Genomic DNA, 70611 nt, shown 5'->3' with positions numbered 1-70611 from the left:
TTTAATTAATTAAATTCACTTGGAGATGGTAATGACAGCAAAGAGAGGTCATTTTCTAAAAGAATTAATTGCTCAAATATGAATTTATAGTGAAAGGAAATAACACCGTCCACAATGTTGACATGAATAATTATTTATATGAAACTGAAATTGAAATCTTTAATTAAAAATAAGTAATGGAGCTACTTGGAAGTGGCGTTGCCACTTATTTTTACTTCACTATTTCTTCTACATTTTTAGACTCTTATAATTATTTCACACTCACCCATCAAACAATATATAATAAATAATTAAAATATTTATAAAAGTGGACTAATTGTCATAAAACCACAAACTAAAATTTATTATAAGTCTCCCTGGATTTGGCCACAAGAAGTTTGTGGTAAATTTTCACTATTTATAAACTGCCAATATAATATTTAGGTGATATTGTAGGAAAAGCTTTTTGATTTTCTTTCTGGGAATGAATTTTAGGCCGTCAAGCAGACTAAGACAGACCCACTTTAATTGGGGCTTGAAAAATCACCAAATTCTTATAAAATTCTCCAAATTAGAAATTAAATTTAAGTTTTTAAATATTTATAGAGTTCGGTGTATAATGTGACAAATAAAAAATAGATAATTAAATAAAAATATATTATATAAACAAAAATAGACCATAAGAGATCTCTAATGCTTGAAGAAAATAACTTTAAAATGCCCTTATTCTTTTTTTTTTTAAATTATTCTATTTAAATATTAGCTCATTTTTCTGCGATCAACATTTGAGAAATTAGAAGGTTGAAATCATAATCTAATATTTTATCTCCAAATGGAAAGTCTATGTGCTGCAATATGGATCAAGAAAAGGTTGGGGTAGCAAAAATAATTGCTAGAGTGGTTTCATTTTCTACTCAAAAAACAGCCCTGGAAATAACTGAATTTTGGGTCCAAGTTAAACTGAGGAGAGAAACTATGACTAATACACTCAATCAACGTACCTCTCGCATGGAAAATTCACTAGACAATTATTTTAGTGTTCTCACTGCATACGCTGCTCAAGTTTTCCGAGGCTCGACAAATACAGATGTCGTCCTCGGAGGCACGGTGAAGCACCCTGAGGATGCGTCATAAGATGAGTTCTTGACTAGTTCATCGCTTGACAGAGTCTGCAGCAAGAATGTTAAGAGGACAGCAATCAATAACTGCCGAAAATATTAACCTTCCTAAGCCACTTGTAAGAGAGAGTACTAAAAATATGATTACCTGTATGGGATGCAGTTGAAGATTTCTTCAGCGAAGTGCAAAGCTGCCAAATGACACCTCTGTTGGACATGAATTGAAGATTACCACGATGTATGAGTAGCTGCAACGAAAAAGGATGTCAACACTATTATCAAATCATTTGTCATCAGAAGAAAAACAATAATTTCAGTGTACCCACTTAGAATCCAATTGGGTTAACCCAGGGGTGCCGTCATGACCATCTTCAATGCTCATCACTATAATACCATGGACCGATGAGGGACCAGTGTTATGAAAACGTACTCGTTCCTGAAAAAAGTTAAGTTACCACATCAAAAGAACTCGTGATTTGTGGTGTCTCAAGCAGAAATTTGTGGTGCTTCCAGTCCAAGACAATTCATTTGCCTTTTTGAAACATGTCTTAATGCGTTGACAATAATGTATCATCTCCAAATTAGTTGGTTTTGAAACTTTCATACTTCCCTCACCTGGATAGCATTTGCCGTCCTTAAACGAAAAAGTGGAGAAGAATACCGAATACGTAATACTTCTGAAAAGTTATCCAGTGCAGCAAGGATGTGATTCCTTTGAGGCTTAAAGGATGGATCTGCCAACCTTGGTCTCATTCTGGAAAAAGACAACCAAAATTATCATTAAGTAGAACAGAACAACAGTGGAAAGTCAAAGAAAAATCTTTACTTCACCCAAAATAAGAGGGCACTTGAAATTTCGACAAAAATAAAAGTGCACCAATAGATGATAATGGAAACAATGAATGCTTACAATGGCCAATTATGTTCGTTTTTCTGTTTTGGAGGAAGGCCCACACCCCAATTGTTAGAATTGTAGGTGAAATCTAACCTGAAAATTGAAATGAGAAACCCTCGAAATTGAGAAAACTCATTTTGAAATATTAGAATTTGAAATGCAAGTTTATCCAGTGACAAGTTGAAAGTAACAACTCTCTTGTAGTATCATCATAGAGAAAAGAACTTAACAGTAAATGAATGCTATTGACCAAAAGACATAATATGCGTCTATTTAACTAAGGAATAAAATTTCAAAATAAGAAGAGCAATGGACCTATTGAACCAGTCACCAGAATTGTACGAATCACGATCAAGTGACTTTGAGCGTAGGATTTCATCACCAGAGTGAAAAAATGGAATTCCCTAACCAAGAAAGAAAAAGTTAAAAATAATCATCAGCTTAAGAAATAAAATAGGGGCTAGCATATAGCTGACCTAGCCAATTAAAGAAGAGAGATAATATGCATTTAAGACTAATCAAATGGGCTCGATATATGGTGAATTCAAGATATACTGAAAAATCTCGACGATCTATTCAGTAATTCTGTCAATGAAGTCTTATATTGCTAAAATATAGAAACAAGCAGCCCCCTCCCAATCCCCCAACTCCCAATACTAATTCAGTATGATAGAGAAGTAATGTCTCTGACGATGCATAAATCATGGCATCCAGATTTTATTCCACGCTTATAAGACCATTCATACACTCTGTATTATACTTTTCTAATTAGTTTTCTTAGGCTCTTACTGAAATACCTTATTAGCACTGAAAAAAATAAAGGACAGTAAAAGGCCATTTGCATCATTTCACAAGGCATGAAGATATGATTATTATGATTTTAAACACCATATTCAATGTAGCTATAAATAATTACTCAGAAAATCATAACAGGAGTAAATAAAACCTGGCCGAGAGCAATTATACTTGTCGCCAAATGATTTATCCTGCATCTCTCATCAACAGATATTTCCATTGGGGTCTACTAGTAGATGGACTGGATTAGGTCCAGAGTTATAAATACATAAACTAGTAGGAAGAGTATGCTGAACATACCTTAAGACTCACAATGTCAAACAGGGTTTCATTGTCATGTGCAGAAACATAATTAATCTGGAAAGAAATCAAAGATGTCAATGAAATGATTATAGCAAATCATGTACATAACAAAGTAGATAAAATCAGTTCCCAAATATTGATGTGGTCAGAAAAACTGATATTGATGCCAGTACCTAATTCAAAAGATGATGGAAGTACTAAAAACACAGAAATTAATGGGAAACTTTGGCAGGAGTTAACAGAGACATTAATGGATGATTTAGAGTTGAGAAACTTCTGCGAGATCATAACCTCTAATCAGAGCTTAAGTACTGCTCTAGTGCGTCACATAAGAGAAAAAAAATCCTAGTAATTTAAAACTACCACCAACAACCTAGTTTGAGATAAAACAAGATGTCAACAGCAACACTGACAAACATGACTTCTCTCTTTTCAAACGAATTGAAATCTCAAAGTTTGGAAATCTCTATGATGCCTGCTAGTGTAGTTTGAATGACTACTTGTTTCTTGTTGGAAACTATGTATATATGTAGTCAAGGGTATATATGTAATTGTAGTGTGTGTATATATTTGTTAGGCTGTACTGTTGAGAAAAATAGAAAATAGAAATTGAAAAATGCAAATATTGAAAACATGGTATCAGAGCGGGACTAAACCCTAAAACTCGTTTCTACGTTTCTGTTTTCCGGCGGCCCGCGATTCCGGCGAACCTTCTGTTCATGGTTTCTCTCTCTCCGGCAACATCTGAATCTGTCTGACAAACCCTCGACCTCCTCTGTTATCTCCGACGACGTCTGTTCTTGGTTTCTCCCTTTCCGACGACTTCTACTCTCGGCCTCTCCCTTTCCGACGAATGTTGGTTCTATTCCAGTTAACTTGTCCCTTTCTTCTGCTCATTCCAACGATTTCTCCTCTGGTTTCTCTTTGTTCATCTCGACTTTCCGACGATGCAATCCCTTTGCTTCCTTCGACGAGGTGATTTCTTTGCTCTTTCCGGTGGCTAGCAATCTGTCCTCTGGTTTCTCTCTTCTTTGTTGTTCCCAGTGATTCCTTTTACAAGAAAGTGGCTAGTTTCTTTCTGGTTGTTTGAGATTGGGGTGCATTTGTGTTTGCTTGGGTTGTTTGGTGTTAAGGTTGTTGTGAATCTGTGGAGTTGGGAGTTATTTGACCCTGTCAATTGCTAGACAATATGGCAGAGGACGTTAAGAAGATGGTGACCGAAATTGTCACTTCCTCCACCAAAATCACTTATCAGAAGTTATTGGGAAAAATGAATTATATTCAATGGAAACAGATTATCCGACGATATGTGTCCAGGATTGACATGGGAGACCATTTAATCGAGGATTCGCCTAAGGAAACAGAAAGTGATAGTAAAACTCGAAAAAAATGGCTCATGGAAGATGATAAGCTCTTCGATCAGATTTAGAACACTCTCAATTCGTCCGTGGATGATGTGACTAGTCATTGTGATACCGTCAAAGAGTTATAGGAGTATCTAGAGTTCTTGTGTGCTGGTAAACAAGACTTGTCTCATGCCCATGAATTGTTATTGAAGATCTACCGAGCAAATATACAAGAGAAGACATTGTTCAAATATTATACAGAGATAAAACAAGCCTTTGAAGAAAAAAGGGCTATGTTTCATGTCCCTATTGATGTGAAGATGATGCAAGCACAAGAAGAGCAAGTGGTAGTGCAATATTTTCTGACTGCATTGAGATCAAAATACGAGATAGCTCGTATACTGCTTCTTACCGGCGAGACACTTCCCTCTCTTATAAATGTCTTTGCTTGATTTCTCAGAATTAGCAAGGGGGAAGATCGAAGAGTTTCTAAGGACAAAGAAATCCTTAAGGATCTTAATGTAGATCATGCGGCCCTAGCTAGCATGAAGCCTAGTGATGGCAAAGGCAACAAAGGGCAAGTCGTGATATTGGGAACAATTGTGGTAATGACCCTCGTACTTGCTATCACTATGGTGCTGAGGGTCATGTAAAGAAGAACTGTTGGAAGCTCTATGGGAAGCCCCGAATATGCAAGGCACTAAGAAGTTTGCTCATGTTGCAACTCAAGATGGTCTCTTACCAACCCCATCACAGGTTTCTATCTCTGCAGCTGAATATGCTCGCCTCAATCAGCATTGGAAGCCCTCAAATATGCAAGACACTCAGAAGTTTGCTCATGTTGCAACTCAAGATGGTCTCTTACCAACCCCATCACAGGTTTCTATCTCTGCAGCTGAATATGCTCGCCTCACTCAGCATTGGAAGCCCTCAAATATGCAAGACACTCAGAAGTTTGCTCATGTTGCAACTCAAGATGGTCTCTTACCAACCCCATCACAGGTTTCTATCTCTGCAGCTGAATATGCTCGCCTCACTCAGCATTCTAGCTCCCAGTCATCCATCCCATCGACTACCACTACATTAACCTAGTTAAGTAATCCTACAGCCTATTTGTCCACTTCTAGTAGTAACTGGATCATTGATTCTGGTGCTACTCACCATTAGGGGTGTTTAAAAAAATGCAAAAACCGAACCGAACCGACAACCGAACCGAAAAATCGGTTAACCGAAAAAATGATTTGGTTACGATTCGAAAAATTTAAAAAACTGGATTTCCGGTTCGGTTATCGATTCGGGAAAAAATAAAAAATGGTTTGAACCGGTTTTTTATATATATATATAATAATAATAATAAAGAATTTAATTTCAGACTTTTATTTGTATCAATTTTTAATGTATTGTTAGTAGTGGTCAATGAATATGTATGAATGTTTAATTTTTATTTGGATATGTATTGCTTATACTTACAATTTAATATAGGAAAAATTTTAAAAAAATAAGTTTTATAAAAAAAAAAAAAAAAAAAGGGAAAACAAAAGCGGTTAACCGGTTCGGTTTCGATTCGGAAATTTTCTCAAACCAAAAAACCAGTTCGGTTCAGAAAAGCGAAACCAGTTAACCGCTTTTGAACACCCTTACTCACCATATGACGATCAATACAGGTATTCTCTCCTCATTTTCACCTTCTTCCGATTTGTCTTCTGTTACCTTAGCTAACGAGTCTACTGCACCTATTATTGGATGTGGTACTGCCCATCTCACCAAATCTATGTCTCTCTCCTCTGTTTTGTGTCTTCCTCATTGTCCCTTTAACCTATTATCTGTTAGTCAAATTACTAATGCATTCAACTGTGGTGTTTAGTTTTTTCCTACTCATTGTATATTTCAGGATCTTGGGACGAGGCAGATTATTGGTAGGGGTCGTGTATCAGGTGGCCTGTATATGCTCGATGATGTCTCCACTCCAGTCCCTCAACCTGTTGCGTGTACCAGTGATTCATCTCTATTCATATTACATGGTCGCCTTGGTCATCCTCCCCCTCCCATTTTGAAAAAGTTGTGTCCTAGTGTAAGGTCAACGTCACACCTTGAGTGCAAGGTGTGAGGCGTGTCAGTTTGGGAAACACCAACGAGTGTCCTATAGCCCTAGGATAAACAAAAGAGTCACAACACTCTAATGTTTGGGGTCCTTGCCCTATGTTGTCTAAGTGTGGATATCGATACTTTGTTATTTTTGTGGATGATTTTTCACGTGTGACTTGGTTGTATTTTATGAAAAATCGTTCTGAATTATTCTCCATATTTTGTGCCTTTTATGCTGAAATACAAAGTCAATTTACTTCATCTATTAAAATTTTCAGAAGTGATAATGCCAAAGAATACTTTTCTGCACCTTTCTCCTCCTTTTTGTCTACTAGAGGTATTATTCATCAATCATCATGTGTATATACACCTCAACAAAATTGGGTTGCTGAACGCAAAAATCGTCATTTATTAGAAGTCGCTCGTACTCTCCTTTTTCAAATGAAAGTCTCTACATAATTTTGGGCAAATGTTGTCTCTACTGCATGTCACTTGATCAATCGCATGCCTTCCTCTGTTTTGGGTGGTCAAATCCTATACTTCATCCTTTTTCCATCTCAGCCTTTATTCTCTCTTCCTCCTAAAGTGTTTGAGTGCACGTGCTTTATTCTAGATGTTAGACCTCATGTCTCCAAATTAGAACCTAGATCTCTCAAGTGAATATTCTTGGGTTATTCCCGATATCAGAAGGGTTATCGTTGCTTTTCTTCTGTCCTAGGTAAGTACCTTGTCTCAGCTGATATTTCCTTTTTTGAAACCACTCCATATGTTGAGTCTTCCATTCCATTTACCTCTCTTGAAGCACCCCCTGATGATTTTCTTATTTACAACATTACCCATCATAGTCCTCTACCATCTTATCCTATTATCACCCAGGTATACTCTCGCAGGGTTCACCAGCACCATGAGGCACATGCATCAACATCTGATCCACTGCCTCGCCCTCAAATCTGGCTCCTCCTACTTCTGACCTTGATCTTCCCATTGCTCTTCGTAAAGGTAAGCGCTCTTGTACCTATCCTATCTCTTCATTTGTTTCCTATCACTCTTTGTCTTTGTCTTCCAAGTCTTTTATTGCCTCTTTAGACTTTGTGTCTGTTCCCAGCTCTGTGTCTGAAGCAATTACTCATGATGAGTGGCGAAGGGCTATGGAAGAAGAGATGTCTAGAGCATAATGATAAATGGGTATTAATAGATTTACCTGAAAATAAAAAGGTCATTGGGTGCAAATGGGTTTTCACAGTGAAGGCGAATCCCGATGGGTCTGTGGCTCGGTTGATTGCCATAGGCTATGCCTAGACATATGGTATTGATTACTCTGACACATTCTCCCCAGTGGCTAAAATGACCTCTGTCCGACTATTCGTCTCACTTGCAACTTCATATAGTTGGCCTCTTCACCAACTTGACGTAAAAAATGCTTTTTTACATGGTGATCTTCTTGAAGAGGTTTACATGGAGCAACCTCCGGGGCTTGTTGCTTAGGGGGAGTCAGGAAAGGTATGCAAACTAAAGAAATCTTGATATGGCTTAAAACAATCTCCATGAGCTTGGTTTGGGAGGTTTAGCAAAGTGGTGACTCAGTTTGGTTTACATAGGAGTGTTTATGATCATTCTGTCTTTTATAAGTAATCTAGTTTTGGCATCATTCTTTTGGTTGTTTATGTTGATGACATTGTAATCACTGGCAATGATGATGTTGGCATTCAGAGTTTAAAAAACTTTTTGGCTTCCAAATTTCACACAAAAGATTTGGGCACTTTAAGGTATTTTTTGGGAGTCTAGGTTTCTCGGAGTAAGAAATGGATTTTCCTTTCTCAACGCAAGTATGTGTTAGATTTGTTAACCGAAATGGGCCTAATTGAGGCTAAGCCTTGTGACACTCCTATGGTTCCTAATGTGAGATTGAATGTTAAAGATAGAGAGATGTTTAGTGATCCAAAGAAATACAGACGGATAGTTGGAAAGTTGAACTACCTTACAGTAACCCGTCAAGATATTGCTTTTTCAGTGAGTGTGGTGAGTCAATTTATGTCATCTCCTAGGACATCTCATTCGGATGCGATCCTTCATATTTTGAAGTATCTAAAAGGAGCCCTTGGACATGGGATTCTTTACAGTGATCACGATCATAATAAGGTAGAAGGATTTTCAGATGCAGATTGCGCAGGATCCTCTGTGGATAGATGGTCTGTGATTGGGTTTTGTGTTTTTGTTGGAGGAAATCTTATCTCTTGGAAAAGTAAGAAACAACCAGTTGTAGCTAGATCAAGTGCAGAGTCCAAGTATCGAGTTATGGCACAAGTTACTTATGAGTTTATATGGACAAGACATCTTCTTAGAGAAATTGGGTTTGGTGATCCAAGGACTATGGACTTGTGGTGTGACAACCAAGCAGCCATACATATAGCAAACAATCTAGTCTTTCAAGAGCGGACTAAACATATAGAAGTGGATTGTCACTTTGTGCGAGAGAAATTTGAACAAAAGCTAATTACTACTAATCATTTTAGAACAGGGGAACAATTAACTGACATCTTTACGAAGTCTCTAGTTGGTAAAAGGGTAACCTATATTTGTAACAAGTTGGGCATGATAGATATATGCTCCAGCTTGAGGGGGAGTGTTGGAAACTATGTATATATGTAGTCAAGGGTATATATGTAATTGTAGTGTGTGTATATATTTGTTAGGCTGTACTGTTGAGAAAAATAGAAAATTGNTTGTAATTTGACATGTAAAAGTTTTAAAATGTTGCAAATTAACCCAAACCCCAATTAAAGTTTTAGGATTTTATAATTTGTTGTGTAATACATTGTTGATGTGTTGATTTGGATGTGATTTATGTTGATTTGGATTCAAATTTACAAAAAATTTGATATGATTTGTATAAAACAAGATTTGCGGGTTATATGAAAAATGGGCTAAATGAGCCGTAATCGAGCCAGATCGAGCTTAAGTTAATCGAGTCATAATCAAGTTTTTCAAGTCGACTCAAACGAGTTCGAGTTGAGTCACGAGCTGGCTCGATTATAAATAAGTCAAGTCATAAGTCGAATTTTCCTAACTTGTGACTCAGCTCGAACTCGTTTAATATACAACCGAGTCAGGCTCGTTTAAGGTGATACTAGGCTCGACTCGGCTCGTTTACAGCCCTAAAAAGAAATATCGTGAGCCATGGATAGTACAGTCACATCAAGAAGGCTTTTGAACGACAATACTACACTGATCTTCTTCCCTAAACCCTTGACATCTCATTTTATACTCAAAGCCTAAACGTCAAGTCTTGTTCACCTCAAAGAAGTGTATAAGAAGTCGTTTAATTACTAATGTCAGAGTGTTGAGGATAGTGAAGCCATATTCATGTAAATAAATTTAAAAATAAAGGCATTATTGTCCTAAAATTTTATTAATAAGGAATATAATTGTAACAAAAAATAAAAATAAAAAAATAACCCTGGTAATCTTAGAATACCTAAGAAAATAGAGGTAATCAGATTACCTCCAATATTACCAATAGTAACCACTATTGGTATTTAAAGATTACTGGTATCTTATGTTACTTGATAACCAAACATGATAATTAAGTAATATAAGATGACTTAACCCTGGTAATCTCCAATACCCTCTAACCAAATGTCCCCTTTAAGTAAAGTGAAGGGCAAGGTTGAAACAACCAAAGACTTACGGTGGATCGTGGAGCTAAATTAAATCTAAAATACTATTATATTAGGATATGAGTTTTCTTAATATGTTTCTATGTAAGATTATTTTTCTTCAAGAATATAATTAAGAATAGAAATATAATTGTCCTAGGAATTAAAATAAAAGTCCCGATAAGAGATTTGGTTCCTATTAGGAATAACATCAAATCGTAGAGTTAGTATTTGAATATGTGAGAAAGCCAATTTGTGAGACTTGTGAGGGATTTTTGTAACTTTTCTTCTTCTTCATAATGAAATTTTGTAAGGGCAAGGTGGACATAACTCTCATAAGGGGAGTGATTCACTATAAATCTTGTGTTTGTGTTTGTTGTTGAAATTTATTTTTTTATTTTTTTTTGCTTTTGCTTTCATTAGGGATTTAGAATTTGCTAGCATCTAATTAAATCTCTACAACAATCCCCACTGGAAATTATGTTTACTCCGACGATATATTAGAGTTTATTTGTGCAAATTAAGCTGATTAATTATATCCTTGATTAAGTGTAATGTTTAAATTCTACTCATATTCCAACAAATCTTTAGAATAAACAAAATCAGGATTGCATATCGCAAAACAAAAACACAAAAGATTCAAGACTTGGAAAACATTTCTTTATCAAACATGTATAATTTCTTCAAAGTTTTACATCTAATGAACTATCTATGAAAACATTTCTATCTCGATGAGAAGTAGCAAGACTATAATCCTTCTTTATTAAAAGAAATATCGTGAACCATGGACAGTACATGTACAGTCACATCAAGAAGGCTTTTGAACGCCAATACTACACTGATCTTCTTCTCTAAACCCTCGACATCTCGTTTTATACTCAAAGCCTAAACTTCAAGTCTTGTTCACCTCAAAGAAGTGTATGAGAAGTCGTTTAATTACTAATGTCAAGAGTGTCGAGGATAGTGAAGCAACTCTCTTTAATAACTTACAGAACAATTTCGTATATATTTGTTTCATGGGAAACCAGATTGGAACCAAGACCGGAAACAAAACAAAAGGCTGTTATATTTATTGCTAAGGTAGAATTGCCAAAACAAAAATAATAAAAATAAGGTAAGGTAAAAAGAAAATTTAGGGTTGCTTTTTGCTTTAGTTGATCACCCCACATTTCTGCTTCTTGCATTGAATTAGCAATTGAACAAAGACTCTAAGAAACATAACACTCTAAAAGAACCATGCATTAGATTTGGTATATATATATATTTTACAGTAATTCCTCTAAACAAAACATCCACCAAACAAGACACAGTTGAATTCTGAAATGTATTGACGATCGAAAGTATTGAGATACATAGAATTCTCAATACATAGAATAAATATAGAATAAATATATCTCATTAGGCATTCAAGTAACATCTGGCTCTCTCGATCGACTGAACTGATAATGTGTCAAGTCTTTTTCATAGCATAAGGAGTCGGCGCTGTAATTATAGCTAGCAGCTGCAGCCCGCGGCTAAAAGTCTCTTGGATCAACAAACACATTCCCCAATTGTCCCATCCTCATCAGTTGTTCCTCGTTATTATTATCATCACCATTCAGACATTTCAAATACCAAAGGTCATTGATACAAGACATGGAGGATTCTCTGGGCATATGCTCAGTGAGAGGATCAGAGACTCCTAACTCAGTTATTATCACCTTGCAGTGCTTAAAATCTTCAGCCAATCTTGATGCAAATCTCAATACAGATTGCATAAGCTCCCCAAGCCTCTCTCCCTCTCCATACACACCATAAAGAAATAAATATCCAAATGGGTTTTTAAGTGAGCCACATATTGGCATTTTAAGGCAAGGGAAGATTATATCTTTTGCATGGCTCAAAGTTGCATGAAGAAGCTTTGAAGGATGTGACTTTCTTATTTGAATCTTGTATGCCTCACAGGAATTCCATATGCTAAAGATGATCCAAGAGCTTGGAGTTTTACTAATAACATCTTCATGACTCTTCTCCTTGTTATTATTATTATTATTATTGCTCTTAAAATCAAACCATTCATCCTCTTTGAAATAAGATACCCATGTCCCAAGACTGAGCTTTTCCTTCAAGATGGAGTCAATGTCTGTTGGATAAATGTCTTTGATTCTGAGCTTGTAATAGTACAGAGAAATTGCTTGGTCTAAATGCAGCTTCTCAATCTTTATATCTCCAGACTTGAGACCTTTCAGAGGTAAACTAGGTGGTTGAACAAATATGACTAATGAGCTAAAGTTAACGTAATTGCATTTAGTAGTAAACAGATTTGTAGAAGCCACATTGTTCTTTTCAGTCGCAAGGAAAGTGTAATGTGCTCCATTTCTCATCATCCACTCTTCAACTGCTTTCACAAGGTTTAATCCTATCCCCATTCGCCTACAATTTTGTTAGTTTAAACAAGTTAACTTGTAGGTAGATAGATAAGTCTAGTAATTCAACCAAATGTACAATGCATATGTGTATCTATAGTCATTTATGTACTAATTAGATCTCCCTCTAGATGCCAAGAAGCATTTACCAATTTCTTCCAAATAGTCAATTATGTACTAATGTAACAACTAATCAATCTATAAGCATGATTTCAAAAGCAAAATAAGTATTATCATTAGAAATCTTGCTAACCGAACATTTTTAAAATGGTTACTAATTAAGTAACCATTTCTACATTGAACCCAAAGAACAATCTAGGAAACATCACCAACAAAACACGAATACTTTTCTTCTCATAAAATTTGTGATTTGACAAATATGCTTATTTAGAGAGAGAGAGAGAGAGAGAGAGAGAGAGAGAAAACAAGTACCAAAGCAAATCACAATGTTGCTCTAGTTAGAATCATTATATAGCAGTGAAGGATTTGGCACTATCAGAAAATGAGAGAGAAGAATATATTCGGGTAAATTTCATGTAAATTCAACGCATCAGAGAGCCTATTCAGAGAGAGAAATTAAGTACCGATGCTTTGGAGAGACTCGCAGCCCTAATATGGAACCCAACTTCACATGGGTTCCTCCAAATTTAGTCCCCACATGCTTGATGCATCCTCTCACAACTCCGACAAGCTCCCCATTTTCACACAGCTCGGCAACCTGTTGGCCATTTTATCACATATAAGTGGTCTAGCAATCAAATTATCCAGATTAACTGGGGTCAAGAGGGCGGTTCCCTCATTGATATCTTTTCTCTTTTATAGTGATGTAATCACAAAGTAACGTAGACAAATCATTGTTAGAATGATTTGCACATGAAAGACTTAAAGTAAAAATAAAATATATAAAAGAAAATGTTAATATATAGGTTAATATGCATGTATATATAATATATAGATATATGGAGATGCCAAGACAGAATAAGAAAGATCATGAATATAATTCTCACCCACCAGCATAACATGAACAGCATAGAACCTTATCCTACATAAAGGGTCACCCATCATGTTAGTGAAGAAAGAGACTCCCTTATTAGACCCTATCTCACAGTTCTTCTCAAGCTTCCCCACCACTTCAATATCTCTTTCTTCGTTGAACTCCCTTATTAGAACCTTGTTCTCTATCTTGTCGACCATTTTCTTTCCCTAAAAGAAACAATCGCTTTGCAAAACCAGGATGTTGAAATACTATAAACTTTCTTTAACAGACTGTATCTTAGTCTTTCTTGAACGGGCTAGCTGCCACATTATATACCCCCCTACAAATTCATCCTTATTTATATTTTGGTAAGGTTTCTTTATTCTTATCAATTCTCTTTTGTTTGTTTCTTTTAGTTTTATAAGATAACCTGTTACCCATTTTCTTTTTTCTTTTTATTTATATTTGTGGCTAGAGTTAGCCAGCTAGGTACACAACCACACACCCTTCTTAGTTGCATCATAACTTGATGCACCAGTTAATTACTTTTACACTACTACTGAGTGAAAGCTGGAAAGTGATAACCAGGACATTCAGCAGTCATAGTCTACGTGGGCTGCCCCTAAAAAATGGAACAGTATGTTAAGAACAGATTCGCCGGATCCTCATATAATCATTCGTATATCAGAGTATCTTCTGCTGTACTATGTGCTCCTTATCTTTAAGGCTCGTCTAGCTCTCACTGAATTTCTCATCCTTCATTAGATTAACATCAGCCTGCTATTTCTGTCTTTTAAGTTAATGTATGTATCTCTCTTGAGGGCTGCTCTTCTCTTCATGATCATAAATGTATACAATATGCATGTCAAATACTAAAAGAGTCTTTGTCTTTTCATATCTATTAATATTTATTTATATTAAATTTACATACTTTTTCCGGTGGGTCAGAGGTGTTGTGACTTGTCTTATCATCACCGCTGCTCTTTATGATAATCATACCGCTAGAGGTGGATCCTGGTCTTCTGTGACTTGTCCTATCATGATCTCCAACACCGCTTTACTACGGCGAGTTAATTGTTAATTATGATGTACTGAATCTTGCAGGCTGCAGCCTTCGGTTAATCTCAGTAATTGATAGTTTAGACTGTTTAGTTCGCAATCAAATAATTAATAACAGTTGGTTCTGATTGCATTACCTCTATTGTTTACTCTAATACATAAGACACATACAGTCCTCTTTGAAGTTTAAATTAGGGTTATTCCTCACCTCCCCGTGGTTTGGGTTTCAATTAGACCTAACAAAACGGACGGGTGGACCGGATACGAGTCGAGTCTCACGGGTGCAGGTCTTACAGATACGGGCCCAAAATGAGTCGATTTAAACGAGCCCAATATTTTGGATCCACACCCTATCCTATACGGGTATGGGTGGACCCGCGGGTGCTCGCACTGTTCACTCCAATTTTAAAATTTTGCAATTACACCCCCAAATCTTCCCAAAATCTTCATTTTTGAGCAAAATTTGTCACCAACCAAACAGAAAAAAGAAACCCACGTTTTCTCCCAAGTTTTCTCACCAGCCAAACAGAAACCCATAACCTAACAAAGAAAAAGATTAAAAAGCTTTATTGATTGTCCTTTCATTCGTCATCAACCAAATAAACCCACATAAAAAAATTTGAAAAAAGAAAAAATTTATAGAAGAAAAGCAACAGTTTGAGAATGAATTGACTCTGCAAACTGGCAATGATTGAACAGATCTGAGTATCCTCTTTTACTGTTTAGTTTTTGAAACTTCTATCTCAGATTCTCCACTCTTCAATCTTCATCCCAACCAAAACCTAACTCTGACTTTAATCACCTCCATTTCCACTCCCCACGTCCCACATGCCACATGCCACCTGTTGCCCCGTAGGCCGCAACGCATCCTCCATCGCATCATCAGATAGAGTTAATCATCTGCCAATGAACAAACGACACCTTGCCAAAAAAAAGAACCTTTCTATTTTAAACTGCATTGTTACAGCGGAGATGACAGCAGTGACGAACGACGCACAGAAGACCCTTGTGTTTCATACTGGACGAGCTCCAAAGGGGAAGAGAACCAATTGGGTTATGCACGAGTATCGTCCAACTTTGAAGGATCTTGATGGCACTTTACCTGGACAGGTTTGATTGAATTTTTCCTTTGGGTTTTTGGATTTTTGTTTTTGTTTGATTGAATTTTTCCTTTGGGTTTTTGAATTTGTGTGATTTATGTTTTTGTTTTGTTGTTGGGTTTATTTGCAAAGTCCTTTTGTGCTGATGAGAAACGAAGACAGGAGAAGCGACAACGATGAGGTTGAAAGAGTTAGGGATTTTGCGATTTGGGGCAAAAACATGGCCAAACCCCAATTTAGAATTTAGGGTATCCCTGCAAAATGAAAAGGGGAAAAACAAACGGGTGCCCGCGGGTGTACCCGCTTGACCCGTTGGCAAAACGGGTTGGGCCGGGTACGGGTAGAAGAAAAACGGGTCTAATATTAAAGACCCACACCCTATATTTTTTATCCGGATTTAGGGTCGACTCGCGGGTCTAGACCCGTTTTGCCAGGTCTAGTTTCAATTATCCTTCATCCCTCCTAACATTTTTTAAAAACTGTCTAAGGGGGTGTTTATCTGAGTTTATGAAAATTAGTTTATAAGTTAAGATAATTTGAGCTTATAAGCATTTGAAATTTTAAGCAGTTATTGTGTTGGTAGTTTAAGTACTTATAAATGGTAATAAGTAGTGACGGTTTGGTAAAATGTGGCTTATAAGTATATTTTATTATTAAAATAACTAAAAAAGATATTATATTATTTTATCAAATAAAAATTATACGATGAAATTTAAAATTAAATAAGGATAATGTGGTAATATACTTAATCAAACTAGCTTATAAACAAGAGTATTTATAAGCTACAAAAAAAAAAAAAAAAAAAAAAAAAAGGTATCTCCCCAAACTCAAAAAATTATAAACAAAACACGTCGAGGTTATTTAGAACTTATAAATTAATTTGACTCATTTATAAGCTCAGATAAACACTTCTAATACCTCCCTCAAAGAGAGTGATGGTGCACTGTCACTAGATTTAAACTCACCACCTTCAAGTCGATTAAATAGCATCACTTTCGTCGTTTAAGGACCGCCAATCTTGTTCAGGAGAAATGTAATGTAAACAATAAATAGGTTATAGAGGGCCAAATTGTAATTTCACCTTTTAAAGGTTAATAGAATACATTTTCAATCAACCTTAACCTTCCTTTTAACACTCTGAGGAGAGGTAATTATACAAATTTTTAAATGTGAGAAAAAATGAGAGATGATCTTTTGTACTTGTCGCTGTAGGGTGTGAGTGATTGAAACTCAAACCTTAGGGGATGTAAAAGATAATAACCCTCTCAGTTATAGTTTATAGTTTAGAAAAATATCTTCATATATACACGCATACAGATCTGGCAAAGTAAGAAAAGGCGAAAGGAGAAAGAAGAATAAGAAGAAACGAAAGGAAATGAGAGAGAAAAATGGGAGGAGAAAAAAGAAGAAGAAAAATATTTTTAGGGTTTTGTGAAAAGTATTTTGAGAAGTCAAAAATACCCTTCATAGTTTTATTAAATATCAAACCTTGCGGGTGACCCGTAGATCGACCCGTGCCCGTACGGGCGGGTACTAAGTATTACACCTCTTTACCTGTTTCAAAAAGTTTACCCGTTAACCTATACCCGTAATTACCCAGCCCATACCCGCCCGTTTACCAAGTCTATGCATACCACAAGTAGTGGTATCATTTGTGTTGAATGTAATTCATACTTTGCACGGGGTTAACACCGACACATTCGAAATGTGATTAGGTTTATTAGTACTCAAGTATAGTAGTGGAAAACCTAACATGAAAAATAGAGAGAAATAGTGAATTGTTGATACTTTTTATTATTGTATTCTATAGATTTCTGAAACTCGATAAAACTACTTGATTTGAATATTGGACGTAGTTCTTTCATTGGGAATGAACTAGGGTAAATCAATTATCTATTGTTACTTTTCTACTTTCATATTTGTGCGTTTTGAGTGTCGTTTCAACAATTTGGAGGGTAATTTCTTTCTTTCAAGGAAACGCACATATATTGTTTTTTAATAAAAAGTGAAAAAAAAATCAAAACTGGTGTGGTGAAATCTATAGTGGTTCAACACGGGCTATATTTTGAGTCAATCAAAGTGTTGTCATATTGATTTGTTGTTGTTGTTGTTGCAGGCTTGCAGCTATATTCTCTGATATGCCCACTTCATTGCTTTCCCAAATAGAAAGTCTTGAAGTAAACCATGTGGTATGAAGAGGTTGGACAGGCATGAAAGGAAAGGAAAGGAATATGTATCAATCATTTGATGTGCTAGTTTCAAATCGCATCTTAGCTGTTCTTCAAAAGTAGTCTTCCAAATTATAATTACTCTTTGTCCACCTTCAAACCTAAGCTTGCAAAATTCAATATCATCCGCCAACCTTCAATTTAACGTATGAAAATCCCTAATACCAAAACCATGGATTCGGATGCAATGTGGGGCAGCAGAATATCAAATTATAAAGTGGTAATAATAAGGAATACGATTATTCATATCTACCTACTTCCACCTCAACTAATCCTCAAGAAAAGCTAATCCACAAAAACTGTAGCCTCTAAATAAATCATGGACAAAGATACTAACTCTGCACTCAGTGGAAAATCAAACATAAGACTGTCGGTTCACTCTTACCGCTAGGCTACCCACGGGTGAGTTAATTAATCATTTTACAACGTATATCTTATGTAAGGATAAAGATTGATTCACAACTGATTTGACCAATTTTCTCTTACAACTCTGGTGTGATAACTTGCAATTCAGCAGGCATGACCTATAGCGAGTATACATGACTCATTTGCGAGTTAACCAATTGTAAACTATAACGTTAGGATTATGAGAGAAAGTTTGTAAGATTGGATGTAAGTGTTGTATTATACCTTTAAGTAATTCTGACTTATATTTATTACAATAATGCTACAGACACTGGGACTGTGCACCGAATTTTTAAATCGAATTACGTGTCATCACACTCAGACCAGCCACATATCACTTTAACAAATATTTTGTGAGTGAACGACCGTTCATTAACTATGGACGACCGTTCACTGTTATTGGACGGACGTCCATCAAAGGTGGACGCCCGTCTATGCGAAATGAACAATGGACTCCTGTCCATATTATATGGACGGGAGTCCATTTGCTATGGACGGGTGTCCACCTATAATGGACACCCATCCATAGTTTAAATTTAAAAAATTTGAAAACAAAAATCATGGACTCCCATCCATATTCAATGGACGGGGGTCCATACAAATGGACAGGTGAACACCTTTAATGGACGCCCGTCCAAACTATAAATTAAAAAAAAATTAATGGACGCCCATTTAAATGTTATGGACGGACGTCCACCATTATTGGACGCCCGTTAAAATTATACTCAGTTAATGGACGCCCGTTCAAATTTTTTGAACGAGTGTCCCTTAATAATGGACGGTAGTCCACCTTGAGTGGACGCCCGTCCAAACTTTTAATTTTATTCTCCTTGACTGTGATGGTAACAACTGCACGACACTTTTGCTATTTTTGCTGTTCTTCTTAATTAATTTCCCATTCTTCTAGAATTCCTCGTCTTTTACCTTCATTCGACTCATCTATTTCTTGAGGGATATGTGCTGCTTTCTCCCACTCTTCATCTGTGTTTGTTGTGGAGTGTGAAGCATCACGGGGATTGTTGTTAGGGGCATGAACCCCTGCAGTAGCTCTAACTTGCTCAAAAAAGAGAACTTGCACCACAACTCGGAGTGGCAGTCGTTCATTCAACGCCGCGTGCATAGATGCATCTATTGTTAGTTTTCTGACATCCATCAGCCCACATATCTTCCTTCTTTCAGCCTTTGCCAAGCCTGCGTGCTCCTGATGATATATTAATAAGAGTAATACTAGTCTTACAAAGAGGCATACAAAGAGACAAATCCAACCCTTAAAAGAAGGGAAAGAGAGAGAGAGAGAGAGGCAATCATGAATTTTAAGGGCTGTATTTGTCTCTTTGTATCCCTCTTTGTAAGGCTAGTATTACTCTATTAATAAACCAGTACTTCATTATCAGTAATGTTCTTTGTTTGTTACATTATCGTTCACAAGAGTAAAAGGTCATAAGAAATTAAAAGAAAGATGTATTCTCTTCTGTTTAGAATCATGTATGTATGAGTTTTAACAAAAACAACTGACATACACAAAATAAGTGCTTAGGTACAAAAGCTTTACCTTTAAGTACCCGTCAATGGCTTTGTACGGTCATCCATTAATTTTGTTTAGACATTTTTTTTTTAAAATTTAAAGTTTGAACAGGTGTCCATTAAATGTGGACGCCCGTCTATAGTAAATGGACAAGAGTCCATCGTTTCTTTCGCATGAACGGACGTTTGCATATAATAGACTCCCGTCCAATAACAGTGGATGGCTGTCCATAGTTAATGAACGGCTATTCACTTGTAAAATATTTGTTAATGGGATATTTAAATGATGTGACACATAATTTGATGTAAAAATTTAGTGTACGGTCCAATGTCCATAGCATTATTGTATTTATTAACTCATCTTGATAAATTATTTCATCATTGCTCCGAGAGACGACTAATTTAATAAGTGTGGAAGCTTCTTATATTTGGTTAGAAAGGTTATCCTACAGAGTGTGAAGACTGCAAGTAAAAAGCAATAAATTCTCATAAAATTTCAACTTTACAATGAGTGGGGATCATGTTACCAATACCTCAAGCTGTGTGGCCACCATTACAGTTGCAGGATACCCTTCTGCAACGACCATCAATTTTGGGACAACTCAATGTCGATCTTAGAAAATAGCCCATATATATTGGCACTTGTTTTTTCTATATTTTCATTATTATTTATGTAGTCCAATTGAGATTAATTGTATCTCAAAATTCTGGCACAGCTCTTCTTCATCAAAGTAAAGGGCAGGTTTGAGGACAGTAAGACTGGGGTTGTCAGTTATCACCACGCAGATTTGATCACAACCGTCAGTTGGATGTATTTAAACGGTCAAGCAACCTCTCGTCCGTTGATGGGTCCCATCATCGTGAAAAAGATGGGCCCAAGCAAACCAAACGCGGACAGCGTAAAGAATGAACAATCATCACATCACATCACCTAATACCCATAATTAAAACAATACAACAAATCTTTGTCCCCTCGTCGTCTTCTTCTTCTCGTTTGAATTAGACGCGATCAAATATCAATTACAGCTCCCCGTACGGTGTAATCAAGCCGCAAAGTTCCATTAAGGTTTTATTTTATTTTATTTTTATTAAGCTGCTTTCAACTAGGTTTAGTGATTAGTTACTTAAACTTTGTATTAAACCTGATTAAAGTAGTAAATTGAAATTAACAGAGCAGGTGCTGATCTGAGGATCGGGGTCAGTTAAGCTCCAATTTGGTAGATTTTATATCTCCTTTTGTTAATAGGATTTGGTCTGATTTTTGCAGTTTTGTTGATATAAAGGGGGTAAATTTAGCGGTTGAACTGAAGCAAAATGGCGAGGATAAAACCTCAGGCTTTACTAGTTCAAAGTAAGAGGAAAAAGGGGCCGACTCGAATCAGTATCACTACGATTGTCTTCTGCAACTTGATTGTGGTGTTAGTTGTGTTGTGCTTTGTTGGTGCATATAGACATTGGTCACACAGGTTTGTTTTGACAATATAAAGATCTTATTGAAGACGATTTTGTTTGCTAGAATATAAGATCCCGTGAATTTTCTTGTAGGCCAGACCAACTGAAGGGGACTGGATCTTCGAATTTTGAGGTACTTAAGTAATTGGAGTTCAGATAAGATGTGTGCATCTATGAATCAATTGTTTCTGTATTTAGTATTAATTATAAGCGACTGTGTAATTCGCTAAACTTATTTTCATTTCTGTGGTGTAGGACACTGATGCCGCTGCGGTTTCAAAGAAGTTTGATCTTCCTGGCCATGCTGTAAGTTCTGTTAAATCAAATTTTTTTTTGCGAAGTTGGTTGCAATTGAGTTTTTTGACCAGAAAATTCGGTTATCTAGTTCATTATTAGGAGTGAAGATGCTGATAAGTGGAATATTTGTTGTGGATTTGGTTACTTTTTGCATGAATAGTCTTGTTATATCATGAATCACTTCATTTTGTACATAACAACTTTTTAAATGCCTAACTCTGTTATGGAACAGTTTCTTATTTTGAAGTTAACTTCACTTTTGACAATGGCATGTTGATCATTGACCTTTTGGGATTTGGATAATAATTTTTGCAGTAATGCAAAAAGTTTATGATGTGATTAATCTAATATTTTCTCTTGAAGATATACTAGGCTTCTTATTTATTCTTACATGCCGCATGCCATTGACTGCCATGTTTACTTTTAGATGTTATGCATTCACACACTATTTCACATGCTCTCCTCATTGCCTTTTGCCGATGGACTTTGTTATCTTTTGCCCTTAATTCTGAACTTTTTCCCTTGTAGATTCTAAATACATCTAAAGGTCATATAATTGTGGAGCTTTTCAAAGAAGGTTCGCCAGAAATTGTGGATAAATTTATTGACCTCTGGTAAGCATCCAAACATTTTTGTTATTGGCCAGCTATGTCCATTGAAATTAACTGGATATAACATAATTCATCCATCTATTGTTATTAAATAAGCCAGAACATTATTAGGTTGCTGGATGATGAAAAAATTCTGTGTATGGTGCATACTTTCTGTGGATTTTGTTTGAACTTAAATGAATGTTTGAAAGTTGTAAGAATTAGTATATTCTAACCATGAATTGGAGTGCATCTCTTTTGTAGTTTTGTTAGTGTTCTTTTTCTCCATATGGAAAGTTAGAAAAGATTTGTCTTTTTCTTTGTGCTGGGAACTGGTAATAAATGGGGTTTTCTTCTTGTATTTGCTTGTTCTTCATTTGGGTCCAAATGATTCATAAATGTAGCAGTGTCGTTGTCTTTAGCTAAATATTGCCTTCTCTTTATGGCTGTTGCTGGTGACCCCTTCTAAACTATGAGATTTATTCCACCCTGATCGACATGCCAATAAAGGGCATTTTCTGTATTTTCTAAATACTAATGTGGCAGAAACTATGTGCCTAGTGCATGCTACATGTTCTGTTATACTCTGTGTACCACTGTACCTAAAAATTATTGGTTTTCCAGTCAAAAGGAGCACTTCAAAGGGATGCCTTTTCATCATGTGATAAAAAACTATGTGATTCAAGCTGGGCATTCCCAACAGCTTGCAGCGGCTGAGGATTGGACTTCAAGAGGGAAGCTTCGTGGTCAACTTGCTACAAGGTTTTCATTCTAATCATTTTTCCATAGTATTTATTAGTACTCGGTTTTTCATTAACTGATGAATTGATTCTTCTGAAAAACAGTCCAAAGCATGAGGCATTTATGATTGGAACTTCAAAAACTAAAGATAGTAAAGAATTTGAGCTATATATTACTACTGCACCAATACCAGATTTAAATGATAAGCTTATTGTGTTCGGAAGAGTCATTAAGGGTGAGGATGTGGTGCAGGTAATAAACATAATTTTATGTTTGACGAGTAATTTTGATTGATATTTCACTTGACTAGATTAAAGCTAACATGGAGCGTTTGCCAATAATCACAATGTACTATTCAGGAAATTGAAGAGGTGGATACAGATGAACACTATCAGCCCAAGTCACGCGTAGGGATCATCAATGTGACACTAATAACATGAGATTTGAGGATGTTTTAGCGAGCTAGTGTAAAGTTTTCTAACTTGCGAGACGATTGTCACCGAGTTTGTTGTAATATTACATTTTTCTTTCAAATTTTGTTTTCTTCTGCCCCTAGAATACAGGATTTTTTTTATTTTGCGGGGTCAGAGTGGCTTGGACTTGGAGGGGTTGCAGGAATGCTCTAAGGGTGCATTTAATTCAGGAATCTTGTATTACTAAGAATGTTATATTAATGGAAATATAAATTACCTTGAAGATTACTGGGAATGTTTAAAGAAATGTGTTATATTGGTGGGTATTTATTATATTAATATGTTTGGTTATAAAGAATAAATTTGTAGGTATTTTATATAAATTATTAAATTGTCATTCTTTTTAAATATTTAGCAAAAATGCTCCAACAACCCAAAAAGTTTAAAACTTTACAAAAACACCCCAGCCACCTTCCCGGTCGGCAATCACCTTGTCGTATTTGGTTGGTTGTGTGCCATTAAGGACGTTTCGGGGCCATAGATATGTGGTCCATGGTTGGAAACAGCAAGATTTGGCCTTCTCACGGCCATTGTATTAAAACCCCGAACCTAAGGGCAACCTGTTTCGCTACCTGGGTCACTGGTCAACCGGGTGGACCGATGACATCAGCGACAATTTTATTTTTAAAAAATTATATATTAATCGTTTAAATTTTAATATATTATAAAAATTACCCTAAAAAGTTCAAATTAGTCCCTAAAATTTTTATTTATTTCAAAAATACCCTTAAAAAATTACCACTTAATCCCTGAACTTTTGACATATCTCCAAAACACCCTTATAAAATTACAAATTAACCTTTATAGTTTTGAAATATTACAAAAATTCTCCTAAGACCTGAACCGGATCGGAGAAGCTATCGAGTCCTGGTCGGACCGGTCAGACCTGTCGGTCCGATCCGATTTTTAAAATAGAGTTCACGGTCATAGATCTGGCCATGAAAAGGCAACCGTTTCACAACCAAATACGGTTGGAAATGGCCTTATTGGCTAGATTCGGCCACCTGTGTGCCGTTTCGATGATTGCCGGTGACGGCGAGTGGTGGTGGTCGGTAATCCTCTTGGGTGGTTATGGTGGTGGCTGGGGTCTTGGGTAATTTGGTTGACGTATAAGGCTAATTTTGTCTTAAAAATCTTAAGTATAAGGTTAAAATTGTCCATAAATTATTGTTAATTGTTTAGATAATAAGGATATTATTGTCTTAAAATTGTATTAATAAAAGATAAAATTATAGCAAAAATAAGATTACCAAGTAATATTAAAATATCTAAGAAAATTGAGATAATCAGATTACCTTTTATATAACCAACAGTAATTATTATTGGTTTTGGAAGATTATCGAAATCTTATATTATTTGACAATTAAATGTGGTAATCAAGTAATATAACATTTGACAATCAAATGTAGTAATCAAATGTTGTAAATTGTTTAGATAACAAGGGTATTATTGTCCTAAAATTTTATTAATAAAAAATAAAATTGTAGCAAAAATAAGATTATCAAGTAATCTTAAAATATCTAAGAAAATTGAGATCATCAGATTACCTTCTATATAACCAACAGTAATTACTATTTGTTTTGGAAGATTATCGAAACATTATATTATTTGACAATCAAATGTGGTAATCAAGTAATATAAGATGATATTACTTCAGTAATAAGAGATTATCCTCAACCAAGCATATCCTAAAGATTTTGTACTTAGAGCAGACGTAAATACATAATTTATGCATTTTTGTTAATCCATACTTGAATCTTTTGTAGTTATCTCCCTATCTTCGTTTGTGTTAATTGATAGTGTTTTAACTTTTAAGATCCAACCCAGGGTGAAACTTGGCAAAGTGGTTGGGTCCCGGAGTTGAACAGTTGAATTGGTTTGATTGGCGGGTCAAATCGATGATGTCACCATGTAAAAAGGTTTGAATCTAGAAAAACACCCTTGAAATTACACATAAATCCTTACAGGTTTGAAATCCTATAAAAACACCTCAAATTACATCATCGACGTCGACAACCTAGGCCTAATAGGGCATGTTACCGATGTTGACAACACATCCCATCACCACGAAAACTCTTCCCTCAGCCTCCATACCAAAACCCATCTCACCCTACCCCCGTTCACTTCACCAATCACCGACAACAACCTGCTATTTTCGGGAATAAATTTTTGCGATTTTCGATTGTTTCACTTGCTGGAAATCACATTCGTCGCCACCTTTCGACTTACCGACCCTTCCTCTTCAAAAGCCCCAACATTCTAGTTACCAATCATTCATCGATCATCATCCTAATCTCTAGGGTTTGCCATGAATAGTCAAATTTGAAAAACCCGCTCTATGAAGGCCCTGAGTCTCGATTCAGTTGGTCAGCCCAAGCCGAGTTTTAAAACACAGGTAATTGATGTGTTTGCGGCTTCGCGCCAAACTCAAAGCAATGATTTGGTGGGGAAGCCAGCAAGATGCATGACTTTACAATTATTATTATTTCAGTTTTCCATATTTTTTTCTTCCCATGTTTCTTTAATCTTATATTTGTTACAGAAGATTGACGATGGTGGGAAAATTTTCATTTATTTTGAATCAATATACAGGTTTGTGGTACTGCTCGAAGCTTTTTGAAATAGCAAATATAGGTTTTTTTGGTCAATTATAATGCTCAAAATCCCTTATTATTAGTTAAATTAAGGAAAATACTACACTTATTAATTATGCACACCGACTCCTTATCCCGATTAATATGGAGTGCAACGTGAGGAGTCTCATGCCGATCACATCGCACTCCACATCAATCAGGATGGGAAGTCGCTTTGTGAAGTGTAATCTTGCTCTTAGATCAAATAATATACAAAAGCCTTTTCAAGTGAGTTCTGATTGCCGATTTATCAGTTTCAGATTAAATAAGCGATATACGGGCGGAAAATGAAAATCAATCAGAAATTAAAATATAAAAAGAATCAAAACTCGGTTATGATTTGGGTTTAAATAGAGCCCGGCCCGGCTCATCCCAGTTTTAAAACCCCGCGCCAATATTTCCCTCCCAAATATAAAACGCCGCCAGTTGGTGCAAATCGTGTCTAACAAGGGTTTGAGATCCCGCAAGTCAGAACACGGTGATTCAACCAATGAGTCACGAAAGCGAAGACAAGCTCATGGAAACAGAAGAAGAAGATCCGTTTCTCTCATTGATCGAGTACGCAAGGTCGGCGCTATGGCCTGAAGAAGAAGAAGCAGGTGGTTACGATCCGAATAACATTGGATCGGAAACCGGCGGGGCCGGGTGGAGCTGGATCGCGTCTCGCATTCTCAAGACCTGTATTGCTTATTCGAGCGGCGTCACCGTTGCAATTCTTCTGTCCTATCTTTCTCAGGTTAAATGTGTGTGTATATATATATATTTAAAAATTTTATAATAATGCAACAATAAACAAAAATGATAAGTTTTGTTATTATTAGGAGTTAATCTGTGATTAATTTTGCCTTTAAAGGCGTGGAATGAGCAACACAGGGCTGGTGTTCCGAAGAAGAGACCAGAGATTATAAATCAGCTGAAAAAGAAGCATCGGAGGACTAAGCTTTCGAACACTGTCACGATTGATTCTATCCATGAGAAGAAATTTTTGTCATTAAATAGCGTTTTGGAGGCTGTTATTGTTGATGTTTTTGTTCTTCCAGGTACTTGTTTTATATTATTTCATTTAAATTATAATTGTATATGCTAAATATATTGCGATATTTTGAATTTTAGAAATTTGATTGTCTATTTAAATGAACCTAATCATATTTGGTTTTGAAATCAATGACAATTTATGGAATATTATGGTGATTATTAAAAGGTTAAGTGATGTTTCTGGAATCTATTTGTAGTTGAACCAAATTTTAGAGGAGGTCAATGAATTTCTTTTTTGTTCTTTCTTTCTGAAATTAATGGAGGAAATGCTATTATCTTATCATTAACACATCTGTTGTTTCAGGTACGAACATTTACATGCTTACTTTAGGGGATTTTTGGAGCTCCAATACTATTGATCTTTATCTCCATCGCAGGTTAGCAGTTGTGTGTTTTTTTTCAACTGCAGTCTGGCGTAGTTAGAGTTTCTAAAACTGTTCTAATGAAGAGTGGAATCTGAATGACCATTCATTCTGCTGTAAGATTCACGGTTAATGGAACCATGAAATTATAATTATGATGAACTTTTGCTTTACAACCGGAGCTTTTTTCTGCTGTTTTGAGTACACTTGCTATTATCACTTACACGTGGGGGCCTAAAGTTAAAATCAAGAAGCAATAAATCTCACTCTTCACCCTCTGTGGTATATGAGTTTGGTTCTTTTGAGTATGTTGAGTGTCTCTGTGCCAATGAGCTGGCATGCGTGAGTTTGCATGGTGGTATTAGGTTTATTAAATCTTGTTTACTGTAGGTACTATGAGTTGGTGGATCCACACAATGGGACTTTGAAGAAAGGAAGGGAAGTTTTCCTCACAGGATGCTATCTTCGAACTGCTAGAGCAGGATCTGGTAGTCCACGACTTCTTCCTACCGAATATCTTGTAACATTGTTAGATGAGGTAACTCCATAAGCCTTTTTTTAAGCAAGGCTAAGCTTATGGACTAATGTTATTGCTTCCTTTTGGCATTTATGTTAATATGTGATGTTTCATTTCCTATATTGCAGGATCAGGATGATGATGCAATTTTGCTAGGAGCTAAGTTTTGTTGTGATTCTTTCTCTTCCATTTCTCTTGATGCGGTCAATAATGGGGCTTCTTATTCATTGTATGCAAGGTAAGTTCTATGCACAGAAATCATATATTTTGCTAAATTACTCTCACAAAATTAGGTTTCCGTTTCACTCTTCTTCACTTGCTTTATTTCATGTACCATTTTATATTTTTCCTTTATCGTAAAACAGCCTCTAAAAAATGAAAATTGAGCAAATATGGTACAAAAAAGAAACACAAGTTCATTACTGTTTGCTATATGAGAGTTTTAAGGCAGTTATCAATTCAGTTTCCAAAGATAAAATTAAGGTAATGTATGGCATGGTTATGGTTAGATCCTCCATTCAGTTACACTAGACATTAGCAAATGTAACACACTTTAAATTTTTTTAATAGAAACTGATGTGGTATCAAAAAAAATAGATAAGTGGAAACTAAAAATGAATTTAAAAATTTGATACAAAAATCTTATAAAAATGTCATATTAGTTTAAATGTTAGAGTTTTTATAAGCAGCAAGTGTAACTATTCTTACACGAGATGATATGAATTTGTTTAAAAAATAAAGTTTGTAACTAGGTATAAACTTATTATTGAGATAAAGTTTATAACTATTTAGTCATAATAACGGAGGTAAGTAGTCTTTGTTTAGAAAGTTTATACTATTCTTTGTTCCTATTTATGTGTAGGATTGAATCCATTGGATTACTGGAAATTCAGGGAGCATTTGGCAGTTTACAGGGGAAGCAAATTACACTTGTTGATACTGATGGTGTCCGGCTAAAGTTTCTTTTGTGGGGCGAGCAGGTTCTCCTAGCCAATCTTTTCAGGTAAAATCTTGCACCAGATGCATCTTCAATTCTTCATATTATTTTCCATCAACTCTAATTTATGTCTGCACAATTTCTTGTAGTGTTGGAAGTATGCTTGCATTGGATAGACCATATGTTGCAAGTTCTGAAGAGAGTGCTTTAGAAACAGGCGACAAGTTTTGCCTTGAATATGGTAGTGAAACACAATTGTATATAGTGCCTTTCATCCAACATGAGGAACAAGTACGTAGAGATTGTTGTCCAAAAGAAAGTGTTATCATTTGAAAATGGAGCTAACCTCTGTACTCCTCAGGTATGTGTGGCATTGACACAAAATAGACACCAAGGTTCAAGGCTGCTAACTGCAGTGGATCCTAGTCAAAGTCCCAAAGTTTCTCAGGTGACCTTGCCTTGTGATTCTCAGGGGTCCATTGACTTCAGTAACTACCCTTTTCGGGTGAGTATATCATCTCTAGTACTTGTTTTATAGCATCTATTTCAAATTTTCAATCAGTTTGTAGTGGAAGTGCTGTTGAAGTGTTCCCTAAAAGTTTAGTTTAATGTGCTATCAAGCTTCAAATAATTTTCTAGTTAAGGATAGAATTCTAGGCCCTGTAATTGCTCTTGCACATAAATTTTCTGATCTCATTATACATGACATGTGGGTATATCTAGATTTAATTGAATCATTCTGATTTGTCACTTTTGCAGTTTTTGATAAGCGACCTTCGTGACAGGATGACTAGCATCAGCCTCTATGGTGTTGTAACAGATATTTCTCGCAAACAAAATACTGCAGAACTTGTCTTCTCTTTGAAAATTGAGGATATAACAGGAGCTGTCTGTGCAAAGCTTCATTTTGCTGAGTTTTGGTACTAAAAAGAGTTTAATCAGTTTTATTAAAACTAACACACATTACTCTCATAACTTATGGATTTTACCTTCTCCATTACTTTCTTAGATGCTTTTGTTTCTCAGGTCATTGGGAAGAATAGGCCTTGGTCACGTGGTGTATATATCCGGCTTGTCATGCTCCAAGACGAAACAAAACTGGTACCCATACTTGACAAGTTTTTGTCTCCTCATTGATGAATATTTTTTTCTGAATCAGTTATAATTAGTTCTGAAATTTCAAATCGGGATACGTAGTCATAATTGAACCATTCTGAGTCGATATCCTCTAATATTTGGCCCTTTTTTATGCTTCAAAGTGTTTCATTATTACAAAACTCATTATGTAATTGTTTTAATTTGTTGGACAGTATCGAAGTACAGTGGTTTGAGAAGGATGATGGAGCTTCTGTCATCAATATTAGTTGCTTGCCGGCATTGTTAAACTCATCTTGTCTTCATAAGTTGTCGTGCCTTTCTAACCTATCCAACTCAAATAGCTATATGCATGTATGGTTTTCCTATAAATTTCTGGCTTTTGTTAGCTATGCATTATTGATATACTCATCCATAAAACTGATGTTTCATTAGATCAAATTCGAGCAGATTACTTTTTAAATTAATCTATTTTCAAATCTCAATTCATGTTTACTGATTTTTTTTTTTTTTTCTGAACACATTTCCAGATATGTCGAATTTGGCTAAACCAAATCGATCACTGTTACGTTAATACAAGATTTTCACATGCCCTTTGCGGTCATTTTGTCAACGAAAAGCCTAATGGGGCTTTAGAATGCAGTTTCTGTCACTGTAACTGTAATGCTGAAATTGTTCGCACTTTCCACCTGAAAATCACTCTTGCTGATGAGCGTTCTAAAGTTTCTGCATGGTGTACGGGTCAAACTGCGACAGAGTTACTTCAAATTTCTCCTGATGAATTCTATGAGTTGCCTGAGGTAATGCCCGCTCTCACTGCTTTTACTAGGTCCATTGCATTATATGATTTAACTGGTAAACTAATTCAGATGATGAAAACCTGGGCTTTTAACGAAGGAATAGATAGCATTTCGAACAAGATATGTTCGATTATATAATGAACTCTTATCCATGGATTATAATTGTTAGATTTTAAATAGTAATATGGTGCAAGATTTATCTATAAATATAAAAAAAATTATATTACATAGTCCTATTTTTATTGGTGGGTAGAGAAATATTCTCTCTTGAAAAATCTTGCATTCTATGGCTCTTCAATTTTAAAAAGGACAAGAATGCCTTCATATAATATGTACAAAAGTTAAAGACATATTTATCTAGAGTAATACTGTACTTTTATACAAAGTGATGTGTTAAAATATAATTAGATAAATTAATATAAAAATTATATTAGATCATCTAATCATATTTTAACTTGTTACTTTGTACGAAAGATTTTGTATAATCTTTATAAATATAATATTACTCATTTATTTATATATTCACATTCTCTTTAACACTCAAACAAAAAAGCAAATCATTCATTCCACAAACTCAATTTTCAAGGAGATATTTTGATTTGTATTAGATTCGTGATTAGCCATAAAAGAGGTACGTTATTTAAATTGTTTAAAAATGTCCATTTTTCATGAATTTTAATAACTAGGTATGGAACATATATTTAAATCTTGTATTTGAGTCTAAAATACAAGGTTTAACACAGGACTCATATCTAGTTTGTTGAAATTCATGAAAAATGTATTCTTTTTCAAATAATTAAAAGAACCTATCTCTTAAATGGTTTATCACAAATCTGAAGCTAATTAAAATGATGATTTGGAAGGTGAGTCTGTGAAGAGAATAATTTGCTTTGTTGTTTGAGTGTTGGGAGGTTAGATGTGTTTAGTTTACATGTGCAAGATGTTTTGACACTTTGGAGATGTGGAGGTTATAGATTACAAAACTTTTCAAAAAGGATTAGCTTTCAATTAACTAATGAAATGAAGGCTACTAAAATTTAACAATTATTTAACATATAATAAAAATTAGAGGTATTCTATATAGAAAACTGTCACTTAACACATAACAAGTAATCTAATTACATTATAACCTATTGGGAGTCCGGCTAATATTAATTTCTTAATTTAGAAACATTCCTTTGCTTATGATAGGGGGATATTTCCTAGTTTATTATTTACAAATTTTGATGTTGTATTCAGGAGGAACAGGCTATGTACCCTTCGTCACTGGAAAACGAAAGGTTCATGGTTGCATTAGTAAATGGCAAGAGGCAGATTGAAGGTCTAACACTACAGACTCATGATGCATATTCATGGGAGATCACTCGTGCATTGAAATGCGAATAAGGTTAATCCTGTAATGCTGCTTGCCCATGTTTTAACTTATCGTAAAAGAAAAAAATTGCACGAAGAGGTGAAATAAGGTGTCGTGCAATACTCTTACGAGAATTTTCTGGAAGGCAATATGCAAAGATGGCAAGTTACATGTAGAACAAATGCAATGTATGCCCTCTTATCAACTTCAGAAATCAAAAAGGAAAAAATAAACGAACCCGAAAATCATTGGTCACTCTTCCCGAGTGTGATTTGAGACAGTAAGCGGCTTTAATTTACCAATAATATGAAAAATTTAACAAAAATTTCTATTAAAAGTGAGATAATAAGAAATGAGTAGAAAAATGAAATAAAAAATCAAATTCATTAAATTCACTTTTTCATTTATTTTTTGTTATATCAATTTGTATGGAAATTATAAATTTTTTTTGTAAACGTAGTATTACTTTTAATTTATAGTTTCTGATGAAAGATAACAAAACTCAGGGCGATGGAAGCTCTATTAAGTACAACATTTGTATTAAACTGAATTAAAATGTCTTCTACTATGAAAACTGACAAGTGGAAGTTCTAGTTTCGAAACAGCTGAAAGCAAAACCTGAATTCTTAAATTGCAGGTTGTCTTCCAAAAAGTGCAGCTCAACGTACGCTGATGATTGCTGGACTAAAATGTAATGGTACATTTGATCCTTGTAATGAAAAAGAATAATTATTACTCCATAAATGCCTGTTTAAGAAAGCTCCCTCCAAATAATATTGAAAAATGTTATCTTTATAAAGACTTATATAAAAAGGGTTACAAAGTAACATTATCTAAAAGAAAAAAATAAAGAAAAAATAGAAAAAGAGAGAGAAAGAGAGAAATCATGAAAATCAAGAGTGAGGATTGTCTTTGTGTGTCCTATTTATATGTGTCTTTGTAAAATTAGCATTACTCGATAATATTTACTGCAATTATTCAAAGTTAAGGGAGAACTACATTGGCCGTCTTTTCAATTAACCTCAGGTATGGATTATGTGTAGCAAAAATCAAAATGATAAGTGACCAAGACAGTTAAACCATCCAAGTATAAAATTTCAGCTATTCTCATTTCATCAAAATTAAGCTTAGCAATTTATGGATGAGTTTAAGCATAAAAAAGAGAGGGCATTTCAAAGTCAGGAAGCTTAATTTATCTGTGTCCAGTAGCAGCTAAAGCAAAGCAAGTAAAAAGAAGAAGGGGTGGAATTAGCTTGTTGAACATGGGCGAGAAAAATAAAATGACAAACACAAAGATCAATTCCTTGCAAACAAGTTAGTGAAACTCACGAGCATGTTCCCATGTCAACTCAATCATTGTTTCTTTTACTGTTGGCTGGGGTATTTTGCTCTGTAAGCATCTTCAACACATTGACCAATGCTCGCAACCGATCCCATATGTTCAAGCCATAAAGTGCTTCTACAAGTGATTCCTGAAAATCGAAGCCATTCTCTGCAGTAGGATACTACAATTGGAGAGCAAAAACAGAAGTTTAGATTAATAAAAGCATGATTAGAAAGTTTATGTAGTAAAAGCTTTACAAGCTGACCTGAATGGGCTTTGGAATCTTAGTTTTGATGTATGGCCACCACCTATCCTCGACAACTGCTTTGACAAGACAGCAGGCCCGTAATCCCTCTATACCAGCAAATCGTCCAAATCCACTATCTTTCACACCACCAAATGGTAGGGACTGGAAAAAGGTAACTTTAGTTTAGTAATCTACTAGTCAACTTTTTGTAATTTCGTTTAAATATCACATTAATACTAAATTTATAGTTTCTTATAGAAAAAAAAAAAAAAAAATACATGCACAGAAACCTGTGAAGGCAGAAAACAATTTATGGCTTTTGTACAGACCGACCATAAGCAAATAAAGTAATAACTATGATCAGATCAACAAATTCAAATCCTAAAAGAACTTAAGTGAACAATGCTCGTAAGAGTTTTCTCATTTAAGGCTTCATTCATTAGGATTGCATCCTTTCCAATGCATTTTATCTATTTTCCTGATCATAGATTTAATTTTGACATATAGTTTAGCTCAGTCACAAAGTAAAGAGAGCCTGCATTCATACGTTCTCTTTTAAAACAAGAACTTCTATCAACTGAGATTAAGCTACTCAAAATAAAGAGAGCATTTAATTACCTGACACATATAAGTTGCTGCAAAATCATTAATGGCAGCAAACCCGCAATGTATCTGGGAAGCTATCTCTTTGGCACGGCGCTGATTGCCAGAGAAAACAGCACAGCCAAGCCCAAATCTTGAATCATTTGCGAGTTCAACAGCCTCTTCATCTGTGCTAAATTTCATTATTGGCATTATTGGTCCAAAAGTCTGCACAATACACAAATATCACATAAACTAAAATCACATCTTTATGATAACCTTCAAAAAAAATCCTCTATATGTGAAATGCTATACACAATTTTCAAATTAAACTACTAAGAAAATTCAAGCTGAGTGTTGAGTAAAACATGACAGAATGACATTTGCTACCTCTTCTTGCATTAACCTCATTGTGTGGTTAACGTTCACAATCACAGTAGGAGGGAAATACTGATCAACTGCATCATCACCTAAATTGCCAAAACTTCCACGAGCAGCAATATCTGCCCCTTTCTCTATAGCATCATCCACAAGGGCTTGAAGCTTATCAGAATGCTCTAGCAAGCATATGGCTCCCATATCATACTTTCCACCTCTTGGTGGACCCTGAAAAAGATTATATAATAATAAAACTCTAGTCCTATAGGAAATGGATTTTCTGGGCATACAACTGGTACATATTGAAATTCAATTTCCACATAAAAAATCTATAGAGAATATGTTGCAGCCACAGGCAAAAGTAACTCCACATGAAATGTATAAGAGGTGATGCACTTACTGCTAACACAGACTTCACTATTTTTGTTACTTGACTGAGAAATGAAGGATAAATGTTCTTATGGACATAAAATCTTTCTGCCCCAGCACAATTCTGCCCACTAGATTGAAGAGCAGCCCTGACAGCGATTTGAGCAACCTAAATCAATTAAAGCAGTAAGGATCGGAGGAATTAGAAATAAAAGTTAAATTGTCAATCACAAATTTAAGTCACTATCTCAACAGTAGTTGAAAACATCCAAGTCAACAAGACATCAAGAAAGAGTAGAAAGTCTTCATACATGAGCCACGTCTACATCATCACACACAATAAAAGGATCTTTTCCACCAAGCTCAAGTGTAACTGGGGTGAGCGTCGCAGCAGCATTTTTCATTATCTGCAGGGAGAAAAAAACATGATAAGCAAGAAATACTGAATAGTACAGTTGCTTCTCTATCTGTTGGCAAAATATGAATAAAATATCTCTTCCGAATAAGATGTCCACTTCCAAGTTATTATGTTAGAAGGTTAAGTGAGATAACAGCAACTTACAGAACAAAACTGATATTTGTGCTTACAAATTATTAGAGTGGGAAGTAAAAAATTTTAATCTGCTTTATAAATGCTCATGTAAACATTAAGAGATCATAATATAAGAACACAAATTGAAAATTCTGTTCTGTAAATGGTTTCAAAAACTAAGAACATAAAAAATACAATTCTGCTTGGATACCAAGAGGATCATACCATCTTACCGACACCAGGTGATCCAACAAAAATGATTTTATCAACTGATGACACTAATGCTTCCCCGGTTTCGGCAAACCTAGCAAGAAGCGTCCATTTAATGCCAGATATACAATATTGACCTCAGTGAGTATAAGAAACTCGGAAAAATGCATACCCTGTTATTATATCGACCAGATTTTCAGGAGCACCAACAGCAGCTAGAGCTGCTTGAATAATACGAAAGTAGAAGCATCCAGACCAACTTGCATTTTCAGAAACCTACAGTTACAAGCATATGGTAACATGTAAAAATGGCTAACTTGGATAGGAGGTGCTGAATGATCTCCAGGATATGAAACATGATACATAAATGAGATGAATAGAAATAAATGCAGCTGGATTAGTTTCTACCCAATATACAAGGTACTAGATGTGATGATTAATGTTGTATTTGGTCCAAAATTGAATACCTTAATAACAATGCTATTCCCTGAAAACACTGCTGCCAGCATTGGATTAAAGATATTGTGGAAAGGATAATTCCATGAGACAATGGCGCCTATAACACCAAGTGGATGAAACTCCACTTTTGCTTTCTTGTGAATCATTGACCTCCCAGAAGACCTATAGTCATACCATAATGTAGAAGATAAAAAATTCAGTATTAATAGCAATCAAGAGAAGTAGAGCTTGCTAGTTTGAGATTACTAGGAAGTTATTTGTATTTTCATAAAAAGAAAATGGATATATGGTAACATTGTTGGCATTACTGATAACACACACATCTTGACCAATGCTAACACTAGAGATTAATAGAAAAAATTTAGATCACTATGTATCATAAAACTGGCTGAAACTAAGACAGAAAGTAGATTACCATTAGCATTTCATACAGACTTATGACAAAACAACTTTTGCTTATTCCCTCAGGATGGAGATAAGAAAAAAAAATAATAATAACTAAAGATAGAAGGAAGTACCGATATTCAGGCTTTAGCCACTTCTCACCCTCTGAAAGAAGCCAAGTTATCTTCTCACAAGTTGTCATTATTTCTCCCAAAGAGGCATCCACCATTGTCTTTCCAGTATCACGTGAAGAAACTCTAATCATAATGATAAATGAATTAGGGCATACAACACTCCTTAACTAGTTTTCCAGTAAGAATGAAAAAGAAACAAACTAATCCTTTAACCACATCCACAAAAGAACTGTGGCCTTACTCGCATATAAGCTCTTGGTGTTCAATAATATACTTCAAAAGTATCCGCAAAAACTGACGCCTTTGCTTGAAGCTACTTTTTGCCCATATTTTTTGAGCCTTCCTCGCCTGTGCCACACGCTCCTCAACCTGCAGGTATATATTAGATAGTTGGACAATAAACAAACACAAACATATTTATGGAAACTTATAAAGGCAGTATTTATATAGGTAAGCTATATAAATGGTCAAACAGATAGAAATCATTTGTCTCTGAGGCTAGCTATAAACAACTTCAAGGAAACAGGACTTCAATTGAAAGAGCAGTACCCATCACAAGAAAAAAAACGACTACATATTCTCTGAATCACTAAACTTATAACAACTTTTGTACGTCTATAAACAAGAGGTGACAAAAATTACAACATGACAGGCAACAAAATCCTAAGCATGGCACCACTAACCTCAGCAGGCATCAATGCAGGGAAATCTCCCAAGTATTTCATAGTTGCAGGCTCATAGCACCGTACTTTTTTGTCTGACTGTTGTTCCCGTCCCTCGAAGGTATCTTCACAGCAAATTGCGCACAGGAAATAAGGCAATTAAATCTCTGATCTCAATAATGGAAAGTTCAATATACATAAAATAAATCAGAAATGAACTCAAAAGGACACAAGCATATTTAATTTAAAACACCTGGGAGCATCTGTTGAACTAATTAAATAATCATCACACAAAGTAAACACGAATTCATTACTAACTAGAATCAACTCATATTCATTCACATATCAAAATTTACTATAAATCCACAAACACCACTGAATTGAGAAGTGTAACAAATAAAAAGTTAGGATAACCGAAATGAGCAATTAATCCTCTAATCTCCGTTATGGAAAGTTTTGATATACAGACAGATATAGAACTGATTAAAGCATACAAGTAAAGTAAATTTGAAAGACCAGTGAACATCTATTTAATTAATTAAATAATTATTAAAAAACACAAATCTACTAACTAAACTAAAATCAATTCATATTCATTCCACATTTCTGTCAAAATAAATGAAAAATCTGACAAATAAATAATAATAAATAAAAAAAGAAGTAAAGTTAACTAAAAGCTCACGTAAATGAAACCGTTCCCCTGCGTTTGGTTGACGTCCTCCAACACTGTAACAAAATGAAAAAGTAGTTTTAAAAAACATTTCACAGAAACCAAAAAAAGCCGAGTTCGAGATAGAAAGGAGAACCGTCAGATGCGTCGACGTCGATGGAAGGAACATTAGGAGGGATAAGCATGAACAAGAATCTACATATAGCGTAAGCGAAAGCGAGGACGATCAACGACCACCAAAACTCCATCGTTTATGATGCAAAGCTAGGGGTCGAGGCTTGAGTTTCGATAGATCGGATCAATTTCAGTAGAAATATGCTTTCAATTTTTAAAGGAAGCGCAAGTGAGTAAGTGTGTGAATGTTTGTTTGTGAGGAGTTGCTGATTTTTAAATAACATAAAGAACAAGGCAAAAGGACAATAATGAAAGTCTCGTAATTGAATGTTTTATTTTGGCTTTACTAATTGAATATATAAAAGGGCGGGTCAAAGTGGGTCAAAGTTTAGATTGCTTGACCATGCAAATACAAATATACAAATACAATGTCGTATTATTTGGATAAAGAATATTTAAAGTTGAAGACTGAGGCTGTTTGGGTGGCTAATTTAGGTTTTTTTTTTTTTTTTTTTTTTAATGATTGAGGTGTTTTCATCAATTTACATGCATCTCAACTAATCTTTTAGGATCCTAAAGTTAAAGTCGGATATACCTTTCAGCCGTCATCCTGAAGAAACTCGAACTTAAAATTTTTTGAGGAATACATTTAAATAAGGGTGTGCAAAACCGGGCAAAACCATGCACATGAGCCGGTTTTGCAATTTTTGAACCGACCCGCATTTTCTATTTAGTTCGGGTAGTTGAGTAATTTTGCACACCCCTACATTTAAGAGTTCATATCCAACCACTCGGAGACCTAAGAGGGATTAATTTAGGGTAATATTGCAAGCTTAGAATTCACTTTATCAAACTTTTGTAAAGCTAATACAAAGTATCACTGTTCACTACAGTGACCCACTACTGTTAATAATTCTTAAACTCACTTGGAAGTATACAATTCAGCTCTGCTTTTGTAAGCAGATAAAGATATATATGCTTTGTGTCCAGCAATATGCTTTTCAGATTAATTTATAGGAGGGCAATGGGAAGCTTTATAGGTTTTCTTTTTATTCCTTTACAAAAGTTCATTGGTCTCTTACCAATCTCTTCAAGTCATCTTGGATTCCATTTAGTTTTGTGAAGATATATCATCAACACAAGGTTTCTAATTAATCAACTGTTTTGCGTTTGTTGGGACATTAGTGCAAATAGCTGATGTGGGTTGGATTTATTTGAGCTTAAAGGCTATATAATGCAAGGTACATTGATTATTTTCTTTCTTTTCTGCCAGATTTGTTTGCATTAATTCATGTTCAGCAAGAAAATATATGAACCTTTGCATGCAGCATTTACTTCAAGGGATAAAGAAACAAATCTCTGAAAGGATACCTAATTAAATTCATTCTTTTTCTAATATATATATTAATTCTTTAAACATTTATTGGTAGTCTCTTTTTCAAGTTATCGTATTAGCAGATTATATATCTCTTATTTTGATGAGCTTTACTTCTTTTGTTCTATAATATAATTTTAACAATTTGTATGAATTCCAAATAAAGAAGGCAGATGTAGTTTTCAAATAACCTTCATTTGCTCTGCAGAAATCAAAGGGATGGAACGCAGTAGTGGCACAAGCCATGTTGCCATTGAAATCTCAGCAGAAAATGAGGCTCTTGTAACTTCTCTGAAACAAAACATGGAAAAAGTCTCTTGTGCGGGTTGCATATGCCGTGTGAGCCCGGAAATTAGAGGGCAAAACAAAAAGGCATATGTCCCAGATAAAATTTCCATCGGTCCTCTCCACAAGGTTTTAAGTGCTAATATGGAAAATCACAAATGGCGCTACTTGTATTCACTTCTTAATCGAAGACCAAACGTGGAAGCAAGGTTAGATCGTTGTGTGCAAGCTCTGAAAGAGTTAGAGGTCAAAGCAAGATCCTGCTACACAGACAATTTAGAGCATATTAGAAGTGATGATTTTGTGAAGTTGATGTTAATCGATGGAGGCTTTATAATTGAGCTCTTTTTAAGGCATTCTGTAAAGGGTTTAAAGCGAAGGAGTGATCCCATTTTCTCCACCCCTGGATTGCTCTTTGAACTGAGGTCTGACATGATTCTACTAGAAAATCAGATACCCTTTATCATTCTTCAAAGATTATTCGAAATCGTGCCAATCCCTAAACAATGTACTCAATCCCTCACTGATCTCGCCTCTCGTTTCTTTAGAAATATGATTCCGGGAGATTATAAACTTAACCGTGAGAAGTTTAGCCAAGAGGGAAACCATTTACTTGACATGATCCGCAATTGTTTCCTCCCAACGATTCCAAGAATCAATGTAAAGAAAAATACTGCACGACAAAGTTTTCCAAGCGCAACGCAGCTGCAAGAAGATAGCGGAGTTAAGTAGAAGAGGGCGAGAACAGAAAATTTATTGGACATAAATTTTGTGAATGGAGTCCTTCAAATCCCTCCTTTGCATGTACACGTATACACAGAAACTCTCTTAAGAAATTTCATTGCATTTGAAACATCTTGTCCTTGTGAAAACACACATCATATTACTTCCTATGTCCTTCTCATGGTAAGCCTAATTCGCTCAGAAAAGGATGTGAAATTACTCAAACGCGAGGGTATTTTAAACAGCATTGAAGACGAATATGAAGATGAAAATGAAGATGATCGTTTGCAAAAGAGAGAGACGCTTTCCAAATTGTTTGACAGCCTTCGGAAGATTCCATTGAATGAGAAAGACTTCTATTATGATGGGCTCTGTGAACAAGTGCTTGGATATAAAGCACCCAGATGGTTTGTATGGTTGATGAAGAGAAAAGGGAGGAGTAATGATCCTGATCGGAAGAGGGATGTTCCCTTTCCCTTTGCTTTGATCTCTGTTGTTGCATTTTTGTTGGTTGTTCTCACCTTTTTGGGAACTCTTTTCTCTGTATTGTCATTCTTCTCGCGCCATTAGTTTTTGTGTAGTTTTATCGTGAAAATAAATAATAAAATGTTTTGCTTTTAGTCTTTCTTTAAGAAAATATGATGCATTTCTTGTTCTTTAGTTGACACTTGATACCCAATTGAATTGCTACAGTCAAAAGTCTGCCAAAGTTACACAAAGGCCCCACCCGACACATTGCCTTTGGCGAACCGAACCCGACATTATTTGGCCTCGTCGTATATGGATTATTACATAAAAGACCGAAAGATTCCTGTGTACCTAACTGTAAACTCCCCTAATTTTACACCGACAGATTTTCATCAAACACGATAATTCCAACTAAAGTCCCCATCCAACAGCTCCAAAACGTAAACACAGTACACTCGATTCCAAGGAGTCAAAACTAAGCCGCCCCACTTACATATCTCTAAAGATTTTTGTGTTCTCGGCACCCTGGTACTTCTCTCTCTCCCTGAAAGAAAAGCTCTAAGAGTTAAGACTTCGTTCCAGAGCTCAGATCAAAGACCCACAAAGAAAGAAGGAGAGATGGAAGGAGAAAGAAGAGTTGGTGTAGCGGTGGACTTCTCTCCGTGCAGCAAGAAAGCGTTAAAGTGGGCTGCGGATAACATCGTCCGTGATGGGGATCACCTTATTCTCGTTAGCGTTCAGCCCGAAGGTGGTTATGAGCAAGGCGAGACGCAGCTCTGGGGAGCCACCGGTTCACGTAATCATCTCTCTCTTCCCTTGAAAGTCATCAAAAATTTATTTTATTTTGCTTTAACTAAGATAGGCACATGAAAATTATCATTGTAAAATATGGGTATTGCAGCTTTAATTCCTCTGGCCGAGATTTCTGATCCTGCGGTTATGAAGAAATATGGAATGAAACCTGAGCCTGAAACACTGGATATTCTCAACACACTAGCTAGGACAAAAGAGGTGATTTTTTTATAAAGTTGATTTTATGATCGATGAAATAGCAAGATTTCATGACTAGTAATATTATTATTTTTTAATATTATTAAATTTTAACTAAGATTGTGAATGTGGGAAGGTGGTGGTGCTTTTGAAGATTTATTGGGGTGATCCTCGTGAGAAGATCTGTGAAGCTATTGATAAAATTCCTTTGAGCTGCCTTATTATTGGAAACAGAGGGCTTGGCAAGATCAAGAGGTTGATTTTTATCACTTTCTTGCACATAAATTTAAATTAATTTTCTTTCTTTTTAGTTTGCTCTTTCATTCTGTTTCTTCATCATATGAAGTCAATGGTTCATCCAATTGGGATTTCCTGTGCTTTCAATTGGTTAAAGTTTTGCAATATGTGGACTTTTTGAGGCCATGATGTGATTCCAGCTTATATTTTTTCTCTTACCAATAATTCTTGTTTTTTGAAAAGTAAACGTTCAGTGGAAAATTCCCACAAAACAATGGGCGGCCCAAAGTTTAGTCTGCCCTTTTAGGTCAAGTAGGAATGTATAATGAATTACCAATTAATTAACCGTCACCTTATCGCTGTCACCAAATTGACTTGCAACCAACTTTCTTTAAGGAGAAATCCTGTCTATGGTATTTCTTATTAATTTTCTTCGGTTTTGTATTTTTCAGGGCTATCATGGGCAGTGTAAGCAACTTTGTGGTGAACAATGGTTCCTGCCCTGTTACTGTAGTGAAGTTGGATCATGAAATATAGTTTCTTCTTCACCTCTACTCAAAGAATAAGTGCATTTGAGTTGGATTTCTTATGGGGGCCAGAAGTCTAATTTTGCATGTAGATGTAGAATTTGGTTGTGACTTTGGGTTGATTGGGCGAGCTTGTGGCTAATGTATTGTGTTTATATTTTATGTATGCTAGCACTTTATTCTGAGCTAAACTCATTTCCCCAGATGGAGTTTTTCTTCCTGAAACCTGAAGTTTAAGGGCCTATGTAATAATGCTTAGTTTATCAATGCCTAAGAAAAATTGGGAGTTATAGCTATGATTTCAACTATTCTCCTTTTGCTGTTGGATATTTTGATGCCTCTCCATACATATAAAGGATTAGTCAATCAAATAATGGATAGCAAATGGGTCGGTCAGAAAATTCATTAAAAATAAAATGAATTGTTTGTGTAGAATATTAATCTTGTTAACCTAGGTTTTCTCACTTCTTTTGAGTTTTTTGCTTCAAATATTGGGTCATTTATTATAATAACATTAGGGTGTTCAACGAATTTCTAGATTAATTAAGGTGAGTATAAGCTGATTTAGATAACCTAATTACTAAAAAAAAAAAAAAAAATTTATATATATATATATAGAGTATTTTCGTTCGGTTAGACTTAAATAACATAACTAAAACAATGGCTGTTTTATGAACCAGCTGCCAATCCAACTGCACCTANTTCTTTCCTTGCCCTTCCTTCCCTTAGATTTTTGAGAATGTCCTTTCTATTGTTGATTAGTTTCTTAAAAGAATTGTTCTGTACACATTCCTTCTTTTGCAAAGGGTGTACGGCCAGCTTGGCAGTAACCATATCAGGAGTTGGTGTAACTGAGGAGACACCGGGATAGGAGTATACAGTTTAAGTATTAGTTGTCATAATTTCTTCAAATAAGAAAATCTAATGGAGCATAACAAATAGGTCTCTGCAATTTTCCACATCACTAAAAAATGTGTTTCAACCATCCTATAATTCAATGGTAGCTGTAGAAGGTATCAAATTCACGCAAAGGCAATGTTAAATGTAATAAGAATGCCAGTGAGACTATTTCAAGTACTGGATTTTTATCTGCATTTCAAGACCCTTGATGCTCGAGTTTTTATCAGTTTGTAATACTTCTTCAGTTTCAATTATCGCTCTAGCTATTAGTAACTTCATTGCCATGACAGTTTGGGACTTTAAGAGAACAAAAGTCTCAAGAGCCAACTTAAAAAATATCTGAATGGCACAGTGAACAAATATTGAACTTCCAGCAGTGAAAAAACTTGAATTATTTTTTCTTAACAATTATTCATAAAAGAAAATGGCTCCTCACCTTAAGAGTGGTTAGAAATTCAAAGCTTTCGTAACAACGAACATATAAGAACCGTCTCATGCACACTGCAAATAGTTCCTCATCATAAAACATATTAGGTTGCCTTTTTGCATCGCAGTTCGATAAGTCACCAAGTTGTTGCTCCCGATGCTCTTTACTGCTCAATCCTAGACAACATTTTTTTTTTTTTATAAAACAAAAATTCTATTAAATCAAAATAAATATATATCACAGAAAGGTGTACCTATAGTCCACTTAAAAAGAAACCTATTACAATTGCTCAAGGAAACCTGAATACAAAAACATTAAATAATTCCTAAAGAATTTTTTTTCTTTTCCAATAAGAAACACAATTTATATTAGATTAGAAAAGAAGATAAAAAAAGAGAACCAGAGATCCACAACGACATCCAAAACAATCCCACTCTAGAACACTAAAACTACACAAAATTTATTCCCCAAACCAGTGTACAGCCCTGAAATAAAAGGAAAAAGATTACAAGTCCAAGAACAAATTATCCCAAACTCCATCCCATTTCAAATTAATGAAGAAAAAGGAACAGTCTTAACCTACTTGGTCATAGAAACCCAAAAAGAGGCAAAGAAATGATTCGCTCCTATAGATTATCACATCTTCCATTAAGTGTTGGCTTTCTTCCCTTTCCCAAAGCAAAAATACACTGCACAAGCAATGCTTCACAAGAACCTGAACAGACCTAAGCTATTTTGGCTACCTAGCACATCTAGCAAACAAGTTGGACACACAATGCAGCAAAAGAAGATACGACTTGAAGACTTCATTTCAACTTCACATAAAATACCATGATGCAAGACACATCTTTGGGTTCTTTCATTGATTAACTTCATTTTTAAATCTGCTTCTCAAAAAAAGAAAAGTCTTTAATTTGTTGCTGAATTTAACCCAAAATATTTTGAAGAATGAATTGTTTTTCTCAGTTCATAATTTTCAAATATAGCATCAAAAGAACGTTAGAAGCATTTGAATTGCTGAAACAGTAAATATTTTTTTACAATAATACCAAATGGACCCTTGGATTTTACAATAAAAATAAGGAAATTTTATGCACAAACATCACAGTCATTTATAGCCATGCAAAAAAAGATTTTGTTATATGATTCATTCCCTCATAACCACAAGTTTTTAACAAAATTAATGGCCTCTTCACATTTTCAACCTGGAAGCCCTTGTATATTTGGCCAAAACCTTGGCAACAAAGCTAACAATCTTGTTAGCAAATGATATATCAAATGATTAGAAGCTATTTGATGTAGAGAATCAAGAGAAACATTCAGATCTGTAGATCCATATAAGTCCTTATTGGTATAAATCAACACTAATTGGCAAACTAAAAGAGTACAAACAGAATTTGTTTCATAAATAGGGTTGCGCTTAATTAGAATGAATGATAATAAGATTTGGGTCAATCAGAAGCAAGGATCTGATAATGCTCCATTTTTTCCACATGGCTCTAGCAACCTCTCACTTCTTCCACTTCCACTCAAAACAAATCTTTGCTCATAGCAAAACAATGCAAGAAATTCTTTGCAGCTACAATCACTGAAAAGAGTAACCATGAGCACAATATCACACTATTGAAAGTTAAGCACCACACAAAAGCCCACAGCTCTTAAAACACAAGTCTACTGGTGTAGTATATGGATTTTTGGCTATAACCACAATCCTTAATCTTGTTTGAGAATGTTGGTGCATGAAATATTACCATCAAAAGAAATTGTGTGCAGTGTGAAGAGGAAAATGGAGAAGGTTTTGTTTGGTTGTAGTCACAGATAGTAGAGGGTGGAGAGACAAGATAAAGACATAGAAAAGAGAAGCTTTCTTACAAATTTCAAAAATAATATCAATATTGACATAACTTTTGGACAGTAAAATTATTCACATATCTTTAGGTATGTTTAGTCTACTTGAGTTCTCTAGCAGTAGGGGTTTTTCAAGAAAATCCAGAATTAGGTTGGCTCCAATATAATTAACCAAACTTTAGCGAATCCATGATATTTTCCCTTTTGAATATTCAGAACCTATGATATTTGTAATTGGAAAAATTCTTCAGGTACACTGTACTAGAGCACATCCAAATGGAACTCATTCCTATAAACAATGGGGATGAAATTTGCACCAGAGTAGATGCCTAAACTACTTAGGAGGCTGAAATGGAACTAGAATCTAACACATGGTTTGGCAAATTTCTTATGATGCTATGAATACCGGTTTGTTATATTAGTTAGGTTTAAGTCTGACAAGAATAATATTCTACGACAAGCTATTCATTTCCCCATTGGTAACAAATAGTTATCCCTTAAGCGGGGAATCCTATTTAAAAAACCGAGAGATTATGTTTCTACTCTTGCAAGAACCAAGATTTTGATTCATTTGGATGCAATGAAAAAAAATTCATTACTCCAAAAAAAAAGCCATCCCGTGAGTATACATGACCCCACAACCTGTATAAAGCTTATTCATTCCAAAACACATTCAAAACAACAATATTTTAAACAAACATTATTTATAAAGTAAATAAGCATTTCCATGTCAAAAAAAAAAAAAAAAATTATGCGTATAGGTTTACCATTAGCTTCCATGATCCGATGCTTTAGCAATTGTGCGAGGCATGAAACGTCGAAACGACAATCCAAGTCGAGGAACGTCACCAAACGCCCCAATCCACCATAGTGCACCCCATTCCACTCTTTAGGAAGAATGCAACTGATTGCAGCCTATGAGCACAGATTTTAATAATTCAAATTCTTAAATTTTAATTTAATTTAAAATCCGTAGTAGAGTACCTGAATAAGGATTTGGGTTTTGGCAGATGTAGAGGGGCCAACGAGCTCAAGAACATTGCCGACTCGGAGAGGAAGCCGGTGAAGCGGAGGAAGAAAAAAGAAGGGTGAGCCTTCAGTTAGAAGGCGAGATAACATTTCATCCGCACTCTCGTCCCCCTCAATCCACCCCTTCAACGCCATTGCAGGTGTTACTGAGAAAAAAACCACCCCACTTTTGTTGATTAAAAATAGAGTGAAAAGAATTTCGGTCATGAGTTTTGGAGTGACTTGATTGTTGTGGAATACATTATTTTGGCGGACACTTGTTTTAGAGTTAAAGACTTTTTCCCACCAAAAAATGGCGCACTGATGTTTCCCACCCTCATACTTTTAAAACACTAGTTTAATACCCGAAGCAGAAATCCATTAGTAATTTACGATGTGAAGAAGGGTAAGATGGTAAAAAGATAGTTATAAGTGAGAGTAGAATCGTCATTCCATCTGAAATCAGATTTTAAAAATAAAATGTGAGGAATTGTAGGGCTGGGAATATGACATGTGGCCGAGGCAGTTGACTTTGGCAAGGAAAACGGATAGCCAAAGGCAAAATGATAGAGCCATCGAAGATTGCGTACCGAATCTGTGCACCGAATGACGTGATAAAATCTTGACCGTTAATTAATATTAACTGATAATAAATCAATGGTTAGGATTTTGTTACGTTATTCAGTGCACAGATTCGGTGCACAACCTTCGGTGGCTGTAGCATTACTCTATGCAAAAGACATATCACTTGTTGCGTGTTCTGAAAGAGGCGACGTTTGTGTTTTCTGCTGACGAACTTCGCCCTGTTTCTGGCGATTCTGGCAGTTGTTTTCGGCGACGTTTGAGTGTTAATGGCGCCTTACACTGACGGGTTAGACTGGTGGTTGGCGAGTTTGGAGTTTTGGCTCGGTTAAAGGTGTTGTCAACAACGTTTTGGGTTGTTGTGGCGGAGTTTCTTCAGCAAACGACGAGGGTTTGAAGCGACTTCATAGTGGTTTTGTTTTGTTACTTTGGTTTCTACGTTGTTGATTTGGTTAAAGGTTTTGTGAAATTTGAAGTGTTCTTCTTTTACCCTTTTGTTTCGTTGCTAAGAAAACGGAAGAAAATAGCATGCAAGAAAAGAGATTTCTGAATTTTAAATACTCCAGAAATTCACCTTTAAAAAAAAAAAAAAAAAAATCCAATTTTGGATAATCTGTGTTCAAGATGTTAGATTTCAATTTTTTATTATTATTATTATTTTTTTGGTTATATTTATTATGTATTATGTTTCTTGTTTTCTCTGTTTGGTTGCAGAGAAACTGAAAAAAAAAAAAAGAAAATGAAAGAACTTTTGAATGTTTGTTGAGTGCTTTTCACAATAGCGGTTCATGACTAGCTTCTTCTTAACAAAACTAACAACAATGGAGATTTACATATTATGCTTTGAATGTGTGTTGAATGGTTTTAATTGTTATGTGTTTTTGGATTCAGGAATTCTGAGACTGCAATACTCCGGTTGGGTTCAAATGAGAATAAAAAATCATCGTCGCCAGAGAAGGAAGATTGATACTATACCACGAGAGGATTAGTGGGTGGTGATGAGAATGGCAAGGTTCCTATAGGTACCAACAATGGAGAGGATAATAAATTGGTTGTTTGGCCGAAGCTGTATATTACTTTGTCGAACACAGAGAAAGAGAAGGATTTTTTAACCATGAAAGGGTGTAAGCGTCCTCAAAGGCCTAAAAAGAGAGCTAAGATTATTCAAAGAAGTTTACTTGTAAGTTTCGCAAGCACTTTGTGCATTTGGTTTTGGTGGTGTTAAGCAGTAAGTTGTATATTAAGCAGTTAAGCAGTAAGTTGTATGTTAAGCTGCAAGTTGTATAGCTGTGTTAATTATTAACCATAGTTAGTTGAGTGCAACTAGTTGGGTTAGTTAGCAGCAGTTATTGTATAAAAGATTTGTAAAAGGCATTATACAGAATAATAGAACAATATATTTTTCCCCAAAATGCTTCTTCTTCGATTGCTCTCATCATATTCAACATGGTATCAGAGTAACAAATTTTCTGCAAAATCAGGGTCAATCAAACTCGAATTTCACTTTGATTAAGCTCAAATTTCACTTTGATTAAGTTCAAAGGAGCTTGCAATTCTTACCGTTCCTCAGATTCAGCTCATCTTCTTCTAGCTTCAGCTCATCTTCTTCTGTTCCAGTTCTTGTCATTCTTCAGCTTCAGCTCGTCTTCTTCCAGCTTAAGCTCGTCTTCTTTAAGTTTCAATTTGTCTCTCTGAAGCTTCAATCTTGCTGATCTGATTATGGCATCTTCGACTGAAGAATGTGTAATTCTTTCAATTGACTCCAATTCTCCCCTTTATGTTCACTCCTCAGATACACCTGGTTCTGTCTTAGTCTCTGAGCAGCTACAAGGTATTGAGCATTACGGGATATGGAATAGGGCAATGACTATCTCCTTGTGTGCGAAAAATAAGCTAGGTTTTGTCAATGGAACCTACACAAGGACCTCTATTCACTCTCAATTAGTGTCATAATGGGAACGATGTAATTCATTGGTGCTTGTGTGGATATTCAACTCTGTATCAAATGAAATTTTCAACGGGATTGTTTACTCAATCGATGCTTCTCAAGTTTGGCAAGACTTGAAAGAGCAATATCATAAGGTTAATGGAACTCGAATCTTTGGTCTTCACCGAGAAATTGCCAATCTCACGCAAGGAACAAACACTGTGGCAGTATACTACAACAAACTTAAGTCCCTTTGGGACGAATTGGATTCACTAGTAAGCCTACCTACACCAGACAGTGTTTCTACAAAAGCATTTCTTGAGCACATTAATCAGTAGAAGTTGTTACAATTTTTAATAGGCTTAAATGACTCATATTCTATGGTGAGGAGTCAAATTCTACTTATGAATCCATTGCCAAGTGTTAAACAAGCATACTCAGTTGTGAATCAGGATGAAAGTCAAAAAATTCTCAATGGTATGAATGTTAATTCGGAAGTCTCCACTGCCCTCTATGCTCAGAATAATAACAAAGGACAGAATTCAGGTAAGAGGTATAAGGGTAAAAAGCCCTATATTGAATGCAAATATTGCCACTTGCCTGGTCACAAACGAGAGAATTGCTACAAGTTGAATGGGTATCCTGCAGATTACCAATTCACAAAGAGCAGAACAAATTCTAAAACAAAAGTTGCTGCGAATCAAGTGACTATGCAAAGTCCAATTTCGGAATCATCAGATGTTGGAAATGGTTTAGGATTTTTGTCTCATTCAGGATCGTTACAGTGGCAAGTTGAGGGGGATTGGTAAGCATAACCAAGGTCTACACCTTCTTGATCCAACTTCCAAAATTTCTTCAAGTTTGAATTCAGTTTTTACAGATGTAAGTGGGGTGTTAAGTAGTAAGTTGTATATTAAGCAGTTAAGCAGTAAGTTGTATGTTAAGCTATAAGTTGTATAGCTGTGTTAATTATAAACCATAGTTAGTTGAGTGTAGTTAGTTGGGTTAGTTAGCAGCAGTTATTGTATAAAAGATTTGTAAAAGGCATTATACAGAATAACAGAACAATATATTTTTCCCCAAAATGCTTCTTCTTCGATTGCTCTCAACATATTCAACAGGTGGGTGGCAGTTGGTGAGTCCTGGTGCTTGGTTGACTGATATGTGCCAAGAGAGGTATGAAGTTAGGGAAAAGAAGAGCTCTAAGAAGGTAATTCAATCTTCTTGCACTGATTTGTTATCGTCTTGTCGCCAAACGCTCAATTGGTATCTAAATATATCAATGCTATTTGTTCAATTGGTATCTCTAAACATCAATGCTATTCGCTCAATTGGTATCTATAAACATCGATGCTAATTGTTTCTATTGGTGTCTCCAAACGTCGATGCTAATCGTTTCAATTGGCATCTGAAATCATTGTATGTTTATTTTTAGATACTGATCTAACGGATGACACCGACAAGTAGTTTTGTTTTGTTTTGGTACAATTTTGTTTCGGTACAATTTTGTTTCTGTTTCTGGTTGCAAAGATGATTGATGAGTAAGACTTGTGTGTGTTGTAGAGACCAAGAGGATTGAAAGTCATGGGGAGTGTGGAGAATGATTCAGAATGAGGAAGGTTTGTACAAGTTGTAGAAGCAGTGGCGCCACTTTGCTTTCGAAAATTTTGGAAATTTGTATTGTGATATGAGTGCATGGGTTTATATTTATATTTGTATTAGAGAAATGGAAGAGATTAGAGCTAGGCATTTGGGACCGGGTCCAAAAACCTAGCCCAAAAACCCAATCCTAGGACTGGTCCCAAAACCGGACCAGGCCTAAGGAAGAGGGTCTGGTCCCTCCACTGGGCCCTCCTTCAAGGCCCGGGCCTGGGACCAGTCCCAAGCCTGGGCCCAGACCCTTTTAATTTTTTTCTTTTTAGTCTCTTGTATAATTACATAAAACCCCTTATAAATTTTGAAATAAACATAAATTATAGGGGTTAAAAAGAAGTTTTACAAAATAAAAAAAAATTTACTTAAACCCCCAACCCCCCCCACCCACCCCCCCCCCCCCCCTTTTACACTATAATAACCCCCAAATCTCTCATTTTTTCCATACCACTCAATTTCTCATTTTTTCCACACCACTCAATCTCTCATTCTCTCAATCTCTTTACCCTCTACTCCAAATCTCCAATCAAATTCTCATTCAATTTATATTTATATTTATAATTTATTCATATTATTTATTTATTTATATTTTTCTATTTTTCAATATCATCTCTTATTTTTTTCATTTTAATTATTTATTATTTTATCATAATTTCATAATGGATTCTTGAAAATGATGCATTTGAAGGATCATCCCCAAATAAGTTTTACTTTCCATCCACCGTAGAAATGGAAGGGTTCAATCTATTTTCACCTTTTCCTCTAGAGGCAGCAACTGCAATTCCACAACCATATTCGGCCGGGACGAGGTGTAGTCAAACACAGCTACGAGTCAACGGGCACGGGCATTGTAACGCCCACATTGAGGTATGTAATTCATTTATGCCCTTAATTTTGGTTGTTTTAAGGTAGAAGATTGGAAATTTGGAAGTGCAGACTTCGCCATGGCAATGAACTCTCTGCCCAAAATTGAGTTCTTAAAATGCAGGCTTCGCCGCGGCAAAGAAGAAATTTCGCCGCAGCGACGTATGCTTTGGAATGCTTCGCCGAGGCGAAGAAAAAGTTTCGCTGGGGCAAAAAGCTGGTTGGAATTCTTGAAAAAATTCTAGACAAACTTCCTCAAGGGTAAAATGACCTTTCTGCCCCTAATTAGTTGTAAATGTGAAGAGTGAAAAGTAAGGAAATTTTATGGAGAATGCAATGGTAATAAGGGCATTTTTGTAATTGACTAAAGGGCAAAGATGGAATTTCTAAGAAAGTGTAAGGGAAAAATGGGAAAGTATGCATATTAATATGAGATATTAAGGGTTCATGAATTTAAACCCTATCATTCTCCAAACCTCACACGCCACCTTCACTCTCAAATTCTCTCAATTCCTTCATCAAATTTCCAAGGTAATTTAGGGGACTTTTGATTGGATTTTGGTAGAGATTCAATCCTAAGCATCCAAAGGTAAGAATTCTTGCAAATAGATATGAGATTAATTTTTGAAGTGTTGAATTCTTATAGTTTTTTAGCTTAGGGTTTTAGAGAAAGAGGAAGTCTACCAAAGAGAGAGAGATTCTAGTGGAATTACTCAAGTTCAAGGTAAGTAAATTCAACCCTAACCCTTGATTGAGCAATAAAAGGGTAGAGCTTTTCTTATATGAATTTATATGCTTGAGATTGGTTAATGGAATTGTTGATGAATTTGATGATGATTCATGATTGGATTTCCACCATGAGAAGTGATGGTTGTGTTGATAGAAATTGATGGAAGTTTGAGTGAGCTGAGAAAGAATTTAAGTAGATTTATGGAGTGTATTTTCCTGGCTAGGTTTGAAGTTGATTTTAGAGAATTATGCTATAAATTTTGGTAGCTAGAAAAAGAGATAGAAGAGTAGCTAAGTTAGGGCTTGTTTGTGCATACAAAGTGTTTGATGAAATTTCATAAAGAAGTGCATGTATGAGTATGTTGATTTATCTTTTTGATATGAGGTTGTAGATGGTAGAGAAAGTAGAGAATGACATGTTTACATGCCATATTGCATCCTTGCATTTAATCAAGAATTGAGAAAGAATAATAAGAAAGTCCATCTACATGCATACATGCATATAAGCACACTAAAGAATAAAGAGAAAGAAAGAAAAGAAATTGAACACTAACTTCTAAAAGAAAGATAAGAGAAAAGAAAGGTTGTTGCGATGGGGAACTCGTGAGTGATAAGAAAAAGAATATCCCCACACGCACGCCGCCTTTAGTGAGCGGCCTGATAAGAAGAAGAATTTGTACAGTCCGTGAGAGTGCATGTGGATGAAGGCTATACCCAGAAGAATATACCTACATGCACGCCACCTTTAGAGAGCAGCCTAAGAAGAAGAAGAATTTGTACAGTCCGTAAGAGTGCATGTAGATGAGGACTGTACTCACTCACACAGCCAGGGTTCCAAATCCATGCCTCAACCAAGTCCGATCGACAAATAGAAAGAAAGAAAGAATAGAAAAAAAAAAAAAAAAGAACAAAAAGAAAGAAGAGAAATAGAAAGAGAGAAACACAAAAAAGAAAGAAAAACAGAATAAGAAAAAGAAAAGTAGCAAGAAGAATGCACGTCCTATGCATTTGTGCAGCATTTCTATGCATGATATCATGATAGTAAAGTAGTGAGAAGGTAGAATAAGGAAAGAACGGAGAGAATTAGAAAGAAAGAGCAAAGAGAACTAGAAATAGAGGAAGAACAAAAAGAGAACAAAGAAAGAACTGAGAATAAGAGAAAAGTGCGATGTAAAGAAAGAATTCGGAATTTGAACAACGGAGATAGAAGATTAGCATAGCGGATTTACTTACTAAGCAACTAGTGCTCACCCCGTTGTTTTCAATGTTTTTGCAGGAAATAGGTGAGTAGCGGTTGGATGGGACTTCGAGAAGCAGAGGGGAATGGCACTACTAACCACTATATTTTGAGATTATGTATATGATACTTTCGTTGTTGTAAAGAATTTAGTATATAAAAGTAAAGAAATTTTTGGCCCACTATTTTGTTCTTAAAGACATATATTGTTTTTTTTTTTTTTTATGATATTTTTAGTGATTTCATATTATATTTCCCAAGTATACTAGTTAGAAAGAGTTACTACAGGCATAGCTCAACCCCTCCGACAGTCAAAGAGGGTCGTGTCCGATGTATGGCGACACTTCACCAAATCAAAACGGCCAAAGACAAATGGGGAGGGGGAAGACTCGTGTGGGGTATGTAATTTCTATGGAACCATTATTGGCGCTGAGAAGGGGACTTCGACAATGCGACGACACTTGGAGAAGAAGCACCCCCGAATAATGCAGTTGCCCTGTACATCTTCAACCGGATCAGATAGGCAAATTCAAACTCAACTTAATTTTAATCCACAATCCTCAACCCTCTCAACATGGTAATACAATGCACATGTTGCACGAGAGGAAATAGCAAGATTCATAGTTGCTACGGACTCTCCCATTTGTTTATCTGAAAATCCTTATTTTATTCACATGATTAAAATTGCATTTTGTCCAGCATATACCCCTATTAGTAGAAGTACAAGTAGAAGAGATATACTAAAACTTTATAACAAAATAAATAATAAACTTAAAAACGAATTTCAAAATTTTAGAAATATATCTATTGCACTTACATCAAACATATGGGCTTGTAGATCAAAAACCGATTTTTTAACTGTCATAGTACATTTCTTAGATCATAATTAGGGTTTACAACAAAAATTGATGGGTTTTAAACCATTATATGAAAAACATAGTGCTGACACTATTTATTTTACAATTCTTGAAGTTTTGCAAGAATATCTATTAACTGATAGAGTTGTAGCACTAACGTTTGATAATGCTGCTGTTAACACTGCGACAATCTCTTTATTTGAAAAGAGATTGGATCTGCATGGTCAAGGCAATTTTTTTTCACCAAAGATGTGCTTGCCACATCATCAATTTGATTGTTAAAGCATGTTTAGATGTTATACATTCGAAGATGGAGAAGGTGCGTGTGGCTATCGGATTTATCGTTGGCGGTAGCAATAAAAGATGGCAGGAGTACGTCAAATATTGTAGGCAAAAGGACCCACCGATTCGACCTTTGAAGTTATGTACGAACATGCCTATCTGTTGGAACTCCACCTACTTGTTGTTGGAAAAAGCTTTGCCAACCGCAAAACAAAATACAGATTTCGTCAACCAGAAGCACTATCCAGAGGAAGTTGTCAGCTATGATGATTAGGCGGTTTGTGAACTTTTTTATTCATTTCTTAAAAATTTTTATGATTCTACTAATACATTAAGTGGTATTTATTATCCGACTACTAATTTAGTTTTAGATATTTTACTTCAAATTGCTAAAACTTTTGCTAAATATAGATATAATGACGTTTTAAGGGAAATTGTTTCAAAGATGGAAGAAAAATACTAGAAATATTGGTTAGATATTCCATTCTTATATGGATTAGGCCTTGTTGTAGATCCTAGGTTTAAATTACACGTAGTTAACTGTATAATTACTGAGTTAGGCCAGCATTTAGAACATGATTATACGTCTTATTTGACTGACTTTAAGCAAAAATTGGAAAGCTTTTTTTCTTTATATGAGAATAGGTACAATGGAAGTGGAAGTGGAACGTTCAGGAGAGACGATCAAGACCCTAATGCAGACCTCCATCAAGGATCGAGCAAGTGGACGTATATGGAACATGGCGGAAGTAGCAGCTCCAGCTCATACATACATGGACCAAATGAGCTGAATCACTACCTACAAGTAGACCTGTCCTACATGACGATGAAAGAGAAACGTGACATGGATATTATTCAATGGTGGAACCAACATGAAAGTCGATTCCCCACTGTAGCCCGAATGGGACGTGACATTTTATCTATGTTGGTTTCTACAATTGCATCCAAGTCAACATTTTCAACGAGTGGTCGGATTGTTAAAGACTGAAGATATTCTTTAACCAATGAGATGATTGAAGTGATAACGTGTTTACGGGATTGGACTCATGCAGAAAGAAGACTACAACAGCACCCTGAAGATCTCGAACTACTCGAACTCTTTAGGAATACATATTTTAATGATTTAATAATGTTGACGATGAAGATGAATAATTTAATAAAAAAAAATTATTTAATTGTTTATTTGTGAAGCGTGAATGTGTGAATATTACATTTATGTTAAAATTAACTATTAATTTATTTATTAATTTATTATTTTTAAAATTAATTTGAATGTGTGAATATTACATGTGTGAATGTGTGAATTTTTTACTAATTTACCCCTGAAAATTACTAAAACCCCCTACAGAATTTCATTTCGCCCTTAAAATATAAAAAAAAAAAAGATAAAGGAGAAAAAGAAATTTTGCAAGCCCATAGGACCGGTCCGAGTCCTAAAATTGCTCATGGGCTTGGGATCATGAGCAACTGGTCCCAAATGGGACCAATCCAGAACGAGCCTAGGCCCGGGCCTACTTAGGACCGGTCCTTGACTACCTCTAGAAGAGATGATGAAAAAACTGACACTCTCTGCTGCGTTTGCTGTATAGAAGTAACATTTAATTTTTATCAATGAGAAAAATAATCTCATTTTACCATATCAAACACTTGTCATATAATTTTTCTCTCCTCCTTGTTTGTCTTCTTCATTTTGTTTTACACAAATATTATGCCCTTTCTTTATTGTCCACTTCATATTGTCTTTGTCTCATGCTCTTGGGGATACGACAATAATTTCATAATTAAAAAGAGGGGTATATAGGTAATTGACTCTATTAACTTGACATTTAATAATAATTTTTTTTTAAAAAAAATCAAACAGTTAAGGGTATTTTCATCTTTACAGTGAATATCACTGTTCTTAACGGAAACTGTTAATGGAATGTGATGTTTGAGTATTAAAGTGATATTTTAAAAGTTTGAGGGTGGGAAAGTGTCATTACACCATTTTTTAGGTGGAAAAAATGTTAGAGTAGATGCCCTAGAGCCAATCAATTATTGTATAATTGACTCTTTGTAATAATGTTCATTGATCAATAAACGGCATTTTATTCTATATCGCATAAATCATCATTGTATGTATTAATATATGTTCTTAGAATGGTAGAACCGTGATGAGGGTATCAAGTGTTTCAAATCTTGATAGTAAGAACCCTATGAGCACATATGGTGGCCATTCTAGAAACGTCCGTAGCCCTAATATTATTCTGAAGTAAGGGCACAGATAATACAGTAAGGCTATCATAGTGTTGAAAGACCTATCGAAAGGCAGTGACTGATCTCACTTGTCAAGGTTGTTTGGTGACAACCTGGTGCAACACATAGGTGCTTGTTGTAGGCAAGTTCACTGGACTAACCCACCAGAGGATTCCATATGGATGGTAACCCCAGTGTCTATGGAACAAATCCTCTAACGAATGGTGGTGCATGTGATCCTTAGACTTGAGATCACCGGAGTGCCTTGTGTACCGATTGGTGTAGTTTGACACTAGCCTAACGCAGTTCTATTTAGAGTTGTTAATACGGTGGTGATTGGTTACATCAAGGAGTATATCAAGACTATGGTGGATAGACAAAGGATTCATCACTCCCGGGTACGGGAGAAGTTATCTCACGGCGCAATTCAGTAAATGGCAATGACACTAAAACCATGGCCACAATGGGATTGAGTTGTTGCTGTATCTAGTTTATAATACAGGTCACTGGTCCAGCAACTGAATACACAATATCGAGAGTAACCGAAAGGTTGATGCTATTTCTATGCCTCCGTCTCATCGAGATAACGGTGATGAAAGGATCGGATTGTACGGTAACCATATCATTGACAAGTAGCTGCTTCGCTAAATCTGAATCTATCGAGTGGCCATGATGCCTTGCTAGGGGCCAATCTTGGTCTGTGTGTAGTGAGACAATTAATTGGTGTTAATCATGATACTACACACTGCCGGTATGATAAGGAACCTACGGGTCACACACATAGAAGATAATTTAAGAACCAGTTTGTAAGAAGGGCGTTTTCGTTTTTTTAGGGAAAATGGTATTTTGGTAATTTCACAGTGCAATTAAATTTGCTGAGGTTGTAGCCTTTATTTAATTTTTTAATTAAATTAAATAAGTGAAATTATATTTGAATATGTGTTCGCATATATTTAAATGAATTATTGTTATTGTTAAATGTTAATATATGAAATAAATATATTAATTGAATTTAATTGAAATAACAATAATAATTAAAATTAAAATATCTTAAAGGGACTGTTTGGATACAAGGGGTGTTTGGGTTGGAGCTCAATTCCATTCCATGATAGAATAGGGCAAAGTGTGCACTATATAAGTGCAACACTTTGTGAATTGTTTAATTGATTCATTCATTCATTGAAAACAAATATTCCAGCCCCTTTTTCTTCTCTCTCGCGCCAGTTTTCTTTTGCTTGAAGAAAATATTTTTTTCATCTTGGTTCTTAAAGGCTAAAGAGGATCTAGCAAATCCCTCTTTAGTTCCTTGAGGTTGTCTTCGTGTGGACTACATAGGTTCGATCCTACATTTAGGTCAGTAGCGAAATCCATTCTGAGACAAATTGGAGGAGCCTCCAAACGTGGGTATGGTTTCTTAACCTTGAACTGTTTTATTGCAGATTTTAATATGATGTATAAACTGTAAATTTGTGCCCTGATCTTGGTTCTAAAGAATGATCTACAATGTTTAAATAATTTTGTTTCTGCTGCCATTTATGATCGTTTACTAACAAAAAAGTCTTTTACTCCTTGTTTTAAGGGATAATTATTTAAACCTTCCCAGGTTTGGTCCAAACATGATAAACCCCCTTTATTATAGATAATAATGTAAAACCCTTTACCATTACTCACTTTCCGTTAGGTTTAATAGCAAGAAGGGGGTGTTTGGATCATATAATGTTTTATTATAAGGTTATATTATATTAACGGATAGAAAGATCACCTTAACGATTACTGAGAATGTTTTAGAAAATGTGTTTGATTGGTTCGAATAAATTAGTGAATTATATGTTTGGTTGGGAGGATAAATAGGTAGGTATGTTATATAGATTACTAAATTGCCCTCCTTTTTAAATATTAATATAGTAGTATTTTTTATTATTATTTTGTTAACCATTTTTTTAACCCCCTACATTTGAAATTTTGCTCAAACACCCTAAGCATATAAACTTTAATTTGTAGCAAAATCACCCCCACCCACCCCAAGCCACTGTCGACAGCCAGCCACCACTGCCGGCCACCGTCAACAATTGACGGAATGGCGCACAACTGGCCGTATATGGCCGACAGTGTGTCGGCAAAGCCGGAAATGGCCATGGATCACAAATCCATGGCCGGAAAATGGCCAAGTCTATGGCCATTTCACGTCCAAAGATGTGGTCGTGAAAAGGCCAAATCTTTAGCCTTGCCATTTCATGGCCAAAGATCTGGCCTTTTCACAGCCACATCTTTGGCCTTGAAACGGCCATGGAAACACCAGATCTGGCCGTTTCCGGCCATGGATCTATGATCCATTACTGGAAAAGGCCTTACCAGCACACAATCAGCCAAATCCCATCAGTCATGCACCATTACGGCAACTAACGCTGGCAACTGGCGGTGGCGAGTCACAGTCGGTGGTGGTTTTGGGTGACTGAGAGTATTTTGTTAACTTTTAAACTTTTTTATGGTTGGGGTGTTTTAGCTAATTTTTCAAATGTAGGGGGGTTAGGTAATTGTTATTTGGAAGACATTTGAGGGCAATTATATCGAAAATGGTTTTTAATTAAGGACAAAATGGGAAGAAAAATCATATTACCCCGATAATGTTTTAATAACACTTCCTAACAAGGTAATAAGATTACTCCCCACATTACCAACAGTAAACACAATTTGCAATAAAAGATTACCATAATATTTTATTACTTGCAAACCAAATACAGAAATCTTGCAAAATAAATGGATATTACCCTTGTTATCTTATTTACCCCCTATCCAAACAACCCCGAAGGGTTAAAAAACAAACAGCTATAAATTTATGAGTAAACGATTATTCCCACCTGACGTTTATCGAAATCCCCAATTGATACCCCTAATTTCATTTATTCCAAATTCTTACCCTTAAACTAACTTCGTTCCCTTTATTTTAATAGTAGAAGGGTAACACAAACATTTTCTTCTTTTTTTCTCTTTCGCTTCCATTTCTTCCTCATCTTCGTCTCCTCCTCCCATCTTGTTCTTTTTCCCTCCACATCTCAAAACCCCATCTCAAAATAACCCCTTGTGTGACTACTATTTCAAGCCCCCCGCTTGATTCCAGTGGCGTCTTGACCCCCTGCCACCACCATTTGATCCCCCAAACCCACCACACCAAAACCCCTCATCCCCTACCCCGTAGATCCCACAAATCCCCGGCCATCATTCCAAACCACCACCACAACACATTCCAAACCACCCCTCTTTTCCACCTATTTTACAAACTAGGATGACAGGACCTACCATTTCAAACTTCTAGTTACACAATACATACTCACTTTCTCAGCACCCAAACAGATTTCAACCAGATATCACAAAGACAAAAATTGTCAATAAAGTGAAATTTGTTCAGTTTCTTCTCATTCCAATTTCACAAACTCAACAAAGAAACCATAAACGATTAAAATAAGTTTCATAAAAAATATGATAATCCTCCACTACAAGTAAAGTCTCTATTTTCAAATCACGCAAATTGGCCAATTCAAAACTCTAATAACAATAGATATTTTCCTTGTTCCTACTTCAAAATGTAACTAAAAACAAAAATTAAACAAAGACTCGAAACAAAAAATACCTTATGGGTTTTATAGTTACACTCGTACTCGTCGTTGGAGAACTGCTCAACAGTGTAGCCGTAGAAGCCATGACATCGTTTTGGTGCAGAAGCCACGGTGATCTATTAGTGTGCGGCGTGCGTGGCTGATGCACACTATTGCACAAAACGGCTATGACCAAGATAGATCTCTAGTTGTAGCAGACAGTGAGGGTTAGGCGTGGTTGCAATTCTTCCTATTCGGGCATAGATTCTGACTAGATCTAGGTTGGGTTAGGTGCAACAGGTAAGAAATGGTGGTTGGAGGGAAAAGTTATGAAGTCTACGGTAGTGGTCAACTTGCAGTTGGGTCCCGTTTGCTCGCTAGGGGTCCCACCTGGCCATTTGCGAACTGACTAATTGCGAGCTGCCACATCAGGGTTCTGAGAGAAAGTTTGTAATATTGGGTTGTGAGTCAATCTATATCCTTTGCGTTATTACCCATACCATAAGGATAGTTTAAAATAATTATTCCCTTGTTTTAAAAATAAAAATTAAAAACATAGGAGGATAAAAGAAAAGTTTAAGCCCCTGTTTATTCTGGATCATTATTCTGTGATCTTATTTGAATTAAAAAAAAATAGAATATGTGTTTGTTTACTTATTGGGCCAATCCAATGTGAAAATTAATCCAACTCAAATAAGATTTTTTTGTCTAAAAATGAAGAGAGGGTGGGACATGTTTTCAGATCATCCAACTCTGTTCAAGTGAAAACATTCTTCTTTCTCTTCTTCTCATTTTTCTCTCCTTCCAATCTGAAAATTAATCCACCCAAGACCACCACCGCCTGCCAGCAACCACTACCAACCGATGTGGCCGGAACGACAAGATTTTGGTCGTAGATCTGGCCGAAAATGGCCATATCGACGCACGATCAGCTAGATCCAGCTGGTCGTGCACTATTCCGACAACTGCTAACTATCGTTTGGCGATGGTGGCTAGCAATCGACTATACTTTTGGGTGGCTGGGGTGATTAGCTAAATTAACAAATGTAGAGGGTTAAAAAAATAATCTAAATATTTTCAGAAAATGTACCAAACAACTATTCTATCTTAAAAACCTTTTTCAAAAAATATACCAAACAATTATTTAGCATTTTGTCCAACTCTGATATAATTTTCAGATTTTTTACCAAACACATTTTTAGATTCAAATCCAATTCGATTTGATTCAACTAAACTCAACTTAAAAACACTTTTTCAGAATAACATTTTTTAAAAAGTGTAACAAAACAGGCCCTAAATTAACTATCTCAAGAACTTTTAGTCTTTATATAACATGATTATAAGTAAATATAAAGAGATTTTTTCAATCCAATAGGAAAAATGATTAAATGAAAAATAGAAATAAGAATCAATTGTCTTCTTCTCACTAATCAGTCAACACATATTCAAACCTCCTAGAATAGTAACCAATATCACTAATCAGTTCAAATGATAGTGAAAACTTAAATCCTTTGGGTGCATGCATTTCAGATACATTGAGGTAACCATTTACTCATCTTATTCTATTTGTTCTATATTTATTGTTTTGGTGTGGAATAACAATGTGTTAATGTTAAGTTGATGAGTAATACTACGCCCACAGCCTTCTCTCACAACCCCAACGTGACAGCTAAGTTGGCAACTGTCGCATCAGCTCTCACCATAGCCAAGGCACTAAATGACTTTGACTAGACACGAACAATTGTTTCTTAGGGACGAACGACTATTCCTTCATAAGGAATGATTGTTCCTTATGAAGGAACAATCGTTCTTTCATAGGGAATGATCATTCCTTACGAGGGAACAACCATTCCTTCATGAGGAATAGTTGTTCCTTATGAATGGAACAACCGTTCCTTATGAATGAACAATTGATCATCCCCAAGGAATGGTCGTTCATGTTTAGTCAAAGTCGTTAGTTGACATGATAGTACCAACTTTGCTGCCATGTTAGGGTTGTCAGAGAAGGTTGTGAGATTGAGTTGTAAACGTAGTATTTTTGTAAATCGATTGCCTGTGATTTCGAATGGAAGTATTGTTTTCAATCTTTTGTTTCATTTTTGTTTGGGTTCGTATTTCTCAAATATTTGACTTGTATGTTAGTTAATGTAGTAGCTAGGATTGACAAAAATGTTGCAAATTTTTATTTTGTATCAATATTAAACATCTATAGTTGCTTTGAGTAAACAATTTTATCATTGTATTTCTTAGTTAGGGATTTTAGGGTTATGTTTCATATTTGCCAAGTGTTTGATATGATTTTGTTCCGGTATTATTCTGTAAGTAGATGCAGTTTCATATGGAAGATGTGGATTATGTCAAACATCTATATATCTTAATAATTCTGAAGCATGACCTATTTGATTGACATGTGGGAGTTTTAAAGCTCTAAAATTGGTGGATTTTGACATGTTGGATGATTGTTCAACATGTGGCTGTATGTAATTGGTGATGATGTGAGATATGTACACTTGGCTGCATGTAATTGGTGATAATGTGGGATATGTGGATGTTTAGGATTTTTGGTTACATGTGGCTTAATGTAATTGGTGTTTGATATTGTTTAGTATTAATGACACATATTACAACTTAAAAGAAAACTCAAGAGTCAAATTTAAGAACATCTAATGCTATCCACGTCCACTGGATGTTTTACACACCAAAAGACACAAACATTTTGCTTTCCTCTGTTTCTTAGTTTCCACATAACAGTCAGTAGTAAATTGGTCATAACTTGCTCAATAAAGTCAAATTTAAAAACATCTAATGCTATCCATGTCCACTGAACGTTTTACACACCAAAAGAAACACAATTAATGTTTTACACACCAAAAGACACAAACATTTTTCTTTCCTCTGTTTCTTGGTTTCCACTGAATAGTCAATAATAAATTGGTCATAACTTGCTCAATAAAAGTCCAATTGATGAAAAAATTGAAGCATCAACAACTAGACAGATAGAGCTTTAATTTGATATATTAAATGCTGAATTTGGATAATTGTAGACCCTTAAAATTCTATTCGAAAAGACATGATCTCAAATAATGGCATCCCAAAGGTCTACATAACTTTGTTTATTCAAATAAGAAGATTTATATATTCATGTCTGTAGATTTTTCACATTCTCATTAAATATCTATCTATATTTATGTGATTTGATACCATTCCACCATGACATCGTCGGTCGCCTATTGTCGTATTATGTTACTTGGTTTCAACAATATGGTTGGTCTCAACAATTCGATAAGCATATCTCTTCACAATGTTAACATCAAAATCAATTAATTTTTCTTCTTGTTGTTTACAGGGAAAAGATTCATGTATTGGAATGGAATCAATCTAAGGATGTTTCTATCTCCAAAATACACAAACATATTTGTTTCCTCTGTTTCTTGGTTTCCACTGAGTAGTCAGTAGTAAATTAGCCATAACTTGCTTAATAAAAGTCAAATTGATGAACGGATTGAAGAATTGGAAACTAGATAGACAATGATTTAATTTGATATATTATATGCTGCCTTTGATATGGAATCTTCCTTGCCATCGAACCATTTATCTGAATAAGTTTCGCTTTTCTCTGTTTCTTGGTTTCCATTGAACATTCAATAGTAAATTGGTCATAACTTGCTCAATAAAAGTCCGATTTATGAACAGATTGAAGTATTGGAAACTAGACAGACAAAGCTTTAATTTGATATATTATATGTTGCCTTTGATATGGAATCTACCTTGTTGCCAAACCATTTATCTGAATAAGTTAATAATACTATTGAAAATGTGATATGATATTAAGCTGAGGATGTTTCTATCACCAAAATAAACAAACATTTTGCTTTCCTTTGTTTCTCGGTTTCCATTGAATAATCAGTAGTAAATTGGTAATAACTTACTCAATAAAAGTCTAATTGATGAACGGATTGAAGCATTAAAAACTAGACAGATAAAGCTTTAATTTGATGTATTATAAGGTACCTTTGATATTGAATATGCCTTGTTGTCGAACCATTTATGTGAATAAGTTACCAACAATAATACCCATGCTAGAATGCGTGATATCCAGCAACCCATCAATGACATCTTTCAATTTATGTCTTGCAGTATTTAGATTCTCTAAGTCGGTGCCAACATTTTGTAGAATTTGTTTCAACTCCAACTGTCTATCAACCATTACCGAATCAACTGTGAAAAACAAACAATGAAATTTTATTAATTTATGAAAGCTCTACAAATACAGAGTTCCTTATAGTTGTATAAAAATAACCTATAAAAGCTCAAACAAATACTTGATATTCACTCTCCAAACACAATGCCGATCAACCAAAACTATACAGTATCACATAAAACATAAGTGAAGAATAAATTTCACAAAAAAAAAAAAAAAAAAAAAAAAAAAAACTGAAACTGTTAGAAAAAAATAAACAAAATATGAGAAAGGCTTCAGACAAACACTGCAAGCATCTTTGAAAAATCAACAACAGCACCAGAAGACAAAACTAAAAGGATCTTATTCTGGTATGGAACAATGACAATGAAGGAAGAAGGAAGAGAAGAGAAGAGAAGATAGAAAAAGAGAAAATGAGTGAAGCAGAGAAAGAGGAGAGAAAATTGTAAGGAAAATAGAGAGAAATGAAATAAACGAAAAAAAAAAGGGAACCCTAGAAAAGTGCTAACTCAGTTTTCGCACAAATCTAGTTGCATCGGTGGTTCGGCACACTGACACTTGTCCAACTGTGGATCAAAATGGGTTAGCTACAAAATAATATTAATCATACTATTTAATGAATTCAAAATATTTTGAATGTCAATCCATTCTGATTTTATACTTATTTTAAATTGGTATATATTTAACATTACTTATTTGGATTAAATTGATATACATTAAATCTTGTGTAACATATATTGAATTATTTTAATATATATTTCACACATGGAATATTTATATCAAATTGTTATTCTTAATTTTATGAAATGCGTGAGTATATAAATCCTCTGTAAAATTGATCGGAATTATTTAAATATATATTTTGCACATGTAATATTTATATCAAATTGTTATTCTTAAATTCTTTATTATTTATTGCTTTAATTATCAATCCAACATCAAATTAACTTCAATACAAACTATGCACATTCACATAAATACTATAACAAATAGTTTTTAATCTTCTATTTATGTAAGTCTTAGGATACTCTTTATATTGTGTCATCTCCTAATTATGTCAGTATATTGTGTAATCTGTAATTGACATAATTAGGAGTTTGGTTCATCGTTTTCTACCTATATAATGCCTATAACTCTGTAGTAGATATCAACGAATTGAAATATCCAAGTCTTTAAACAAACATGGTATCAAAGCCACTTTCATAAACAACACTATGTTATATGCAAACAACAATATTGGAAATACAAGCAATAAACATACCCGCGCAATGCGCAGGTCTTCCACCTAAGCAACAACAAGAAATAAAAAATTAGTGAAATGGTACCTTATTCTTGCATGGAACAATGAGATTGACAGTGACAGTGAAGGAAGAAGGAAGAGAAGAGAAGATAAAGAAACATAAAATTTGTGAAGTGGAGAAGGAGGAGAGAAATTTGTAAAGGAATTAGAAAGAAATGAAATAAACAAAAAATTAGTGAAGTGGAGAAGGAGAAGAGAAATTTGTAAAGGAAATAGAGAGAAATGAAATAAACAAAAAAAAAAAAAAAAAAAAAAATGAACCCTACAAAACTGTTAACCTGGTTTTCGCACAAAATCGGTTGCACCGGTGGTTCGGCACACTGACACTGGTCCAACCATGGATCAAAACGGGTTAACTACAAAATAATATTAATCATACTATTTAATGAATTAAAAATATTTTTAATGTCATTCCATTCTAATTTTATACTTATTTTAAATTGGTTTATATTTAATATTACTTATTTGGATTAAATTGATATACATTCAATCCTATCTAACGTATACCAAATTATTTAAATATACATTTCACACATGTAATATTTATATCAAATTGTTATTCTTGATTTCTTTGTCATTTATTGCTTTAATTATCAGTGCAATAGTAAATTAACTCCAATATAAACTGTTCACATTCACATAAAAACTATCACATTAATTTCAATAACACTTCATAAACAATACTATATTACCGACAAACAACAATACTTGAAATACAATTCTATAAACATACTCGTGCAACGCGTACTATCACATTAATTTCAATAACATTTCACAAACAACATTATATTATCGACAAACAATAATACTTAAAATACAATTCTATAAACACACTCACGCAACACACGGGCTTACACCTAGTTAATTTATAATCTAGGGTGCTACACATGGAAATTGTGGGTTATGAGAAACTTTAGTTTGTAATTAGATACAACTATACACGGAATTTGTTTGTTTTGTAATGAAGTATGATATATATTTGATATCTTCTTGACTTTGATTACTTTTGGCATGTAAAGTAGGATGTTGTGATTCAATGTTAGTGGAAAAATGATACAATTACCGAAAAAAATACATTGAATTCACGCACCGACAGACGTGGCACCATCTTGATCGTCCATTAATTATGAATTTTTTTTAAGAAAAGAAGATGGTGCCACGTATGTCGGTGCGTGAATTCAATGTATTTTTTTCGGTAACTGTGTCATTGCTCATGTTCATGTGATGGTATTCAGTAAGTTGTATCACTTTGCCTGATTAAGCCAAACAATTACAGTGTGATACACTTAATCCACAAAACAAAGAAGGTCGTATTTGGTAGGGGTGAGCACGAGTAGCAAGTAGAATTGGAATTGGAATCGGAACTGGAACTGGAACCGGAACCGGAACCTACCCAAAACCAATACTGTGCAGGTAGGTTCTGGTTTTAGCTTTTTAGAACTGACACTGTGCGGGTTCAATTTCGATTCCTATATGTGGAGGAACTGGAGCCTAGGATGAGAACCGGAACGAGTACCCAGTTTGGAACTACTTGGAACTAAGGGCGGGTACCCAGATTGGAACCTGTCTTGGAACTGAGGCCGGGTACCCGATATGGAACCTATATTGGAACCTAGGACTGAAAAAATATCTGAAAACAATGGGGGGTCTATCATAATTTTACATATAAAAAATTTTAAAATGGGATTGACACCTGTTTCAATGTTATATAAAAAAATTAAATTTTTACAATAATCTAATTAAATATGTATACAATTATACATATAAACTTCATCATATAAAAACTTTAATATATTAGAATAACCTAATCAAATATAAAGTAATGTGTATATATATATATATATTAAAATTTTTTCATATAAAAAACTTTAGTATAATATAATATTAAAGTTTTGATTAATTAAGTGTATAATTGGAATTAGGATCCAATTAAAAGTGTTTTAATGTTTTTAAAAGAATTATTTTAAATAAAATATTATATTTGATTGAATAATATTTAATTATTTACTTCAATTATCAAGTTTTAAGTATATCTATAGTAAATTAGTAATTAATTAATTATATATGATAAATTGATAAACATTAGTATATTACTAGTTAAATGATTACTTAATTAATTATAAATTTATAACATTTCATTATAAATATTAGTAATCTACTGCATTAGTAGTTTAGTATATTACTTAATTACATTATTAGAAATTTAATTAATTATAACATTATATTATAAATATTAGTAATTTACTAATTTACTACATTAGTACATTACTTAATTAAATGATTAGAAATTTAATTAATTATAATATTACATTATAGATTTATAGTATGATTACTTAATTAATTATAACATTACATTATAAATATTAGTAATTTACTACATAAGTACATTACTTAATTAAATGATTACAAATTAAATTAATTATAATATTACATTATAGATTTATAGTATGATTACTTAATTTGTTAGGGGTGTATTTATAAACTTTTAAGGTATTTTTGTCATTTTTTTAAACTAATAGAGGGATAATTGATTTTTTACAGAATACTCGGGTAAGGAACTTGCACTGTGCGATTCCAGTTCTCCCAAAAATTGTAGGTATCTAGAACCGCTCACCCCTAGTATTTGGTCATGGAGTCATGTCATTGGAATGGATGCAAGCATTTGTTAATGTGCCATGGAAGAATGACACGAGGATTGAGATGGTGAATAACACTGAATTGTAGATTATGTTTGAGGAATTTGCTGCCATGGACATCGATGACATCTTCTTTGAAGATGGGTCAACAAAAATTATCAATTGTCGAACCCAATCTACAAATCAAAGCTACAACACAATTGTTGATACTTGATTTTGACATCAATGACTTCGTATGTGTAAAGTGTTAAGAAATCACACGTGAGTTAATTAAATTATGTGGGTGAGGTACTGTAGGCATAGTGGCATGCAAAGACATAAAGGTAAAGTTGACAAGATAATTTTTATATTGGTTCAGATGCTTAAAGTGAATCGTACATCCACTGTGTTTGTTTAATATAAAATTACTTTCTGATCACTAGTCAATCTTACAAGAGGTCGCAAGTTGTGATCTGGGATTACAAGTGTTTGGTATTCTAAGTGTTCTTAAAGAATGTCAAGCCAGTCTCTTTCTAGTAGTGTGTCTTTGCTATTTTCTTTGTTGAATGCGTGAGTATCTGATCTCGATTTTGTAAGGGGAAGCTATCTATTTATACCTGTTTATCTTAAGGTAATGATTACACTTTTGTAAGTGGCTTGATGTTGTAAAGATCTCTCCTGCCTTCCCATTCGTTGAGAACTCAAAGAATATCATTAAATTAAATGAGGCTTGGACAGGTTTGTGAACCAAATTCACCCAGGCACAAAACCTTGAGTCGGTTTGGGTCTTTGACAGCTATATTCATTTTGCTTGTGGAGACATGTCATGTTTTGGACGATAGAATGATTTCCTGAATTCTTATTAGTGCTTGATGACATCAGCATAGGTCAGCCCTTATTTTAGGCATAACAACAACAAATTAAAGTCTCTATTGAGCCACCATAAAACAATGACCTGAACATTGATACAGAAGCAACATCTAACCCTCCAACTAAAGATAACATACACACTGAACTAGCCAAAAAGCTTCCACATGAACTAAACTCCTACAATGAAACCCCAACAAAGAATTACAATGTTCCATATCAAGACAAGTTTTGGACCAACCTACACCATGGATTCATCGAAAAACCATACACCCCAACTAGGGGCGGATCCAGCCCATTTTTGGGTGGGCCATGACTCACTCTCAATTTTCTTTTTAAAATATTAATATATATAATTTTTGGATTTTGGCCCACCTTAACAAAAATATTAATGGACAAAAATATTAATATTTAATTATTTTTTATTGTGGCCCACCCTAAAAAAATTTTCTGGATCTGCCACTAACCCCGACCAAACATCTATAGTGAAACACCACATAACTAAATACTTAACCTAAATACCTTCGTAGAACTAGCCATTACTACCCCAGAACCATGCACCTGCAATAATTGAAAACATTTCCCTCAACATTTTGGTGAAGAGGCTACAATGGAAGACCACAATGTATCTGAAGATAATAAGGAGGGTTCATTGG

The 70611-nt window shown here is 34.9% G+C and overlaps 7 protein-coding genes, 2 long non-coding RNA genes and 1 pseudogene across 9 annotated transcripts; 5 read left to right on the top strand and 5 right to left on the bottom strand.

Annotated features, from left to right (window-relative positions):
* Positions 1–772: 772 nt before the first annotated feature.
* On the bottom strand, positions 773–1851 carry LOC116108594. Its single transcript, XR_004124650.1, has 4 exons — positions 1713–1851; positions 1424–1533; positions 1246–1345; positions 773–1148 (listed from the first exon to the last, which is right to left on the bottom strand). It is a non-coding gene; the product is annotated as an uncharacterized LOC116108594 (long non-coding RNA).
* Positions 1852–2007: 156 nt separating this feature from the next.
* On the bottom strand, positions 2008–3168 carry LOC116108595. Its single transcript, XR_004124651.1, has 4 exons — positions 3088–3168; positions 2939–3013; positions 2308–2396; positions 2008–2085 (listed from the first exon to the last, which is right to left on the bottom strand). It is a non-coding gene; the product is annotated as an uncharacterized LOC116108595 (long non-coding RNA).
* Positions 3169–11691: 8523 nt separating this feature from the next.
* Positions 11692–13776, bottom strand: LOC116108592 (probable N-acetyltransferase HLS1). Its single transcript, XM_031394840.1, has 3 exons — positions 13594–13776; positions 13167–13300; positions 11692–12589 (listed from the first exon to the last, which is right to left on the bottom strand). The coding sequence occupies exons 1-3, from the start codon at positions 13774–13776 to the stop codon at positions 11692–11694; spliced, it is 1215 nt and encodes a 404-aa protein (XP_031250700.1).
* A 7412-nt stretch (positions 13777–21188) lies between these two features.
* On the top strand, positions 21189–23424 carry LOC116108591 (peptidyl-prolyl cis-trans isomerase CYP21-4-like). The gene is made up of 7 exons (XM_031394839.1): positions 21189–21340; positions 21420–21459; positions 21582–21632; positions 22152–22237; positions 22838–22975; positions 23059–23206; positions 23314–23424. The coding sequence occupies exons 1-7, from the start codon at positions 21189–21191 to the stop codon at positions 23392–23394; spliced, it is 696 nt and encodes a 231-aa protein (XP_031250699.1). The 3' UTR covers positions 23395–23424.
* A 3140-nt stretch (positions 23425–26564) lies between these two features.
* LOC116108466 lies at positions 26565–32413 on the top strand. Its single transcript, XM_031394714.1, has 13 exons — positions 26565–26796; positions 26914–27100; positions 27400–27472; positions 27848–27995; positions 28103–28212; positions 28837–28977; positions 29061–29202; positions 29273–29416; positions 29671–29831; positions 29938–30012; positions 30222–30360; positions 30537–30806; positions 32046–32413. The coding sequence occupies exons 1-13, from the start codon at positions 26578–26580 to the stop codon at positions 32190–32192; spliced, it is 1956 nt and encodes a 651-aa protein (XP_031250574.1). The 5' UTR covers positions 26565–26577; the 3' UTR covers positions 32193–32413.
* A 774-nt stretch (positions 32414–33187) lies between these two features.
* Positions 33188–38516, bottom strand: LOC116108488 (aldehyde dehydrogenase 22A1). Its single transcript, XM_031394733.1, has 14 exons — positions 38248–38516; positions 38124–38167; positions 37463–37573; positions 37021–37148; positions 36780–36902; positions 36270–36423; positions 35975–36078; positions 35818–35896; positions 35372–35467; positions 35092–35229; positions 34704–34919; positions 34350–34541; positions 33750–33893; positions 33188–33665 (listed from the first exon to the last, which is right to left on the bottom strand). Exons 1-14 carry the CDS (start codon positions 38357–38359, stop codon positions 33510–33512), a joined length of 1797 nt encoding a protein of 598 aa, XP_031250593.1. The 5' UTR covers positions 38360–38516; the 3' UTR covers positions 33188–33509.
* Positions 38517–39360: 844 nt separating this feature from the next.
* Positions 39361–41194, top strand: LOC116108599 (UPF0481 protein At3g47200-like). Its single transcript, XM_031394841.1, is given in 2 exon segments — positions 39361–39466; positions 39809–41194. Coding segments are annotated over 2 exon segments (1377 nt in total). The 5' UTR covers positions 39361–39459; the 3' UTR covers positions 41179–41194.
* Positions 41195–41534: 340 nt separating this feature from the next.
* Positions 41535–43135, top strand: LOC116108558 (universal stress protein PHOS32). Its single transcript, XM_031394796.1, has 4 exons — positions 41535–41872; positions 41978–42087; positions 42203–42321; positions 42756–43135. The coding sequence occupies exons 1-4, from the start codon at positions 41695–41697 to the stop codon at positions 42838–42840; spliced, it is 492 nt and encodes a 163-aa protein (XP_031250656.1). The 5' UTR covers positions 41535–41694; the 3' UTR covers positions 42841–43135.
* Positions 43136–43895: 760 nt separating this feature from the next.
* On the bottom strand, positions 43896–47169 carry LOC116108487 (DNA repair protein XRCC2 homolog). Its single transcript, XM_031394732.1, has 4 exons — positions 46990–47169; positions 46773–46920; positions 44167–44333; positions 43896–44069 (listed from the first exon to the last, which is right to left on the bottom strand). Exons 1-4 carry the CDS (start codon positions 47167–47169, stop codon positions 43896–43898), a joined length of 669 nt encoding a protein of 222 aa, XP_031250592.1.
* A 695-nt stretch (positions 47170–47864) lies between these two features.
* Positions 47865–51136, top strand: LOC116108486 (annotated as a pseudogene).
* Positions 51137–70611: the final 19475 nt, after the last annotated feature.

This window comes from Pistacia vera, unplaced genomic scaffold (assembly GCF_008641045.1).
Source record: "Pistacia vera cultivar Batoury unplaced genomic scaffold, PisVer_v2 Contig566, whole genome shotgun sequence".
NCBI lineage: Eukaryota > Viridiplantae > Streptophyta > Magnoliopsida > Sapindales > Anacardiaceae > Pistacia > Pistacia vera.
Note: the sequence above shows the minus strand (reverse complement) of the source record. Positions and strands in the feature narration are given on the sequence as shown.

What these genes read in the sequence shown, in the direction of transcription:
- LOC116108591 (XM_031394839.1), top strand. Translation starts at nt 21,189, where the DNA reads ATGGCGAGGATAAAACCTCAGGCTTTACTAGTTCAAAGTAAGAGGAAA. An exon ending in TTGATCTTCCTGGCCATGCT is followed by an intron (nt 21,633 to 22,151) that starts GTAAGTTCTGTT and finishes TTTCCCTTGTAG; the next exon opens with ATTCTAAATACATCTAAAGG. An exon ending in GATAAATTTATTGACCTCTG is followed by an intron (nt 22,238 to 22,837) that starts GTAAGCATCCAA and finishes TTGGTTTTCCAG; the next exon opens with TCAAAAGGAGCACTTCAAAG.
- LOC116108488 (XM_031394733.1), bottom strand. Translation starts at nt 38,359, where the DNA reads ATGGAGTTTTGGTGGTCGTTGATCGTCCTCGCTTTCGCTTACGCTATA. An exon ending in ATGATGTAGACGTGGCTCAT is followed by an intron (nt 35,230 to 35,371) that starts GTATGAAGACTT and finishes TAATTGATTTAG; the next exon opens with GTTGCTCAAATCGCTGTCAG. An exon ending in TGAGGTTAATGCAAGAAGAG is followed by an intron (nt 34,542 to 34,703) that starts GTAGCAAATGTC and finishes TGTATTGTGCAG; the next exon opens with ACTTTTGGACCAATAATGCC.
- LOC116108592 (XM_031394840.1), bottom strand. Translation starts at nt 13,776, where the DNA reads ATGGTCGACAAGATAGAGAACAAGGTTCTAATAAGGGAGTTCAACGAA. An exon ending in ATGCTGTTCATGTTATGCTG is followed by an intron (nt 13,301 to 13,593) that starts GTGGGTGAGAAT and finishes AATGGCCAACAG; the next exon opens with GTTGCCGAGCTGTGTGAAAA. An exon ending in CGAGTCTCTCCAAAGCATCG is followed by an intron (nt 12,590 to 13,166) that starts GTACTTAATTTC and finishes ACAAAATTGTAG; the next exon opens with GCGAATGGGGATAGGATTAA.
- LOC116108466 (XM_031394714.1), top strand. Translation starts at nt 26,578, where the DNA reads ATGGAAACAGAAGAAGAAGATCCGTTTCTCTCATTGATCGAGTACGCA. An exon ending in TCCAAGACGAAACAAAACTG is followed by an intron (nt 30,013 to 30,221) that starts GTACCCATACTT and finishes TTTGTTGGACAG; the next exon opens with TATCGAAGTACAGTGGTTTG. An exon ending in ACTCAAATAGCTATATGCAT is followed by an intron (nt 30,361 to 30,536) that starts GTATGGTTTTCC and finishes ACACATTTCCAG; the next exon opens with ATATGTCGAATTTGGCTAAA.
- LOC116108558 (XM_031394796.1), top strand. Translation starts at nt 41,695, where the DNA reads ATGGAAGGAGAAAGAAGAGTTGGTGTAGCGGTGGACTTCTCTCCGTGC. An exon ending in CTGGGGAGCCACCGGTTCAC is followed by an intron (nt 41,873 to 41,977) that starts GTAATCATCTCT and finishes TGGGTATTGCAG; the next exon opens with CTTTAATTCCTCTGGCCGAG. An exon ending in CACTAGCTAGGACAAAAGAG is followed by an intron (nt 42,088 to 42,202) that starts GTGATTTTTTTA and finishes GAATGTGGGAAG; the next exon opens with GTGGTGGTGCTTTTGAAGAT.
- LOC116108487 (XM_031394732.1), bottom strand. Translation starts at nt 47,169, where the DNA reads ATGGCGTTGAAGGGGTGGATTGAGGGGGACGAGAGTGCGGATGAAATG. An exon ending in TCGGATCATGGAAGCTAATG is followed by an intron (nt 44,334 to 46,772) that starts GTAAACCTATAC and finishes AATGTTGTCTAG; the next exon opens with GATTGAGCAGTAAAGAGCAT. An exon ending in AATTTCTAACCACTCTTAAG is followed by an intron (nt 44,070 to 44,166) that starts GTGAGGAGCCAT and finishes TGTGCCATTCAG; the next exon opens with ATATTTTTTAAGTTGGCTCT.